Source organism: Gastrolobium bilobum, unplaced genomic scaffold (assembly GCF_033153095.1).
Source record: "Gastrolobium bilobum isolate Gb01-03AN ecotype WA unplaced genomic scaffold, APGP_CSIRO_Gbil_v1 utg5726, whole genome shotgun sequence".
NCBI lineage: Eukaryota > Viridiplantae > Streptophyta > Magnoliopsida > Fabales > Fabaceae > Gastrolobium > Gastrolobium bilobum.
This window is the reverse complement of record NW_026896804.1, coordinates 895,131-967,219: the sequence shown is the minus strand read 5'-3', so window position 1 is coordinate 967,219 and position 72,089 is coordinate 895,131. Positions and strand designations below refer to the sequence as shown.

At 33.6% G+C, this 72,089-nt stretch overlaps 6 protein-coding genes across 8 annotated transcripts; 2 read left to right on the top strand and 4 right to left on the bottom strand.

The window, feature by feature from the left end:
• Positions 1-6,989: 6,989 nt before the first annotated feature.
• Positions 6,990-9,542, top strand: LOC133302154 (molybdenum cofactor sulfurase-like). Its single transcript, XM_061501903.1, has one exon. The coding sequence runs from the start codon at positions 7,564-7,566 to the stop codon at positions 9,433-9,435; it is 1,872 nt and encodes a 623-aa protein (XP_061357887.1). The 5' UTR covers positions 6,990-7,563; the 3' UTR covers positions 9,436-9,542.
• A 10,416-nt stretch (positions 9,543-19,958) lies between these two features.
• LOC133302094 (uncharacterized) lies at positions 19,959-20,285 on the bottom strand. The gene has a single exon (XM_061501822.1). The coding sequence runs from the start codon at positions 20,283-20,285 to the stop codon at positions 19,959-19,961; it is 327 nt and encodes a 108-aa protein (XP_061357806.1).
• Positions 20,286-24,883: 4,598 nt separating this feature from the next.
• Positions 24,884-34,760, top strand: LOC133302108 (hydroxymethylglutaryl-CoA synthase-like). The gene is made up of 12 exons (XM_061501849.1): positions 24,884-25,086; positions 25,851-25,957; positions 26,771-26,903; positions 31,882-32,025; positions 32,212-32,370; positions 32,620-32,693; positions 32,937-33,012; positions 33,200-33,255; positions 33,344-33,431; positions 33,575-33,715; positions 33,806-33,955; positions 34,357-34,760. The coding sequence occupies exons 1-12, from the start codon at positions 25,024-25,026 to the stop codon at positions 34,567-34,569; spliced, it is 1,404 nt and encodes a 467-aa protein (XP_061357833.1). The 5' UTR covers positions 24,884-25,023; the 3' UTR covers positions 34,570-34,760.
• An 875-nt stretch (positions 34,761-35,635) lies between these two features.
• Positions 35,636-36,769, bottom strand: LOC133302148 (bifunctional dTDP-4-dehydrorhamnose 3,5-epimerase/dTDP-4-dehydrorhamnose reductase). The gene is made up of 2 exons (XM_061501898.1): positions 36,302-36,769; positions 35,636-36,206 (listed from the first exon to the last, which is right to left on the bottom strand). The coding sequence occupies exons 1-2, from the start codon at positions 36,746-36,748 to the stop codon at positions 35,757-35,759; spliced, it is 897 nt and encodes a 298-aa protein (XP_061357882.1). The 5' UTR covers positions 36,749-36,769; the 3' UTR covers positions 35,636-35,756.
• An 8,035-nt stretch (positions 36,770-44,804) lies between these two features.
• Positions 44,805-49,846, bottom strand: LOC133302098 (homeobox protein knotted-1-like 7). The gene is made up of 6 exons (XM_061501833.1): positions 49,032-49,846; positions 48,747-48,867; positions 45,751-45,941; positions 45,534-45,665; positions 45,157-45,293; positions 44,805-45,057 (listed from the first exon to the last, which is right to left on the bottom strand). The coding sequence occupies exons 1-6, from the start codon at positions 49,302-49,304 to the stop codon at positions 45,051-45,053; spliced, it is 861 nt and encodes a 286-aa protein (XP_061357817.1). The 5' UTR covers positions 49,305-49,846; the 3' UTR covers positions 44,805-45,050.
• Positions 49,847-60,945: 11,099 nt separating this feature from the next.
• LOC133302123 (uncharacterized) lies at positions 60,946-68,364 on the bottom strand. Of its 3 annotated transcripts, XM_061501867.1 has the most exons (12): positions 68,095-68,364; positions 66,088-66,206; positions 65,897-66,003; positions 65,724-65,811; positions 63,253-64,336; positions 63,081-63,135; positions 62,875-62,956; positions 62,638-62,718; positions 62,134-62,238; positions 62,001-62,050; positions 61,676-61,793; positions 60,946-61,389 (listed from the first exon to the last, which is right to left on the bottom strand). In XM_061501867.1, exons 1-12 carry the CDS (start codon positions 68,285-68,287, stop codon positions 61,291-61,293), a joined length of 2,181 nt encoding a protein of 726 aa, XP_061357851.1. In that variant the 5' UTR covers positions 68,288-68,364; the 3' UTR covers positions 60,946-61,290. The 3 variants fall into 3 exon arrangements, with proteins under 3 accessions (XP_061357851.1, XP_061357852.1, XP_061357853.1); XM_061501869.1 differs by lacking the exons at positions 60,946-61,389; positions 61,676-61,793; positions 62,001-62,050; positions 62,134-62,238 and adding exons at positions 62,314-62,376; positions 62,454-62,536; XM_061501868.1 differs by lacking the exons at positions 60,946-61,389; positions 61,676-61,793; positions 62,001-62,050; positions 62,134-62,238 and adding an exon at positions 62,245-62,536.
• Between the last annotated feature and the right edge of the window lie 3,725 nt (positions 68,365-72,089).

Below are 72,089 nucleotides of genomic sequence, written 5' to 3'. Positions count from 1 at the left end.
TTGGATTCAGCAATGGAGAAACCAAGGCTTGTGACGGTGATTCACTAGGATGCAAGAAATACGGATTGGCTGGATTCGTAGTTGAATCTGCAGTACTCGTAGTTGAATCTGTAACATTCGTGGTTGCAGTGGCTGGTGCTGACTCATTGGATTCAGCCATGGCTAGTTGAAATTCGAACTCTCAGAAAGAGCAAAAGAAGAAGAAAACGCTCTTAACCTCTCTTGCGATACCAGAGCTCCAAATGGAAGCTCTGATACCATCTAGAAACTGATGAAAAAATTCATTATCAAGAACTGTGTAAATATTACATGTGTTCATATATTTATATATCAGATTAGATCTAGCTAAACTAACAGAGTCATAACTAACTAGATCTAACTAAACCCGCAATTAGTGGAACTGCATTTGCTTGCTGACGTGGGTTACATGTAGTGGCTGCTGGTGTAACTGACTTAGTATGCATATTCTGATGCTGATACAGCTTGTCATCCAATAAGTGTTGCTGCACATTTTCCCATCTGCAGCGACATGAGAGCTATTAAAGCCATATATATATGCGAAAAATCTCAGTCAACTAATTATAAATTAACCGTTAATAAATAAAGTGATAATTTATATTTTATCTTTTTACGGAATTCATCATTAAATTTTAATCATTAATTTATTAATGAATGATTGAAATCTTTTATGTGGTATAATTAAGTTAAAATAAAATTCATTCCCATGGTTTTATCACAAAATCATATGGATCATTTCAATATTTTGTTACCCTGTTATTTGTTTCAAAATTCTTTTTTCTGTTTTTCGTCCTATTAAGTCATCCTTATCAAGTTATATATCAAAGTTTAATTTCGCCTTGGAAAGTATTTTCTATATGGTGTATATAAGGCTGCATTACTCGTTCATGTGCAGTGTCTTACTATCCTTCGATTGTTTTTCAATTTCTTCTTAAAATTTTGTTAATATCCGTGTGCAAACTTAATTAATTGCTTTCATTAAATTGATCATAATTGCTTTACTATATGGTATAATATATTTTCAAATAAAAATATTTTTGTAAAAAATGTTACTTTTTTCTTATTTAGTATTATTAATTACATTACTAAAGATATGATATTATTATCTTATACAGTGTCTTATACAAGAATATCACACCAAACACGACATTATGTTAACATTTTATAGGCTAATATTGTCAAGTGTTATCCTCTATAATACTACTAAACTCGCCCGAGTGATGTTTGTCCAAATTAAACTAATTGCTTGTTTGATTAAATACCAACACAAGACTATTATATTTAATAGTCAACAGACATTCTACAACATTTTATAAAATAAGAAATTGACAAAAAGATAATAAAATGTTCAGCATATATATATATATATATATATATATATATATATATATATATATAATACCCGTATAATTATTAATCATTATGAATCTTTTAATTGTTTGTTAAGCTCAATAATTTTGTTAAAAAGCATTCTTCTCTGCATGTCTTGTTCCCAAAAAATTGATTATATATCCCTAACCCTCCATATCACGAGATATAATAAAATTCTTTATGTACTTTCACCTAACCACTTAAATTTTTGAGAATTAATTTAAAAAAATAGTTTTTTTTCCTATTTCTGTGTCAGCAAACAAAAAAACTAGTCTTTTAAAAAAAATTGAGCTATCGATTCATTCTTTGAAATAGAAAAATTAATTAGTTTTGTCAAACATAAATTTTATTACTTTTGTTTTCGAAAATAGAGAAAATTTTTATTTTAGGATTATGCACACACTTAGTTATATGGGAAAGCATTCAAAACTTAAAAATTAAAGTTATTAAGATTAATCTAGTAAAGATAAATTTAAATAGTTTGTATAAGTTTACCAAAAAAAAAAAATAGTTTGAATAAAACTATAGATTCAAACATCATACTCCTATTATATATATTAAAAAAGATTTAGTGTGTGTCATTTTAAAACATGTAAGTTGTATCTTTTTAGTTTTTTATTCTATGTACTCTCGGTAATACATAGTTATAACATGAAAAGTTAAATTTTTCTTCACTTTCCACGTCAGCCGATGTGACTGAATAGAGAAAAAAAAAACAATTTTTCATGTTATAACTATGTACTACCTAGAATACATAAAGTAAAAAAATTAAAAAGACACAACTTACATCCTTTTAAAGCACAAAAAGTTTTCCCAAAAAAAATTCAAAACTTACAAATCAGAGCCTCCACTTGATTTAAAACTCAAAGCGTTCTCACTTGATTTTTTTAAAATTAATAAATTAATCATTTTTTATACATGAAGAGTACATTAATCATTTAACTAGCAAACCATTTAATAAGTTGTCAACTGTCTTCTAAAAGAATTTTATGTTTGAAATGGGCAGACAAATGGTTATATTCTATGGTATAAGAGCCGCGCAAAACGGGCTCGGCTCGACGGGCCAACCCGCCAAACGGGGCGGGGCGGGCTGAGTTTTTCAACTCATCTCAAAAGCGGGGCGGGCTCATTTTTTGGCGGGTTAATGGCGGGCATAGGCGGGCCGAGGCGGGTCAGTGTAAAATAAGCTCGGGCTTGCGGGCCAACCCGCCCAACCCGCCAAATGGGGCAGGGTGGGCTAGATTTTTTAGCCCATTTTCAAAAGCGAGGCAGGGCGGGCTGGCTCATTTTTTGGCGGGTTGATGGCAGGGTGGGTGGGACGGGGCGGGCCGCCCAGTCTGCCACCTCTAGGTATAAGCTATATGGAAATGAACTTTCAAGGAACAATATTTTTAATTCTTCTATATTTTGAAAGAAACATTTTTTTCAAAAAAATTAAAAAAATAATATATTTAAAATTATAAGAAAAATATTTATAATTATTCACGTAAAATATAAAAAGTATAAAATAAAAATATTTCAAAATTATAAAATTTAAAAGAAGAGAAGTTAATATCATTGTTGAAGAGAAAAAAGATTATGAAATTATGTCTTTTTTTAAGATATTTTACTATAATTTAATGCATAGCGATAGATTATTATATGTATAATTATTAAAAATTATATCAAAGGACTGTAATAAAATACATAAAAAAAAATTTATTTACATATTTATTATATAAATTAGTAAACGATATACAGTAAAAAAAAATGCAGTGGAATAATTAAAATAAGATACACATCTGTATATCTGCGTATGGTTAATAAATTATTATCGATTAACCTAGCTATGTTAGGCTCTTTGACTATTGTTGTAGCTCATCATATGTATTCTATGCCCCCAAATGTTATACAAGCGTGATCAATCACCTGAAAGAGGTAGAAAGTTTGTATGAAGAAAATAGAGTAAATGGGGCGTAATAATCATGAAGAATATGACACGGTATATACCATGCCAAGATTTTTTTGCGAGGTCCTAACTATGTTAAAGAAAGAAGGCATCTCTGCCCTTTAACAACCCTTTCACCGGGGGCCACGACCACGACTAGAACCCTTTTTGTGTGTTCCTCAATCCATATCTCAACTATGGATGGAAGGACAACTAAAGAGAAAGCGAAAGCTAGCTTAGAATCTCTGATATTGGAGGAAGAATTAGAGGTCCTTTTCTTTTTTAGATAAAAATATAGCTTTGCATGGAATGCGTAGAAAGCAGTTGGCACCACCGAGTGATCAAAGCATATCCTGGAGCATATGCTATTACTTCAGCCGATTATAAATGCTTCTCTGATCTGTCTTGCTTCGCTTATATAGCATCAAGAAGCCATTGGTTTATGCAGCTGATGAGTGTGAGAACCACTAAGCGAACCAGTTGCGGGGCTCCTTCCCTTTGGCAGAAGCACGACGTACCCAACACCACAAGAACATGCATGAATCAATTATCTTGGTTTTTGTGTGTATCTTCAATTAATTCGTATGTTCCGCCAAAGGAGAGTTGCCCTTTAACTGATTCTTGCTTAATTAGTGTATATATGCTCCCCTACATCATGGGCAAGACCATCGTTCTCCGTATGAGGTATATGTAGTCATTCATCCCAAATCATTAATAAAAAAAGTTCTATATATGTATATGTACTTGCTATTTGAATTCCTTACTTAGTTACCCATATATATGCATTGTGCGATCTTTAATTATAAAATTATTTATATTTGTCATTACAACGTGTGTGTGTGTGTGTGTAATGCATGAACAAGTACATCTTGTGATCTCATCTTCGGATCCCATATATATGTAGGGCAAAAGCTAAAGTTAGAAAATTCAAACTCTTTTTTTTATACAACGATGGCATTGAGGTTTGAATCTATGATCTTATGCAAATTATCCAAATTCCTCACCACTAAACCAATCCTAATGACTTAACAGTTCAGACTCTAAACTGTGTTGCGCTCACTGTTATAAAATATATTTCCATGCAGTCATAGCAATGACCGTTGAGTAATGCGGAGTGGGAATTTGATTTGGTTCATCTTGTATAGTACATATGGAGGAGGGTAAATCGTAGATCCAACTTATAAAATGCGTGCTAATTTGATTCTGACTAGAAATGTATTTAGGAGCTCCCATGAACTTGAGCAAACTCGTAAACATACGTCAATTTATCTTTTAATGTAGTTTATAGAGAAACAAATGAAATCATTCTCATCCCGCAAGTCAAAAACCTTATGTTACCGATTTGACTCTTCCAGCTGCAGTGCTACGGTTATATTAATATATCTAACACATGTCTCTCTGTATAAAAATTCATTAAGCTTGAAAAATTAATAATACATACATCTACCTACCTATATATTAAAAAAAATATAATATTTAATCGTTTAATATTAGAATAGGGGAACTCGTGATCACTTAATCATAAATGTTTCAATATCGAATAATTTTTTTTTTAACTAAAATATTTAGGGAAATGTTATTTTTATTATCATTCTAACCTTATCACTCTTATTATCTATTTATTTATTGTTTGATCAATTTGAAATCAATGATTGAAAAAGAAAAAAAAAGTTGCCGTTGATTTCAAATTAATCTAATGATAATCAAACAGGTAATAAGAGTGATAAGATTAAAATGATGGCAAGTATAAGTGTATAACCACCCAAAAAATTTAAGCTGATAAATAAATACCCACATTAATAATTTTATATTCATATATCTACTAGTTATTAAGATTCATCTCTGATTATGTGGCGGCGATATCCCGGCTTGTGTGGGGGCATGCATTTCCCGTGGAAGAACTCTGCATATTTGAATGCTAACTTTTTTTAGTCATCCATCATGTGTATTTGAGCCTTTAATCTAAAACATTGTCGAAGGTTGAGTTGTTTAAGCCATCAGATTTAGGTTGTGCTCCGATAGGGGTGAACACCCTCACCTATTCCTCCATTTCTCTTTCAAAACAAAAAGATGAGGTTACCTTTGTTTTCATGTGAATTTTCAAAGAATAATACTAAACACACATTTACAGATACATCATCATCATAGATGTATATATTTTTTAATTTATTTTTTAAAATAATTATATTTAAATTGATGTCACCGCACACCGGTAACTAGAATCTAAACAAGGTATATCCAGCATTAATTATCCTTTATAAATCTGGATATCTTTTTCTGTTGATTCCTTTTCATAATATATTAATTATTAATTAATTCACCGGTGTCAGACACGTAAAGTAATTGACATTATCTTATCATTAAAGCTTAATCAAAATTAGTCACCAATATAGAGAATTTATTGTAACGGATACTTAGTGAATAGTGACAGTGATGGCAATTAGGTTAGATTCATGGCAAGTTACTTCGTTGATGATGATCCGCAACAATAGTGGTGCCCTCACGTGTGACGCGTATCTGTCACTACTCAGTAATATGAAACTCATTATTTTCTTAGAAAGGACCCAGACGATGCCGTGAATAGTGCTTGAAGTTCAGACATTGCTCACAAGTGAACCTGAAATGGTGTGTTAAGCTTAAAATTTGTCAATTTCAGAAACATGCATTATCATTCTGTTTAATAATTTTTGGTGGAAAATAATTTTAATCAATCTGAACTTTTTATTACGAGAATCAATCTGGCCTTTCAATTCTGCCTAATTATATCATATTGATATCACGAACTAAATTTATTAAATTTAATTGGTAGCAAATCAAAGTTTAGTATAAACCTCACTACCCAAATTAATCCTAATTTTGAACATAAGAAAGCCTCACAATATCAGGCTGGGCCAAACTAAACGGGCTAGACGGGGCTTACAGACCCAAGTTAGTGCTAACTACACTAGACTAGGTAATTGTGTCAAGCGGGCCTCTAATTGTGTGTACAGTGAAGTGTTGACAACAAAACTTTAACCCAAAACCAAATTCACGGGAATGCTTCCTATATTTTAAAATTTCACGTTATCTTCTGAAACATTGTTATATTTTTATTTTTTTTATTTATAAACTCTTATAAGTTATACGATGTACTCCGAAAAGTACAAACACTTAAATATATACTTCTTAAGGTATATAGTGTAGTTTGTAAGAATTTATAAAAAAAAATAATTATAAATATAGCTTACCCCTATTTTCCAATCTAAATTTTTTATATTTAAGTCTAATGGGTGGCACAACTGATAAGCAGATTGTGTCTAAAGAGCACACTAGATACAAAATGAGTTGGGGCATTAGCTACAAATTTTTTAGTCACAGTGAAATTTTAACTGTGAATTCATTCCCTTAATATTTTTCTTCATATGTAGCAAAAGGAAAAAAAATTGCCCTGCTTGACTAGGCAAAACGAGTCGCTCCAAGGCACATACAAAATAGGGGCCAAATGGTGAAGTGGGGTATGCCAGTATATATTCACTTTGTGCTATGCGGGTATGCAATCACAAAACGTTAATCAGTAAAAGCAGGGTGAAAGCAAATATCACCGATAAAAGCATAATTATTCCAAAGAAGAAATTTGGGTCTACATGACTACATGTAACGTGATAATGCCAGCCACTATGAAAACTCACCCTTTGCCTTTTACCTCTTGTTTGTTTTCGATATCAGCATCGACAGGACTAGAATTTCAAGGTTCGATGATAACCAATTCCAATACCTTTTTTTATCGCTTGCAGGAAGCACCACAACCACTTACTTATATTATCTATCTAAGAAGGACTCTGATGGCAAGGTCCTAGAGATGAAATCTCCGTATGGACCAGCGACATTTGCTGTCTAGATAGTTATTTTCAACATAACTAATCCTCCTAACACATTAATTTGGCGAACAAACCTAATTAACTCAATGGTTTCAACAATAAATTCATCATGAATTTCCCAACTTCATAGGTGTGAAATAAAATGATGTCGTACTCAATAACCAACAATGTAGTATTATTGGCATTGTACAAGAAGCTAGGGCCGAGGGAGGAAAAAATTTGGAAAATTTAAGAGGCTCGTGGAACACTCCAAGGGACAACCTGTCTGAGTGACAATGAAATTAGACATTTACAACAACAACAACAATTTAGTGAAACTTCCAATGAAATCAACTAGACAAGGGAAAGAAAGACAATATACCAGAATGGAATGAGGGTGAAAGAAAGAAAATGCACCCACCTTGCTCTGGAGAAGCATCACAACCCTGCTGTAGCGGTTGTTTTCCTTCTCCTTTTCTTGCATCCTACTTTGATAACTTTCATAACACTACCAAGTCCATCATCAATATAACTGGATCAATCCATGACGACTTGGAAGCAGCCACATCTTCCACTCTTCATCCTTATAACCAATTTACCAACCATGAGACTCTCCCTTCTTTGGATGAGTCATACATTAACTTCACCAAAGCATACCCTCCATTTTGCAGTACTTCTGAAGTTGATCGCATTCGTGCCCAAGAATATAATCACTTGAATCTCTCCAACATTTGTTTTGATTACACTGGATATGGCCTTTTCTCTAACGCTCAGGAGCAAAGATCGTGTCCTTCAACTTCAATTGCTTCTTCATCTTCATGTCCTCCTCCATCATTGCCTTACTCTGCCTTAGAACCACCCTTCTTTGATATCTCCTACAAGCCGATAAATTTGCATTCTCAGGTACTCTATGGTGGCCAGGAATCAGAATTAGAATCCAAAATTAGAGAAAGAATCATGGCATTTATGAATATCTCTGAAGCTGATTACACCCTGGTTTTCATTGCAAATGAGGTATCTGCATTTAAACTCATAGGCAATTCTTTCAAATTTCAATCTGATGGAGAGCTTCTCACAGTGTATGACCACAAGAGCGAGGCAGTGGATGTGATGATTGAGACCTGCAAGGAGCAAGGAGCTAATATCTTGTCAGCTGAATTCTCCTGGCCCAATCTCGGAATCCGGTATAGAAAATTGAAGAAGATGATAATGAGTAGAAGGGATAAAAGAAAGAGAGGTCTATTCGTTTTCCCACTTCATTCAAGAGTCACTGGAGCTCCATATTCATATATATGGATGTCCATGGCCCAAGAAAATGGATGGCATGTCTTGATTGATGCATGTGCATTAGTACCAAAGGAAATGGAGAGCTTGGGTCTGACTATGTTTAAGCCTGATTTTATGGTATGTTCGTTTTACAAAAAATTTGGTAAAAATCCATCAGGTTTTGGGTGCTTATTTGTCAAGAAATCTAGTATCTCTGCTCTAAAAGAGTCAGGAAATGCTACAAGCATAGGAATTGTAAGCCTTTTTCCAGCATTTAGACAACCTCAGCCACAGGAAGAGATTGTCATCGCTGATGAAGAAACTGAACCAAAGAGTGAAACTCCTCCACAACATGTGACTGAAGAAGCGTACGTGAAGCAGAAAGGTACACTATCATCAGAAATAGTGGAGTTAAACTCATCCCTTGAGTCAGTTCAATCTAAAGAAAGATTAGGCTTAGTGAATGGAAGCTCAGAGATTGAGTGTAGAGGATTGGACCATGCAGACTCAGTGGGGCTAATACTAATTAGTGGCAGGGGTAGGTATCTTACCAATTGGCTCGTTAATGCATTAATGAGTCTTCAACATCCACATACTCAAACTGGACTTTCCCTTATTAGGATATATGGACCAGAGATAAATTTACATCGTGGACCTGCTGTGGCATTTAATGTATTTGATTGGAAAGGAGAAAAAATTGATCCTACAGTTGTACAGAAGCTAGCAGATCGTAACAATATATCCTTAAGTGGAGCATTTTTGCAGAACATCCGATTCTCAGACAAGAATGAAGAAAAGAGACAGAGAATATGTGAGGTGAAAGGGCTGTGCCAATCTAACAAGACACAAAGCCATGATTTTGGGGTATCTGTGGTGACAGCTGCACTTGGTTTCTTGACTAACTTTGAAGATGTATATAGGCTATGGGCTTTTCTTTCCAGGTTCCTAGATGCAGACTTTGTGGACAAAGAGAGGCTGAGATACATGGCTCTAAATCAGAAGACTCTTGATATATGACTTGTTATTTTTATTTTATTTTTTTTCTTGTTTTCCCTTTATCATTTTTTCATTAAGTTATGCAGCTATAATTCCAATATTTTATTACTTAAGACACTTGGAGAATGAATCCCCTACTGTTTAGCATATCCGTCTACTGCATCCCTCAGATATTTGAACAACCTCTCCATGTTATAATTTTTATTTTTATTTTTAGAAGCAAAAAAATCTAGCAAATAAAAATATATTTCTTAGTGATTTATTTTTTTAATGATACGCATTTAAAAAGTATGAAAAATGTAAAAGAAAAAAGAATTTTTTTTTATATATCTATATAAACACATCAGAATAATCTTTAAATATATATTTCCCAAAAGAAAATTTATAGCTGGTGTAAGATTTGAAGTTATATATTACTATTGTACACAATTTCAATGTCTAATCATTGAAGGTGATTTTGAATATTGTATTTTTTTTCGTTAATACTAGACACTTTAAAAAATGTATTTGCCGAAAAAATAGATTATATAAATTGAAACCCAACCCAATTAATCAGGGTGATGAGTTTGGACCATAAAATTGGATTTACAGGCCCAATCCACTTGTGTATGTCCTTTGTTTTTGTTGGCGACTTATGGGACTATGTTATCATTGTCATTATTATTGACGCACCCCTGAAAATTTCTAAGAAAAGAGATGCGGAATAAGAAAGCCCTGCTAATTAGTTTGCAACCTTGTTAGTTGTTACCCTCACATACATAAATTATGAGTGAAGCTGACCTTCCAATTTTGTCGTAACACAAGTTCAATGTTTCAAATATTTCCTATCATATAACCCTAACCGGGCTTTTTGACCCTTTTGTCCCTCATTAAATAATTAATAACCAATTTGTCCCTTCCCAAGAACTATCCACCATCATGCCCCCATTTAGTCGATTAAGTTGCACTTTTAATCGACTAAATGGGCAAAACTCAGAAATCATGAAACGCGAAATTTAGTCGACTAAATACTCACCTTAATCGACTACATTCGTTGCACTTTTAGTCGACTAAGTCCATTATTTAGTCGACTAAATGTCGCAGAAAACCCTATATCCAGACCTCTCTCGGTCTCATTTTCATTATATTCGAAATCAAAACTCCTCTTTCTCTTGTTTGTCAGCTGTGATCCTTCCAATCACCCTTTCATTTCATCCCACCACCTCTAAGGCATAGTAATTGTGAAATCATTGTCATTTCCCTTTATTTCTCAATTGTTTCCCCCAAATCCGAACCCAAAACCCTAAAATCCGATTCCTACCCCCAAAATTCGTGTGAAAGATGAGCTCAAGTCCAAACATGTATGTTACCATGATTTACTATGATGGAAAGCATTATGAAGGCCCCAACGGTGTTCAATTTGAAGGAAAAACGAAAATGTTGAAAATCAAACGGGGCACTACGTACAATGAACTGAAGGGGAGGATTCACCAAAAATTGGGGCTACACGGCAGCCATGGCGTTCAACGGATGATCGCCAGGGTAGAGTCTACAGTTGGTAAGGGTGTTATATTCTACATTGGTAATGATATATGTGACGATGAAGATGTGGACTGTGTCATAGATGCATTTGTGGACCGAAAATTTCAAAACTTTATTGAGATATATGTTGAAATAGACTGTGGTCAATCTTCATCTGCACCTGTGCATGGAAGAAGTCAAAGTCAAGAAGACAGAGTGGTCGGTTTATCTGCACCTGCACCTGTCTTAAGTCAGATAACACTGAGGGAAATAGACGAGGATGAGGATGAGCATGACGAGGATATGGACAGTGAAGACGATGGTGAACCCGAGAGTGTTATTCCGCTGGGTGACACCTCAGATACGGACGTAAAGGGGAATTTTGACGCTGATACTAGTTCAGGAAACTTGAGTTCCCAGGTTATGCCACCACTCCGTGTTGACCCTGTTAGTAGTGGTAAGATTGTAAATTAAAGTTTTAATTTTGCATATATATATATATGTGTGTTTTCTTTCGTACTAACGGATAAGTTTAAATTTGGACGTAGGTTCTGAGATTGAGCCATTTTGGAACGACAGCCCACACTATTCCTTCATTAATTGGGCTCACCCTAATGATGAGACGGAGATATTGTATGGCGACGATGACATCCACAGTGGCTGGCATTTAGGGGATCCATTATATTTGTACCAAGAGTTTCGAACTAAATCTGAAATGCAACATGTAGTCAAATTATATTGTATGAAGTCTCATCGTAATGCTGTGGTGGCAAAAAGTGATGACCATAGATTTGTAATGAAGTGTTGACACCATAATGATGGTTGTCCCTGGTACGTGCGGGCTATGTTGCCCAAGAATGGAAATAGTTGGGTTGTTAGTAAGTGGGGTAAAAAACACACCTGCCTAAACCAAGGCCTTACTCGGGACCATAGATAGCTGGATTCTGATGTAATCTGTGCAGCCATTATAAGTATGTATTACAGAATTTTTGTTTATGGTTTAATTTTTCGGTATATTTATTGACTGTGTTGACTTCGAATTTTGTATAGTATGTTAAAAGAAGATCCATCCACGAAACCAGTTCTTATTCAGGAGAAGGTACAAAGTTTGTATGGATACAACATATCTTATAGGAAGGTTTGGAAGGCTAAAATGAAGGCCATTGTGAAGTTGTTTGGCGACAGGGAAAAATCATATGCCATCTTACCTGGTTGGCTGACCTACATGACACAGATTAATCCTGGTTCTGTGTTCAAGATTGATACGGACCAGTGAACGACGTGTCTACACCGATAAGGCTGTCTTTCGCAGGGTATTTTGGACTTTTCACCAGTGCATTGAGGCTTTCAAATATTGTAAACCCATAATCCAAATTGATGGCACGCACCTGTACGGGAAATACAAAGGTACCCTCTTGATTGCTACGTCACAGGATGGTGATGGATTCATTCTGCCTATTGCGTTTGCCATTGTTCCACCGGTGAGAGATTGAGTGATTGGTTGTGGTTTCTTAGCCAGATGTGTTTCCATGTCACACGTAGGCATGATATATGTCTAATATCCGATCGTCACCCCAGCATCATCAGGGCACGGAACCGATCGAATATCAATGTACACGCATATAATGACTTGGGGAACACACTTTCAGGTAAAAAATTGTATTGTGGCGGTTATAAACCATGAATGTACATGTATTGCATAAATCTTGGTTTAGGGTACCCGAAACTTGTGTTCTTCATTTAACTCTCTTATGAGCACCTGTTCTGAATTTCATTGGACATTTTAGACCCGTTGGACTGTGATTAGACACAAATTGAAAACAAGAAAGTAAAATTACCATGTTCCTTCATTTGGTAAACAAGAAAAATGACAATCACGTAAACGGTTCACAACATGATGTGAACATTAAATAGTTCAGCTCATAAACATAATATCACATAAACTACAAATGTCAAATATGAAGACCGAAGTCAATTACATAACAACACACACTACAAACGTAAATTAAAAACATAAACCCTAAATCTAATCCTCCTCCTCCTCGGACGCCGTCTCCTCGTCATCCTCGTCTGACACATCAGTCCCCTTGTCCTGCAACATCCTCAACCTGTTGTTTTCCTCGTCCAAGCTCTAGACGAGCAAGCCTATCTTCAACACCCTTGAACCGTCCCTGTATATGTCTAAATCTTTCATTCCCTTTCTGCACGTGACTCTTCCTCCATTTTTTGTGTTTCAGCGCCATTTTTCCTATTTTCTTCAGCGTGGCGTTTATGCCCTTCATGACATCACGCAATGAAAACTCACCCTCAGGCTCAGCTATCTCCTGCTGGTCACCCTCATCATCATCATCATCATCATCCTCCACCTCGGGCTCAACCATGTCTACAAGTGGAGCAACATCAGGAACCTCAACATCAGCCGCACCTGTGAACTGCCACACTCCTGTTTGGGGGTTCTTTGTCATCTTGCACTGCTCCAGTAGACGTTTTCCAAACTTATGATTATACCTTGTGGTCTTCTTCAAGGTCACATTACCCATGGGAATATCAAAATGCTCCAATATCCTCTGAACAACACAAGCAAATGGAAGTGCACCCTTGTGTTTGGCCTTATACATCATCCAACAGATGTAGTGCCTCTAGTTCACCGAAGTACCATGTCGGATAGCCCACATGATCGCGGAAACAGAATGTGGGTGATGACATAATGTAGTATACGGGACTCCACAGTAAGCAACCCCACCGTATAGGCAATGTGTTGCCCACGGACTCTTCTCTGCTCCTGCACAGCATCACCTCGTGTATATCCTGGAAGTATGGTCCCGCTGTCTGCGTCATATTCCACAGTCTGCGCAGAATCAAAGTCATACCCCAGTAACTCCAACCATCCCGGAGCCGTCATGATGATCTCCACCCCGCAGACCCTAGACCTCAGCTCACCCTGTACGTAGCTGAGGTTATGGTAGAAGGCTCGTACATGCAGCTCAGAATATGAACACGACAGTTCAGCCAAGGTCCTAAGATGTGATTCCTCCAACCACCTCACAATGTTAAAACCTTCTTGTTCAAAAAAGGTTGTATCAAGTGATTTGGCCCCACATATGGGTCGGTTAACAAAGTCACGGACAAATGATTCATGAACCATGGGGTCATTCTCGAACAAGTATCCGAATGGGAGGTCGACAGGAGCGGGCTCTTCCTCTTGTGGCCTTGACGAAGACGGACGGTCTTGTCGTAGCTTCTGTGGTCTCTCATTTCCAGTGCTAGACGATCTTCTACGGCCAGCCATGGGAACAACTGTACCTACAATGCAAGTGGAAACAATATCAATGAACAATAACAATATCAAAACCATTCCTAGCCCCTAACATAAAAACATAAACCCTAACACTACAACCCAAACAAAACAGCAACATAAACCCTAACCCTAACCCTAACCCTAACCCTAACCCTCACCCTCACAACAAACTTAACACCCTACCCCTAACCTAAATCTACAAAACCGCAAACAAAAATCAAATGCTTGGAGAAAACAAAAAAAAAAACCTAAACCTAAAACCAAATGCAAGTCAGAAAACGTTACCTAAATGTCGATTTCGCAATTGTGAACCAAGGATGCTTCAATCGCACCTTCAAGGGTTGAGATTTGGACTTGGTTGGAGAGAGGAGACGGAATGGAGCGATTTAGTCGATTAGGGTTTGAAAATAACCCCCTTTGCGAAATGTGGGGTTTTTAAAAAACCTGATCTGCGACATTTAGTCGACTAAATAATGGACTTAGTCGACTAAAAGTGCAACGAATGTAGTCGATTAAGGTGAGTATTTAGTCGACTAAAATTCGCGTTTCATGATTTCTGAGTTTTGCCCATTTAGTCGATTAAAAGTGCAACTTAATCGACTAAATGAGGGCAGGATGGTGGATAGTTCTGAGGGAGGGGAAAATTGGTTATTAATTATTTAATGAGGGGCAAAAGGGTCAAAAAGCCACCCTAACTGCCTAGAAACACTAGAAACTAGAGTAGAAAAATATAGGTCACGACTTTTAATTTCTAGAATAAAGTTTTTTTGGGTTCTTAACAAAAAATACGGTCATCAATTTAATTTCTTAAAAAAAATAAAATAATCCTGAGGTTCTTAAAAAATTTAAAATGGACTCATTTAGTTAAAATTGTGGTCCTCACAAATTCAAAAAGACTCATATTAATCCCTCGAAGGAACTAAAATAAATTTACTTTAAATTTCTTAAAAATCTCAAGACTAATTTTATTTTATTTTTTTGTAAAAAATTAAAATGAGAAACCATATGTTTTATTAGGAACTCAAAAGTAACTTTAGTCTAATTTCTATTTTGCATACCGTTATCCGTGTATCACCAACAACCCTGAATAGCCTAAGGACTGTTTGGATGGATTTTTCAGGAAAAAAAAAATTCTATTACAAAATTTGTTAAGATATTTGCTTTAAAAAAAAACATAAGTTACGAAAAAAAAAGTCAAAAATTTATTTTTTTGGATGTTAAAAATTTTAGCTTCTAAAAAAAATAAAATTTAAAAGTTAAATATTTTTTTCAAAAATCATAACTTCAAAAAAAAAAATCTAAATAACTTTAACTTTTATAAAAAAAAACAATTCTAAAATAAATAAATATTAATTTTTTTTTATAAACTCATTTAAACGAACCCTAAGTATAAAAACATACGGTTGCATTAAGTTCACGCGATCGCATAAGAGACGAGATTTGATAAATGGACAATATACAACCCGTAGTAAGATATATCTAATTTATATAGCTAACACATGCATCGGTTTTTTTTTTTTAATTTAAATTTCCATTCTCTGTTGTCAATACATTTAAGGGGAATTGTTTAATCTTCCTATATACTCATAATAGAAGGGGTCCATTGAATAGTGGAATGAGAAAAAAATTTAAAATGGAGCTCAGTTTGAATTGTATTTACCGGAAGATGGATTTGTTGTATAGTAACATCACAAAACGATTCCCCTACATTTAAATATGTCTATTCAACTCAATTCTTATAAAATCATTTAATTAATTTGTAATAAAAATATAAATTAAATTAATGTATTCAAAATTTATTATTATTTAATATAAATAGATATTTTATTTTAAAATAATATATAAATAAAGTTAAAAAATAATTTAATAATTATATGATTTAATTATGATATTTTTAAATTTGTGGATTTGTACATATAATAAGATTAACTTGCACGCAGACCAACTGACTAAGTTAATTAAGTTCGACTAAGCCAAATAATTTATTTTTTGCTGTAATTTAATTTAACTAATATTTATTATCAAATTAATAAAGTTTCGTAATTAGAACCATCGATTTCAACAAGATTGCCAAATGTTTTTTTTAAAGATGACAAAATTATAATATAAATTTTTCTTTTGAAGTTATAACTATTTATATGAAAAAAATAGTAGCAAGGATATTTACAACTATACTTTTTTTGTAGATTTTGAAAGGAAACGAAGATTAGGTATATAACTAAAAAATTAAAAATAATATTCACTTCTAAATTTTTATATAAATTTAAAAAGGAAAAAAAAGGCTCTTCTAACCTTTTCCTCACTGGGAGTAAAAATGGGTTGGGATGGATTAAGTTTTAACTTAAATAAATCATGTCTGTGTAAAATACTTTAGGTTTGGTCTGATCTTTTAATTTTGTATAGGACCGAATTACAAATTTAGTATGACTTATATTTAAAAAATAAAAATATTTATCTAGATCTGTTAATTTATTTAAGCCCGTTAGACATTCAATAATTAAATAATTAATTAATTAAAATAATTAATTAATTAAAATAATATTATTTATTATTTAAAATTATTAAAATAAATAAATAATATGATATAGGTCCAATATATAAAATAAAGCCTATAATTTCCTTTTTAAATAAATTTTTTTAAAATTTAAATCTATTCTATTTAACTATATAAAAAAATTGAATATAACCTAATATAAGCCGAGTCTATTTACATCCCTCTTCCTCACCCTACAACTTGTTGAGGTTTGAAAACGTAACGCAAAATATGATCTCGTCATGTATCCGTGGTAGGGTAAAAAAAAGAAAAACATATAGCACACTCGTGCAGAGCGTGGAATGCAAGGGAGCAAAATAATAATTTAATGTGATTGTCCCCTAACTCCTACAGTCCTATCACAAGACAAATATACATTTTTGTTATTCGCAACCAGGAGCGCGAGGGTTGCCTTATCCACGGCTTTGTCACATTTATTTGTTAAAATAAAGCGAGCCAAGTTTTTTTTATAAAAAAATAAATATAACATGTAAGCTTTTAGTTTCAATTTATTTATTTTATTTACGAGTTAATGAGTCAGTCCATTTAATTTATATACTCGTTGATGTACTTATTTATTTATTTTACTCTAATATCTACTGATGATACTAATAATTAAAACTTAAGAAAATAAAATAAAATCACTGAAATTTAGAGAATTAGTTTTGTATGTCGCTAATACAATATCATATAATCCTTTTTAAAAGCTTGAATTTGATGACTTTATTGTGAAAACTTAGAATATTAGGATGTGTTTGAATCTGTTTATATTTTTTGGTTTTTAAAAACTGTTTTGAGGATAAATTTTGAAAACTGATTTTAAGAGTAAAAAAATAATAAAACTTGTTTGAATATAATTAGTTTTAAAGTTATAAAGAAGTTGTAATTATTTACAAAAATGGTATTAATGAATCCTCATATTTACAAGATTGCCACCGAAAAATAATTTAAAATAAAATCGATTTAATTACGAAAATGTCATTAATGAATCCTTATATTTACACAAATGCCACCGCAAAAACAAGAAAACAAAAAAACAACTTTTGAAAACATCCTTCTATTGTTTTGCTTTTTTCAGTTTTTAAAACAAAAAAGCAAACACTATTTTTAAAACAGATAGCATGAAAACACTCTTTCCAAACAAGATTTTTTGTTTTATTATTTTTAAAATTTAAAAACTGTTATGGAGAACAGAAATCAATCAGCGCTTTAATTGGTTTGTCATTGTTCTCTTTCAAGACACGTAAATGGTTCACATATCTCGACTTGAATCATGACATCGCACCCATAAGTGAGCTTTGAAGGGTGCCGCCCTCGTATTGAAGTGAGGTGTGGTTTTATATACCCCATAAAATATTGCTCAAGTGACGGAGCTTGTTTCCCTTTTGCTTCTTCCAGGTACTTCCTTAGGTCGTTCATGATGACCTTGTTTGCGGCTTCTGCTTGCCCATTTATTTGTGGGTGCTATACTGAGGTGAAGTAATTTTGATTTGAAGGTCATTCATCACCTCCTAAAACCTATGGTTGGAGAACTAGGTTTCGTTGTCTATGGACCAAATCGGCAAATTACTTGGTAGTACATGAATATTTGTACTTGAGTTGAGGTTATGGTTGTTAGTGGTTCTACCTCAATCCACTTGGTAAAATAATCTATTGCCACAATCAGTCATTTCAATTTTCCTTCAACGGAATAGAATGGACCCAGGATATTCGTTGCACACTTGTAGAACATGTAGGAGGCTATAATGGTAGATAATTCCTCCGGATGGGAACGATGAATATCAATGTGCCTCTGGCACTTGTTGCACCTTTGGACTTGCTATAGAGAATCTGACTCCATAATTGGCTAGTAGCACCCCTCTCGAAACACTTTTTAAGCTAGCAATTTGCCGCTCATGTGGTGGTTATTTATCCCCTTGTGTATTTCAACTGTGACATATTCAACTCCATCCGGGTTTAGGCAGTCTAATGAAGGAGTGTAAAGTCATTTTCGATAGAGCTACTTTTCCATAATTGTAAAATCATCGAGTAGGTTCCCTTTTTCGATGTGCATTAGGATCAGATCCATCCAACTTCCTTCTACATGTTGTAATATGGATCGATGGTTACATGGGTTCTTAGTGTTGGAAAGATTAGAGGATATATTTGCTCTGTTATCCTTCATCTTTGGGATGTATTGGACTTCTATTTTTTCGAACTCGGCTAGTAGCTCTTTCACCCTAGCTAAGTACTTTGCCATTGTGGGGGCTTTTGCTTGGTAGCCTCCCTTCACCTGAGGTGTGACTAACTGTGTGTCATTACTTGGTGGCGCTATATTCCTTAGCTTGCGGCAACCCGACTATATATGAAAGCTTCACATTCGACTTGATTGTTTGAGGTTGAAAATCCAAGGTAGAATGAGTGTTATATCGTGATGCCTTCTAGGTTCTCTATGATATTGACGTTATTTCCCTTGAGTTAGAAGATGTGTGAAAAAATATGATTTAACTTTCTTTTTTCCTCCTGTCTTCTGGTGGGAGTGAACTCGACCACAAAGTCTGCTAGGACTTGCGATTTTATTGCATAATGAGCTTCATAGGAGATTTCATACTCTTGTAGCTCAATATCCTATATTATTAATCTTCCCTCTAGGTCCGACTTATGTAAGACATGACATATAGGTTGGTTTGTCCGGACTATGATTTGATGCGAGTTGCCACCATAACCAAGGTGAGAATTGTAGTTTATCGTTTTTCACATACAACGCCAATCTTCGATCGAAAGGGATCATGGTTGATGTAAGAGCTGCAGATGAGTGATCAATTGTGGAGGAGATGATCATATACAACAAATCTTTGGTGCAAGGATTCAATGGCTTGGATCCAGAAACGAGTGTCTACACAATATGTATGAAGAGATAGGAATTTAGAAATGTGTACATCGAGAATGCACATAAGTATTTATAAGAGAGATTATCTTAATATTTGACTTCTGGAGAAAATCTTTCCCTATTGGGTTTGGGTCTTTGAAGGGTGAAGATGGATCCAATTTTTTTTAAATGCCATGATCTGTATAATAGGTTAGACCTGAACCGAATATTGGGCCTATAACAAAATTAACTCTCCTAAATCAACATAGTTATTATTATTTTTTTTTTTTTGGTAGACTACCAAGCATAAGACAAACACAAACAAAACAAACACACAAAAAAACAAAAACATCGTAGCTATCCTGTTAAAAATAACTAACAGCACGATCCCTTCCAACAGTAACGATGTCAGCCAAATACAGGAAATGAATTCCACCTAGAGGTTCCTGAAAAGCCACTTGATCAGCTAGATCTCCCTCATCCAAAATAAAGTTAGTCAGCCAATCTGAACACATGTTCCCTTCTTTATATGTACGATGAAGCCGCACAATCCAATCCTTTTTAAGACATGTCCGTATGCGAGATACAAGATGAATCTCACAGACTGCTGCACTTCCTGAAGTGAGCATAGTGATTGCACTGGATGAATCACTTTCTAGAATAACATTTTGATATCCTTCGTTCCGCGCCATCTCTAAGCCTCGAAGTATACCCCAAAGCTAAGCTTTGTAAAAGGAACATACACCTAGCCCAACAGCAAAACATGTAACCATTTGCCTATTGAATCACGAAGAACTCCAACAGTCGAACCAAGATTGCCACGCGCTGCTCCATCAGAATTAATTTTAATGAACCCAGTCTCAGGGAATTTCCAACAAATAATAGTGTGTATATTACTTGTTCCCAATCTCGTAGTCACCACACCCTCTTTTGTCCTTTCGACATACAAACTCAAATCCTTTAAGACTTGATATTTGACTTCCAGAGGAGGAGTCAAACCCTCATGTTGCACAGCATTCCTCCAATGCCAAAGTTTCCAGCAAATTAAATGAAAATTGTTTGCCAAGGCATCGGCAATGGCTGCATAACGTCATTCCCCAAATTTGATTTTATCCAATAGGATGCTTCATCTGTGAATTTTTTTGACCCAAATAGATCAGGTTTAAGTTTCACCCACAACTGTTTGGCCTCCCCACAGTCTCTTAATGCATGGATAATCGATTCAACATCAAGTCTACAACAAGGGCAACTAGGATCAGAGTTTCCCCATTTGGATATCAGCAGATTTGTCAACATTCTTTTATGCGAAAATTTTTAATATACTATCGCTGCACCCAATTTTGTATACATCTATCCAATAAAAATTAAACACCTAAGCACACACAGTAAAATGAAAAAGACAAAAACATTGTTTAAACACACATGTTTAATTCTTAATGGCAGTAGTATCTGCAGCGGTAGCACCAAAGATGTGCTCCTTTTATGCATGATCTTCCACAGGAAATTTTTTGGTTTTTGAGGCCCTTCCATGCCCACAATCGATGCCACATTAACATGTCCTCTTCTTCGGCCCGCTCATGATTAGAGAAGCAGTAATGTAATGAACTAACTGAGACTTTCTTAGCCCCTGGAATGGACCACAGTCTCTTGTCACGGTTAGCATCAGGAGCTGCGAAAGAGTATTGCGAATAGCATCAATAGCCCTATCCGGCTGCCATTCCCTAAGGCTTTGTTTGGGAGTTGGTTTTAAGAGGGGAAGGAAAGGAAAGAGAGGATTTTAGTAAGTTCTTCCCTTATTTGTGAGTTTAAAAAAAATGAGGGAAGGAAATTGAAGATTTTTACTAAACCCTCCAAAACTCTCCTTCTTCTTAAAATTAAAGTTTCTCCAATTTGGAGGGTTTAGGGGTAAAAATGTTAAAAATTACTTATCTACCCTTAGCATTAAAATGTGAAAACTACATAAATGTGAATCATTGTTAAATGTGACATTATTAGAAAAGTCTCAAATACCGACATAATTTATCTACGAAAAAGATTTCGCCAAAAAAAGTGATGAAATTTTTGATGAAAATCATATACGTCAAAAAATTTCCGTCAAAACTAAAGACGAAATTACAGACGGAACTAGATTTTGCCATAATCACTGACATGAATTTTTTATGAAAAAAAATCCAGTCAAAATTATTGATAGAATCTAAATTCCTTCGACACGTTCAACAAAAATATTTTCGTCCAAAATTTTGCCGAAAAACATTTCCATCGAAAAGTTTTGACATAAAACAATTACATCAAATTTTTTTACAGAAAACATTTCCATAAAAAATTTTCAACGAAAAATATTTCCAACAAAATTTGAGACTAAAAACATTTCTCCAAAATTTTTTGACAGAAATTTTTTTTTGTCAAATTTCTTTACGAAATCTAAATTTCATCAAAACATTACCCTCAAAATATTTCACAAAAAAACATATTCACCAAAAATTTTGACGAAAAATATTTTCATAAATTTCTTCAGTCAAGTTTTTTGATAAAACAACATTTTCATCAAAATTTTCAACGGAACACAACTCTGTCAAAAATTTTCGACAGAAAATATTTCCATAAAAAAATTTGACGAGTCAAAAATTTTGATGAAAAAATATTTTTTTCTAAATTCTTTTTTTTTTTTTTTTATAACATTTTTCTAAATTCTTTACAGAATCTAAATCTCGTCGAAAGTTTCGAATGAAACATTTTCCTCAAAAATTTTAACAAAAAAAATTTCGTTGAAATTTTCGTGAGAATAAATTTCCATCGAAATTTTGAACGGAAAACATTCCGTCAAAATTTTTCACGGGAATTTTTTTTTCATTTTAAACATTTGATGGAAGAAATCATTTTCGTCAAATCTTTTGATGGAAACCAAATTGCGTCAAAATTTTCGATAGAAAATTTGTTTTTTGTTAAAAATTTCATAAGAGAAAAAATTCCTTCGCTTTTGACGAAAAATTAATTTTGTGATGAAATTTTCGTCGTTTGCAACGTAGAAATTTCATCGAAAATATGATCTTTTTTAGTACTGAGAAAACTACATAAAGAATATTGTTAAAAATTTTAAATTTAATTTAATTTGTAAAATATAATAATTATATTAATTTTTAAAAGGGTAAAATAGTAAAAATATCTTATTAACCCTCCAATTTTTTTCCCTTATCTTTTTTTTAACTCCGAAATAAGGGAAGAAAATACCCTTCAATTTTCTTCCTTTTCTTCTCCTCCCTCCCTCTTGAATCGCCTTCGTTTCCTTCTCCTCCAAACTCCCAAACAAAACCTAAAGGATTTGAAATTCCACTCACCAGCTACAAATAAAAAATTATATAAATGTTAAGTGTGTCTAGCAGTATCCTCTTAGCAATTTGGATGTCTGACTTAGCGATTTCCATTTTTACATATTTCCGGATCAAATATTTGCCTACAATTTTTTTTTGTGTGTGTGTGTGTGTGGATACCTACAAAGTTATTATCTAAGAGACGACAAAGCTGCAAACCAAGTCAAGGACATTCGTGGGTGATGTTTGAAAAGTCAAGTCACACATGAATAGAATCCTCCGTTACTTACGCTTAAATTCAAGTAGATCACCCTAAATTAGCTCGCCCTAAGTCAATGTCGTAACTTACATTCGGCAACTTACTGCCAATTAAATAGCAATGATGCAATTCACGCTAATGAATTAATTCAATTTAAAAATTAAGTTATGAAGTGAAGGTTGAAAAATGATTTATATATTTTTCTAACATATTTTTTCAAACAAATATTTATTGGTTTGGAAGGTTTTGAATTGGATTGGTTATTTACATGGTATCTTGTGTGATAACAAAATCACAAATTCAATCCTCACCGAATTGTGAAATTAAATAAGCATAAGATAAAAAAAAAAAATTGGACTTACATAATATTTACGTTTTAAGTCTATAGAACTTTTACGTGAGGAGATGTTAAAAAATAATATAAATTATTAGAAAAGTCCTTACCCAACATCTTAAAATTTTGACTTGAAGTGATTCTTAAAGCCAACCAAGTGCAGTTTGCCTAATTTAATGCCAGTCATTTTGATTTTGAAGGCAAGAAGCCACGAAATCTTTCCCCCGCTCCCTTGCGAAAACATTCATCCAAGACTTGAATCTTATCAATCAAATTATACCAAAATGAAATGCAAATGCCAAAGATACGTCGATTTTAATGGCGTGCGCTTCTTTGCGTTTTACCAACCATCTCTTATGACTTCTATTTTGTTTTTAAAAGGAAAAAGAGTTTGGCAAATGACTAAGGATTGTATAAGCCATAAATAAATAAATGAGTAAACACCTTTTTTAGTCCCTGTCAATATCTACGAAGTCCTTTTTAGTCCCTGGCAATAAAAAAGAACTAAATTGGTCCCTGAAATTACAAAAAAAGGCTATGTTAGTCCTTATGTCAACTCCCAAATATGTAGAGTGACCTTTTTCTTGTACTTTCAGGGACCAATTTGATCTTTTTTTATTGCCAGGGACTGAAAAGGACTTTGTAGATATTGTCAGGGACTAAAAAGGGTGTTTACTCTAAATAAATAAATAATTGGGGGTTGTGTATCAAAAAAATAAAAATAAATAATTGGGAAGCATGGACCACGAGAACGAGAATGATGCATGGCCCGCGCGCACTGTAACGGCACATGGTTTAATTATTGTTATTACAACTTTACAAGGAAATTATTACAAGGAAATTATCGTAGCATGTGCATGGACTATATGGCCCTTGCCCTTCAACAATGAATGTAGCAGCATATTAATTCGTTGAGAACTTGAGATTCCCTCTTTTCTGTTGTTTGACATCGATTGATTTTCATTCCTTAAATTAACAAGACACTGCGTATAACAAATATCCTTACAATAATCACTTCCACCTTTAGCTCATTTTCAGAGCAGGTTACAAGTACTTCTTAACACATGTTTGTCCTACTGAATACAAATTATAAGGGATAACTTTGATTTTTGTATTTTATTTTTGAAAGGAGTTTAGATATCTCTATTTCTAACTTAGTGTGGACTCCAAATTAGTATCGTAGTCTGTTCCAAAAGCAAAAGATACGAATGTTACTTGGAGTATTGTCATACAAAAATGGCAAGTCGTGGTAAATAAAGGGAAAGCAAAGGTTAAAGAGAGAAAAGGGTGTACTTTGTATTTTGTCGCGCTCACGATGTCTGCATTTACAGCTGAAGCACCTGGTTGACACACCATACCATACCAGAGAGCCTTTGGTGTTGGTAGGTTCTTCCTTGTTTATATATATATACACATAAACATACCAAGTTCGCAAGACTTCCACGTGACCCTCTCTTCTCTTTTCTTTTTACAAGAGAGGCCTTGTTTTCGTTGTTTTGATTAGGATCGTTTGGAACCGCTTAACAGAAATGGCAAAGAATGTGGGGATTCTCGCTATTGACATCTACTTCCCTCCCACATGCGTTCAACAGGTGACTACATCACTATCATTCTCACTCTCTTTTTTTCCCTTTTTTTTTTTTTTTCTCGCTTGTTTGCTCATTTGAGTTTTCTGTTTAACGTTTTCATTATCCGAGGAATGGAAAAGCAGTGACGATAATCAAGTTTCTTCATCGCTAATCAGTGTTGGTTGAGTTTTACAAAGGAGAATAATCATCACATAATCTGAGTTTACTACCTGAAAGGACTCATGGGTATTTCGTTTTCGGTTATGCGTTAGTGTTGCATAGTTGAAGATTCGAGAACAATAAAATTGTTCCAAGATGCTTAAGCTAACTACATAATAAGCGTGTAGTTTGGCATAGATTTTAGGACTGGGGTACTGTAGCTGGAACTGGATCAAATCGAGATTGCTGAATAACGGTTTTCTTAGATGTATTCAATCGATTTTCGTAACCATGCGATCAATTTTTGTGGAAAGTGATGCTGGATTTGTTTTTCATTTTCACCTTTTGTAGGATAAGTTCTCAAGTGAAAGGAACTATCCCATAACAATAAGTACGAAAAATGCTCCTCGAAATTAACACTGGACGAGAACAAATGTTCCATATCTTGGTGTGAGTCTAACATGCCCTGTTTTCTAAGGGGAAAAAACAGAAGGTTAAATCATAGGCCGAAAAACCAATAAAGCACGTAACATATCTTGTGGATTATCCCATGGTTCTTTTCTTCTAAGCTATGCCTTTTTCTTTTCTTTTTTCTTTTTTTCATTTTCTTGACATATGCTTACATACAGGAAGCATTGGAGGCTCATGATGGTGCCAGTAAAGGGAAATATACCATTGGACTTGGACAAGATTGCATGTCTTTCTGTACCGAGTTAGAAGATGTCATCTCAATGAGGTTTCTACTTTGGTTTTGATAGTCTCTGCTTCTGTAATTTGGTTGTACTATGATACGCCATTCTGTCTGGAGTTGTATTGCAGTTAGTAGCCCTTCTTCTGAGTTATCCTTGACTCCTTGTCATTTATTGATTAGAATATCATAACTCATAAGAATTTGTAAATGCTAAGGTAAGTTTTACAACTTACAAGCTTTACATAAGGAACATGTAAATTAGGGATCTGGGAATACCACCCATGATAATGATTCAGCTCAGCCAAAGTTTTCTAGGATGCATGGAATAATATTCTATGGGGGTGAGCCTAGAGTAATGGTAAAGTTGTATGGTAAAGTTGTTCCTTTGTGACTAAAAGGTCACACATTCCAATTCAAAAAATAGTCATTTTGCTAAAAAATGCAAGGATAAGGTTGTGTAAAGGATTTTCTCATCCATGCCTTTGCAAGTTTGGATGTCATGGAGAGTTGTATCATGAAATAACCTGACTTATCTTGATGTCATCGTGAACCATTTAAAACCATGTGAAGGTGATTAGTCTTTTGCATTATGCACAAGAAATATTTTCATTTTTAAATTAAAATAAATCTTTTAATCTCTTGGGATCTTTTAGTCTTAATGTAGTTTTTTTTGCTTTACCTGTCTTTTGTGACACTAGACATACTGTTTGAAGCCATCTTAATATATATTACACTCAGGTTGTGCTTTCTGTGTGTTTAATGTTCAATTGGACTTCGATGCTGAAGATTTATCTTCAATCTTATAACTAATCATCTTTTCTAGTCTCATCTCTTGAAGACTAATTATTGCATCTTCAGTTTGACTGTGGTTACTTCACTTCTTGAGAAGTATGGGATTGATCCTAAACAAATTGGTCGTCTGGAAGTAGGCAGCGAGACTGTGATAGACAAAAGCAAATCCATCAAGACATTCCTGATGCAGATCTTTGAGGTATCCTTTCTGTGTCTAACCACATGGATATTGGATATATGATTCTACTTGTCGAAGTGAAGTGGCTTTCTTCATCTGCTTGTAGTTTAAATTCCAATTTAAACACATCTCATTGTAGTTTAAATACCTGTTTACTTAGTTATTCAACCTTACTTTAAATTTGTAGAAAATCAGAATCCAAACATGTTTCCGTTTTTATTTCCTATTAATTAGGATTGATTAGGATTGATTGTGATTGATTAGAATTGATTGTGATTAGGATTGATTAATCATCGCTTAGTCATTCTTAGCGATTCTTTCTTGTATAAATACTCACTCATGTAAATTATTCAAAATAAATATATACAGAAACTTCTTTTCAATATGGTATCAAGAGCGGGTTCGTTCCTACCCTAATTCAAATCTGAAATAACCATCCAAACACTTCCATCACCGTCAAACACCTCCTAAACACCTCCTTGAATCTGTCCAACACAGAAACCTAGTCTACTGATCTCCGATCAAGAAAGTGAGGTGACCATTCGACTCAGAAGGATCCGACGAGTCGACCGCCGCTGGACCCATCGCCGTCAACCGCCGCACGCGCCGTCACACGCGCGGCCAGTTTCCGGCGCGTGAGCTCCACGCGCCGCCTTCCCAACGTCTTTTTCCGCCGCGACTTGCACAGACCTTCTCGCCGGCTTCTCCCCTTCCTGTTCCAGAGGTCAGATCAAAAATTTACAAAACTTGATTTTTCATCAACGGTCAACCCTTCTCTTTCTATTCATGGCTTCCTCAAAACACTCTTCCTCTTACTCTAATGGTGTCTTTCTTAGCAAGACTAAGTTTGAACAACTTCAGAGACTTTTGACTCAACCTCCTAAGGCCACTAGTCATGTGGTCCAGCAAGGTACAACTTTCCATGTTGATAGTCAAAATCATTGGATCCTTGATTCTGGAGCCTCTGATCATATGACAGGTAATCTTGGCTTGTTTTGTTCATACACTCCATATTCTGAACCTTCTCGGGTCAAGATCGCCGATGGCAGTTTTTCCCAGATTGCGGGACACGGAACCATTAAACTTTCTGAGCTGATTACTTTGACATCAGTTCTTTATGTTCCTTCTCTGACTTGTAATCTCATTTCTATTAGCAAGCTCACCTCTGAGTTGCATTGCTTTGCTAAATTCTTTCCACATGGTTGTGTTTTTCAGGAACAGGACTCGGAGAGGATGATTGGCAGTGCTAGAGAGGATGGTGGACTTTACTACTTTGAGGAGGATGTGACTCATGAAGCTGTTTTCGTAGAAAAAAATTCTATGTTTCCTTTTGATTCATGTAATGATGTTATGATGTGGCATCGTAGGCTAGGCCATCCAAATTTTATTTATCTTCAGAAGTTGTTGCCAAACTTATTTATTCATAAAAGTCCAAGTTTGTTTTCTTGTGATATTTGTCAACTTGCCAAGCATACTCGTGCTCATTATCCTTCTAAAGTTCACCATGACTCTTTCCCATTTTCCTTAATTCATAGTGACATATGGGGTCCAGCCCGTGTTAAAAATATTTCAGGTACTCGATGGTTCATTACCTTCATTGATGACCATTCTCGAGTCTGTTGGGTGTATCTTCTAAAGGATAAGTTCGATGCTGCATCCGTGTTTAAAAAATTTCATGCCATGGTTCAAACCCAATTCCAAGTTGCTATACAAATTCTTCGTACAGATAATGGCAAAGAGTATTTTAACTCTATTCTTGGAGAATATCTTTCCCAACATGGCATCCTTCACCAAAGCTCGTGTCCTGACACACCCCAACAAAACGGAGTTGCGGAAAGAAAAAACCGACATCTCCTTGAAGTTGCTCGGGCTCTTATGTTTACCACGAGTGTTCCTAAATATCTTTGGGGAGAGGCAGTTCTCACTGCCTCGTATCTGATAAATCGAATGCCATCTCGCATTCTGAAATTTCAGTCTCCTCTTTCTAGTCTTGTTCGTATCTTCCCTTCCTTCCGAGGTGTCTCTTCCTTACCTCTCAAGTTATTTGGTTGCGTTGCATTTGTCCATATTCCCTCCCATCAACGGTCTAAGCTTGATCCTAAGTCTCTCCAGTGTGTCTTTATTGGTTATTCTCCTACTCAACGTGGCTATAAATGTTATTCACCCTCTCTTCGTAAGGTCTTTGTCTCTATGGATGTCACTTTTTCTGAAAATGACCCTTTCTTCCCCTCGACTTCTCTTCAGGGGGAGATAGGAGTAGATGAAGATCAGTCATGGGAACCTACTGATGCCACGGTATTACCTCTAATTTTGGAAACAGGGGGAGCTACAGAATCCTCACCATCAGGAGCCTCCTCAAAATGGGGACAAGTTTATAGCAGGCGAAAGCCTCCTCAAAGTGTGAATAACCCAGAGCCTCTACACTGCCAGGATTCTGAACCATGTTCTAGTTCCAGCACCCTAATACTTGAGTGTCATGGTGAAAATGATCTACACTTGCCCATTGCTCTCAGAAAAGGTACTCGATCTTGTACTACTCATCCTATTTCTAATCATATTTCATATGGAAAGTTGTCCCCAGGGTTTCGTGCTTTCAATACTATGTTGGATAGTACAAAGATACCGAGAAATATACATGAGGCTCTCAATGATCAAAAATGGAGGGATGCTGTCTTTGAAGAAATGAATGCTTTAAAAAGAAATGGAACTTGGGAGATAGTGACCCTACCCAAAGGAAAACAGGTAGTAGGATGCAAATGGGTGTTTACAATAAAATTCAATGCAGATAATAGCATCAACAGATACAAGGCAAGATTGGTTGCAAAGGGTTTCACTCAGACTCATGGGATAGATTATCATGAGACTTTTGCTCCGGTTGCTAAAGTCAATACCATCCGAGTTCTCTTATCTCTTGCTGCCAATCTAAATTGGCCTCTGCAACAGTTAGATGTGAAGAATGCATTCCTAAATGGTGACTTACATGAAGAAGTCTATATGGATCCTCCACCTGGTTTTGAAAAGGGAAATGGATCAGTGTGTAAACTAAAAAAGTCTCTATATGGATTGAAACAGTCTCCCAGAGAATGGTTCGACAAATTCACACAAGCAGTCAAAAGAAGAGGCTTCATTCAAGCACAGACTGATCATACTCTCTTCCACAAACACTCTAAGGATGGTAAAATTGCTATTCTTATTGTATACGTAGATGATATAATTCTTACAGGTGATGATATTGAGGAATTGAACACCTTGAAGAAATTTCTAGCAGCTCAATTCGAACTCAAAGACCTTGGCACTCTCAAATATTTCCTTGGTATGGAAGTTGCTAGAAGCAAAACAGGCATCACTCTAACACAAAAAAAATATGTTCTAGATCTTTTGTTGGAAACAGGAATGTTAGGGTGTAAACCTGCTGAGACACATGTGGAACCTAATACCAAGTTAGGTATTGAAGATGGGAATGAGGTGGATAAAGAACAATATCAGCGATTGGTTGGTAAACTAATCTACTTATCTCATACGCGTCCTGACATTGCCTTTGCGGTGAGTATGATTAGTCAATTCATGCACTCACCCAAGGAGAAGCATCTTAGTTCAGTCTATAGGGTGCTTAGATACCTCAAGAATACTCCAGGAAGAGGATTATTCTTTAAAAAGGGGTATAAAAGGACAATTGAAATCTACACTGATGCAGATTGGGCAGGCTCATCAGTAGACAGGAGATCTACCTCAGGCTATTGCACCTATGTGTGGGGAAATCTTGTTACTTGGAGAAGCAAAAAAGCAAACAGTGGTTGCAAGAAGTAGTGCTGAAGCAGAATTTCGAGCTTTATCTCATGGAGTTTGTGAAGGAATCTGGTTGAGAAGACTTCTTCAAGAGTTGAAGATTTCATATTCCCTACCAATAAAACTATATTGTGACAACAAGGCAGCTGTTAGCATTGCTCAAAATCCTGTGCATCATGATCGAACAAAGCACGTGGAAGTTGATCGTCACTTCATCAAAGAAAAATTAGATGATGGAAGTGTGCATTTGATATATGTTCCAACCAAAGAGCAAACGGCAGATATCCTTACCAAGGGCCTACACCGTCCAGCATTCGAAGACTTGATTGGCAAGTTGGGAATGATCAATATTTACCTCCCAACTTGAGGGGGAGTGTAGAAAATCAGAATCCAAATATGTTTCCGTTTTTATTTCCTATTAATTAGGATTGATTATGATTGATTAGGATTGATTGTGATTGATTAGAATTGATTGTGATTAGGATTGATTAGTCATCGCTTAGTCATTCTTAGCGATTCTTTCTTGTATAAATACTCACTCATGTAAATTATTCAAAACAAATATATACAGAAACTTCTTTTCAATAAAATTATTTAATCTTGGATTGGAAGCTCTTGAGCAGTCAATGTTGGGTATATCAAACAGAGCACACAGCTAAAGGGGCTTCCAGCTAGCTGTGCTCTTTTCATCCTGAGTCTATAACCAGTGTAAATGGGTCAGGCATATATATATATATAGGCAAATATACCGGGCCTATAGCATATTATTTATTTTATTTAAAATAAATAAAATTATTATTTTAATAAATTTGAATAATAAAGTAATATTATTTAATTATTGAATGTCTAATAGGCTTAAACAGGTTAATAGCCTTAGGCCAAGACTTTTGTTTTTAAAATATAGGTCAGATCAGACTTATAAAATGTGTCTATAAAAGGCTAATTAATCAGGCTAGGCCGAAAATATTTTATACAGGCCTGGCTTATTTAAGCCAAAGCCCAGTCCAACCCGGCCCATTTAGATCCCTACTGACAGGTGACCGTCTTCATGTATAGTCATTAAGTAATGTTTCATTGTCTTATATATTATAGGATGTCCGTAATGTTAATAATCAGGTTGGGTTGGTTCTATTATTTTATGATTTTCTTGACCAAATAATATATTTCCATAGCTTTCTAATACAATTTTCGTTTATTTGTCTGAAATAAACAGAAATATGGAAACACTGACATTGAGGGTGTTGATTCAACTAATGCATGCTATGGAGGAACTGCTGCTTTGTTCAATTGTGTCAATTGGGTGGAGAGCAATTCTTGGGATGGACGCTATGGACTTGTTGTCTGCACTGACAGTGCAGTAAGATCATATCTTAATCATTCATGTTGCCTTTGGACTATATTCAGTAATAATGAACATGCTTTCCACTCTCTTATATGCAATTCGAAGATCACAGCTAGTTCTGAACTCAAACTTATATGTCCTAGATTCTGTCATAATGTTGGGGGTTAATCTCAAGCATGTGTAATGGATGTTTCCTTTCAGGTGTATGCTGAAGGACCTGCTCGGCCTACTGGAGGAGCTGCTGCTATTGCCATGCTAATTGGTCCTGATGCTCCCATTTCTTTTGAAAGCAAATTGAGGGCAAGTCATATGTCTCATGTTTATGATTTTTACAAGCCTAATCTTGCTAGTGAATATCCGGTAAGCTTTTCAATCCCTTTTCATTTCTGTCAGAACATTTGACTTTTGGGATCATTTAGTTTGAAAAATAACTTCCAATTGTTTTTCCCATGTGATGATCAAAGCAACTGTGCAACTTTATTTTGATCTGAATATGCTTGAAGGATAGCGTTTGACTGTTCATGTCTATTCTTTACTTTTTAATCATAAGCCACTGATATCATTTCAGGATTCCAACTGCAATAAATCCACATACTTTTTGTGTTGTAGGTTGTTGATGGGAAACTTTCACAAACTTGTTACCTCATGGCTCTTGATTCTTGCTATAAAAACTTCAGTCACAAGTAAGTTCCTAAGGTTAATTTTAGTTACTAGGAAGATGTTTTATAAATAATAACTAGGGTTAAGAAAACCAGACCAGTAAAATCTGGACCCATTCGAAGTGGTCAGAGTCACAGATCAACTGGTTGAACGAGTCAGCTCAAATAACTCAACAAAAATATGGGTTTACGCGGCATTTTGCTTGGTCGATGAAAAATATTTGTATTAAATACTGGCCAAGTAGTGAACCATATTTACTTTTGCAGATATGAGAAACTCGAGGGAAAACAATTTTCTCTTTCTGATGCTGAGTCCTTTGTATTTCACTCTCCTTATAACAAGGTAGTTTAGACTTTTTAAGATTTATTATTTCATATCCTAACTCCTTATGACACTTCATAAATACCCCTGTAACACGTTGTATATTACTGTCGTCGATGTATCTACATTAATTGATATGTATATTTATATTTCTTTAGTATCTGTGTGTCTGTTCGTATATTTCTTTTAATACTTCCAGCTTCTGCAGCTTGTACAGAAAAGTTTTGCACGTTTGCTGTTCAATGACTTCTTGAGGAATCCCAGGTCCTCATCATTTCTCCATCCTCTGGAAAACTTGTTTAATTTTTATTCAGTTAATGCATGGGTTTTTTAAAATTGATTATAATTGCAGCTCTGTGGATGAGATTACCAAAGAAAAGTTGGGACCTTTTACAACTTTATCTGGTGATGAGAGCTACCAAAGCCGGGATCTTGAAAAGGTCTGAGCCTATTTCTTAAAAACAATAACCATTTTGTTTAGATATTGACTACTTTTCCTTTTACCTTGGGGTTGGAATTTGGATAGCAAAATAAACTGCGATGAAATTTTTTGCTGACAATGTGCAATATAATTGATTTGTAGGCATCCCAGCAAGTTGCAAAGGCTCTATATGATGAGAAGGTACAACCAACTACTGTGATACCAAAGCAAATTGGCAATATATACACTGCGTCTCTCTATGCTGCTTTTGCATCCCTTATTCACAACAAACATAGCACTTTGGTAAATGTTTCTGACCACTCTGACAAATATAAACTTCCTCACAACACGTTTCGTCCTGTCTAATAAATATTTACAATTTACAATTTTCAGGCAGGTAAGAGGGTGATATTATTCTCATACGGAAGTGGCTTAACTGCCACAATGTTTTCTTTGCAATTACGTGATGGTCAACATCCATTTAGCTTGTCAAACATTGCTCGAGTGATGGATGTTACTGGAAAATTGAAGTCAAGGCATGAGGTATTGATCTATAAACGTCTAGTCAAATATGGAAGTAATCCACATGTGCTCTTCAGGTTGAATATTAAATTGAAAATAACGGAACCAAAAACATAAGAATGCATCTCTTTTGACAAATATTTGACTGACGACTGATAAGTTTCCAAGTGGACAGAGATACATATTGGATTTTGAAAAAAATTCTTTTTTCTATTTCCTTTTAGTTGTGTCCTAGAACTTGGTTTGTGGATTAAAACTTTAAAAGTCAACGTGAGAATAAATGGTTGAGAGTAAATGGTTGAAGTGGATCAGTCCTTCGTTCTGACTATTGTTGTAATGTGTAATCAGATGCCGGAAACAGAATCATATGTTGCGCTATAAAATTGAATAGACTTTTGATGAGTAGAATTTTTTTTATGCAGTTTCCTCCGGAGAAGTTTATTGAAACCCTGAAGCTAATGGAACATAGGTATGGTGCCAAGGAGTTTGTGACAAGCAAGGACAGTAGCCTTTTATCTCCGGGCACATTCTATCTCACTGAAGTTGACTCTATGTATCGGAGATTCTATGCAAAGAAAACTAGAGAAAGCAGTTTGACTCCCACAGACAATGGTTTGATTGCCAATGGTCACTGATGTTTAGCATATACAACGTGCAATAAATGGAAATCTACGTCGCTTAGAATGAAGAAGGGTATTCTTGTTTGCATTAGTTCTGTAGGAGAAGGCAAATGGTTTCTGCTGTGGCAAGTGTTGTCGGTTCAAATATTTTATTTTACCCTTTTAAGATGTGGTTAATTTGAAGTCCAAAATTTATATTTTTATTGCATTTTAATTAATATAAATTAGTCTTCGAAAAGAAGCTTTAAAAAATTATATTATAAATTCTATTTCTAAAGATTATCCAAAATGATATATTTTCAGCATATAACCTTTTACAATCAATTTTATTATCGTTAGATTAAAATTAAATCAATGGCTCTGACTTAATATTATTTTGTAATCGTTGATTTGATTTTGATCCAATAGTAATAAAAATAATTGTAAAAAGTTTTAAGAAAAAATATGTCGTAAGTATTATATATATATATATATATATATATATATATATATATATATATTGATTAATGTTTTTTTTAAATTAGTTAACAGATTCATAACACTTTTTTAGAACACAAGTTTTTGGCTTAAAAAATGAATTATTAATGTAATTTATCTGTGTTCAACAATGAGATTTCAGGTATGGAAGAAACTTTTTGTTATATGATATATATGCTTCCAATTCGACGGGGGTTTTTTGTTTGGCGGGGATGATGTGGATATATTGAGATCTTAGGCTAGACTAAACGTTATGGGCTGGAGCGTCCTCTCATAATCAATTAATAATCAATTAATACTGTCCTGACAGGATGTATTTACTCTAGTCCCAATTTTCGATTTAAACTGAGCCTAAAATGAGATGCAGTGTATCTCTTCCTACATACATTTAGGTTCTAATGACTCTAGTGCGTAATTTCTGCACAAGCAAGACGTGTTGCTTTGCTTTCCATCATCCATACGTTTGAACAAACCAAGAAGCACTAGTTGTTGGATCATTAACTATCATTATAAAAAAAAAAATGATCACATGGCTCTAACTCAATACAAGAGAAACAGAGATGCAAGATTTATTATTCATTCACCATGTATTTATGACATTCCAACAAGACATAGAGCCAATACACATGAATGGAGAAGGACAACTGTAGCCAAAGCACAAAGCCTCCACACAAACTGAATTCAATAGTAGATGTAAAAAAAAATGGTAACTTGCATTACATCGTTCAAGCTAAAACCTTGTGATTAGGCTCGAACACATACTTAATGAGGGAGTCCTTGATAGACAATAGTTGAGGAAATTCTTTGTTTAATTTGGATGCATCAAGCTCATTGTTGCTTCTGGGAGCAACAATAACCTTAGCCTGCTCCTCAAGAGTGAAATTCTTCCAGGTAAAGTTGGGATCCACATATTCCCTATACATGTGTAAAATCTCATTGTGGCTGACGACTCCAGGGTTAGTGAAATTCCAGATCCCAGTGAGATTTCTCTTTGCCATCTCGATGGAAAGTGGAAGGAGTTCATCCAATATAGTCATTGAGTTCGGAATGTTGACAACCTTCTCATATCGAGTGATCTTGGTGATGAAATTACGCGGGTTTGACAAATCAGATGAGATTGGCATCCTAACTCGCAAGGTACACACATTCTCGTAGTTCTGGAGCAGATCTTCTACCTGTCAACATCATATAATAAATAAACAAACAAAATAAGGATCTAACTAAATGTATTGTAATGTAATTAGAGAGAGAGAGAGAGAGAGAGAGAGACCATGGCCTTGGTCTTGGAGTAGAAAGATCCAATGAAATTGGGGGTATCTTGTTCCTTGAATCCAATGCCGGATCCGACGGTGTGGGAAGAATCATACTCGAAGATACAGCCGGTGGCGTAGTTGATGAGGACAAGGCCCTTCTGGCGGCACACGTCAGCCAAGGTCAGAGTACCAACAACGTTGGTTCGGATGGTGTCAACCTTGTGAGATTCGCACCAGTCCACGTTGGGTCTACCTGTCACCCCAGCAGCGTTGAACACGTGGCTCGGCTTCACCTCCGCAATGTCGGCTTCCAATGAGGATCGGTTCTCCAAGCGGCCCTTGCCGTAAACATATTGGATGCCTTGGCCTTCGCACAGTTTCCCCAGCAGACCGCCAATCCACCCGGTCCGACCGTAGATCAGAAACTTCAGCTGCTTCTCGCCGCCATTAGCCGGTAAACCCATCAATCCCACCCAAATCAATCAATGTTTACAACGTTAATTGTTATGCTTGCCCTTTCTCCTCTGTTTCTCTATATATATATATAGGGAATGATGGACAGTGTTCCGGTTTTTTATTTTTTTATTTTTTTTTATTTTTTGAACAGCACGAACGCGACGGTGATTATAAAAATCCTTATACTTATACCAATTACCAAGATACAAACTACCTGCCTTCGATTCGAATTGAAAAATTAATTATATTATAAAAAAAAAACATTTCTCATATATTTATTTTTTATTTTTACTTTTTTTTTTTTTGTTAGGTGGAGCCGTCGAGGACGGAATCTTTCCGTGTAGTGTTTATGAAATTTTCACCTCACATTTCAACTAGGAAAAAAAATTACAAAAGCTATTTTTTTTGTTGGTACAATGAACAAATATATTATATATAATTTAAAAATTTTGGTTCAATTTATTTTAAGCTTAAATGGTGTGAATAAGATGTTTTATAAAAAATAATATACTCTACTTATAAAAATTGCTTAATTGCCACATTTTTTGTTTGATAAAGATTCTCATTCTGAGCCTCGGACATCACATCAACAATTTAACTCTATAAGGTGCAACACGGATCTGGATCCTCTCGTTAAAAGAAATAACATGATCATAGAATTATAATCATGTAAAAATGAATGTGATAAAAAAAAGGGAGAAAAAATATTGAAATGGGTAATTATAAAATTATAATAGTTGATTATCCTTGTATAATTGTAATTTTCTCAATTAATCATGTCATATTTTTTTTAATATGAAAAGATCCATTTCAATGTAACACTGTACGTATATAGAGTTTGATGTTGGTCCTTTTACAGGACATAAGTTATGTCATTTTAAAAGAGAGATAGACACAAAAAATAAAAATTATAGAGGAGAAAGTGAGTGATTTTTTTTAATTTAAATTTTAAATAAAAAATATTATTTTGTGTCTACTTCTTTCTTAAAATGCAATATTTTGTATAATTTAAAATGATAAACATTTTTCTCCATATATTTAAGGTTTTATATTTTCGCAGCAGATGCAGAAATTTTTTGCAGGTGAAATAAGAAAATTGGGCCACACACCATTTAAAAAAAAAAGAAAAAAAAAAAGAAATGACTTATTTTTGTCATGTAAGCAGGAGAAGTTACCTTTTAGGGGGTGTTTGGTATGCGGGATTCTTTAAGAACTTCGAGAAACTGAATTTTTTTAAATTTTAAATTTACAGATACTATCATACACTGAATGTAAAAATCATATTTTTGAAAATTGAAATTCCTAGTTAAAAAAAAAATTATCCTATACCAAACTCCCCCTTACATCAACATAACTGTCAGACTTAAAACTTGATGAATATACGTTACATGAAACGTGTTGGTAATATTTGTGGGTTCATATTTTCTTGTCAATGCTTTAATCGATCCAGAAATCGCCATGACGTCAGTGATGAAACAGAAAGAAAGGAAGCCAAGTCGTGCTCACATGGAAAATGGAAAGGAGAATAAAATTATAGATGGCATGTTCATGTTTCTGTAACCTATATGCCATGAGTCTTCTCAAATAACTATAATCTCGTTTTCAGGAGATTGGGATTTCTTATCAAGAGTGACCCACGTGCCAACAGAAACAAAAAAACAAAAAGACTTCCGATATATGTTGAAGGTACAACCTTTAACCCCATAGATAAGACTATGCTACCAAATACAAATAACTGATACAGGATTATTTCAACTTAACTAATAGTTTTTAGTCAGATAATTTTAGAAAAAAATATGTATCATTTTAAAGATGTAAAGTTATGTTATTTTAAATGAAAAAAAGATATAGATAAGGGAGAAGAGAGAGTGAACAAAAAATTAATAAAGGTACAGGTCCCTACCTCTTTATAATAGTGAAATGATATAAATTGTGTCATTTAAAAAGACAAACATTTTTCTCATAATAATTTTATGAGCTGCTTTTCCTGCTTTGTCTCGTTACCATAAAACAAATCAAGAGTGAACTCTTACCTTCTTAATGATAGATATTATGAGACAAAATTTACCTGGACATAAGTCTTGCATGCATGATGCTTTAATGCTAATTTTTACATTTTCTATTTGTAGTATGAAGAAGAAGAAAAAATGGATTCTAAGTTTATTAGAAATTATGTTTCAGGGATAAGAATGTAACCGATATAGACTTAGACTAAGTGGGATGAAGGGTTTAGTCTAATAATATAATCTAAACTCTTATAATTATTTTTATTATAGTTATATCAAAATCAAATCAACAATTCACATTTGATTATAAGTATATTCTATTTCAAATAAAAAATAAACACATTAATTACTCTATTTATTTTAAACTAATTTTTATTTTAAATGTTTTCATTTGCTTAAATTTCTTTGTTGTTTAAAAAAAATTAAGAATATTTATATTTTTAATTTTATCTTCATTTTTAATACCTAGGCTAAATTAAATGAGAAAATAATAATAGAATGGGAAAGTAATATAATCAAATGAAATCGTTTCTTTAAAATAAAAAATATTCAATAATCTTTTTAATCCTCAATTATGTAAAAATTTAAATAATAATAATTTTAAAATAAAAAGAGTAATATTTTCTTTTTTAATTTATTTTAATGACATATATTTATTTAATTATTAAAATATTATTTTTACTGTTTATTATCTATTTTATGCTATTAATATTATATAAAATAATAATAAAATTATGTTTAGAATTTCCTAAATCCTATTTAAAATATTAAAAATAAGAAAAAGAATGATTACCAAAAAAATAAAATAAGAAAAAGAACAAAATCCTAGTTAAGAGTAGAGCGTCGTTTTAGAACCGGTGGCAGCGACGGCGACAACCCATCTGCGAATTGATCTGTAATTCAATGCTATGTATTCCGTTCGCCACCAATCATTTTATCCTCTTGTTCTCTCTGTCTTCGCCATCATTTTTTTCGTTCATTACCATCAATTTTTCGACGCAACTCGACAAAAGGAAAGCTCTGCAGAATTAATCGCACCGAATTATTAAAAATATATTCTTATACACACAACCCACAAATTGATTGATTAATCAGTGGCTCACATTTTCACAATTGTCTTGGCTAGACAAATCATGATTGATTTATTGATGGGCATCTTAAATTTTAAAATAGATGTAAAATTAATTATCGTTTAAAATTTATATAAAAATATCGCTATGTGAAGCTAGAATTCCCAAGTTAAAACTGGACCGGACAACCTAAACTAGGAATCTAGGATCATCACAATTTTCACCTGAGCCCAACAGGCCCATTAGTGTGACGTACATAAACAAAATGTGTATTGGGAAGTTACTGATATTTTTCCTCCAATATCTCAATTAACATGAACGAGATGGTTTTAATTATTTATAGATAAATTAATTATCATTTTCCACTTTTCATCTTAATATACAGAGTTCGTTTGGATGAATTTTTTTAAAAAAAAAATTATGGGTTGCTTTTTTTATAATGGCTTTTTTAAAAGTTAAAGCTATTTTATACTTCGATAGAATTTATAAAAGTACTTTTAAATAAAAAAATTATTTGAATATTAAAATTAATAAGCACTTTTTTATATATAAAATTACTAAAAAAAAATTATTTAAGAAAAAAAACTCATCCAAATGCACTCATAATATTTTCATATCAGTAAAAAAATTATTATTAACAACTTTTCACATATCAAACTCTTTGCATGTTTATATGTTAAAAAAAAAAAACTGTTAATAATAAACAAAAACTGTATCTAACTTTTAATTAATAGGCACGCATTAAAAGACTGAAAAGAAGTCTCCTATATTTAATCTCACACTTGGTGGATCTCTTCCGCAAACATGACAATTATTTACGAGAGAAAAAACAAATTTATAAATTAAAATTACGGCTATGATTGTTTCATGTGCTAAAAACAAAACGACTCAAGCATTGAATTTAGTTGCCTCATTGGTATTCCTTATTATTATATTGATTTAAGGGTACGTTTAGTGTGGAAGATAATTTCTTTTATCGGGAAAAAAAATTTAGGGAGAATATGGCAGGATATTTTTATCTAGGGTAAGTTACAAAAAAGATGTTTGGTAAGCCAAAATTTTTGTCGGGAATGTTGAGTTATTTTTATAATGATATATTTGGTTGGTCGTGAAAAATGTGGAATGAAATTACAAAATTAGCCATCGTAATTAAAATTTATTTTAAACGTTCTTTTTATAATAGAGTGTCTCTGTTTTATTAAAGAAGGATTTTTATTAAACAAGATAACACATTTATTCAGGACATTTCTGTTACAAATTTTAAAAACAAGATCCTCACATGATAGGATAAGAAAAATACCACACTTTGAATGGTATTTTTTTTTTTTGCCAATGTCCAGTTGAAAAAAATATTCTTGGAAAATATTTTATACCAGTATTTTTTAATCTATCTCATGTCAAACATGGTAAACATTTTTTCCCCACCCCACTTTCCCAAGAATTCTACCAAAATCTTCATATCAAACGTCCTATAAGGGATATGATATTTTTCTCACCTTTTTTTCTTGTCTAGACCTACTCATCTTTAACACCCTTGAATCTTAATTTCAATAAGAAGAAAAAAGATAAAATAACATACCCCTTAATTTAAATTACTTTTGAAGAATGATATACTCAATAAGGAACCAAGTTTGTTTTATTGTCATGTCGATTAAACTAATTCGACTCAATTGTGTGAGCCCACTAACACTTTACATTTGGACTAACTCGTCCAACTCTGCCACGGGAAAAATTCATTCGTATTCAGAGAGGAAGAATCACGAACATCTTCACGAACATCTTCAACCATTAATTTTAGGGAAATAATACTCTCATGCCACATGAGATATTCTCATTTTCCTACACAAATTCATTTTCCGTGCCAAATAATTCTTCTTTTCTTTTTTAATATAAAATATGGGACCCACATTTAACTTCTCTCTACTTTTTTTCTCTCCTACAATCCTACAACATAAGAAAAGTTAAACCCTTAATTTTAAGGGAAAAAGAGTTTAAAACAAATTCCCTTTTTTCTTACGTTGCTTTTTTTAAAGCAACTGATTATAATTATATATTTTTAAAATTATATAATTATAATTTTAAAGCTATTTTTTTCCTTTTTTTTTCATAAGTTGTCTATTGATACGGAGAGAAATAATAATAATTTTCTGATTATAATATGTATTCCCGAAAATACATAATTATTGTTGGAAAGAATATCTTTAGGATATCTTTATTATTGTTAGAAAGAATATCTTTAGAATCTTTATTATTTAATTATAAAGATCTATTTTCCTATTTCATTAGGATTTAAGTTAGATATAAGTTAAGCTCATTAGTGTTTCTTTATATATTGTACTCTCCTGAATGAATTCAATATACAAATTTATTTCAATGTTCCTTTCGTCTTTTGTTATTTTATATGGTATCAGAGCCTCGTGTCCAGGGTTTAATTCTCATCGCCTCCTCACTTTCTCTTGTGGAATTTTCTTAGCACAGGTAGGTGGGCCTGTGCATTATTCACCCTTCAAGTCCAGTGGGCTCTCGTGTGAGGGAGCGTGTTAGAATATAATATAAACTATTAAAGAGACCGTGACCTAACAGCTTAAGCTTTTGGGTTGAATTGGTTCTTTACATGGTATCAAAACCTAACGAGAGGAATCCTTGTCCTCCTTTCCTTACTCTTTTTCATAATTTTAATATGGTAGTAAAGAGATATCACCCACCATGAGGGATTAACTTTTCCAACTTTTTCCTTTCTCTTTTTCTCTCTGCTTCTCTTAGTTTCTTCTTCTCATTCCTGCCTTTGCCACTGCAAGTGTTGTGCTCCGTCACCGTCAACGACCCAGCCACCGTAAAGCCCTCTGTTTGCTTTCATCACCATCAGCGTCGTTGTTGCCATCCGCGACCACCGTGCCAGTGTTCGCACGTCGTCTCCCTCTTGGTCTGCGGATTATTCGAGTTACATTGGCTCTGTCGGCTTGTATTCTAGTTGCAGCATTTATCTATGTTGTTTCCTGGTTCGCGGATTATTCCAGTTACACTGGCTCTGTCGACTCGTATCCCAGTTGCAGCAATGTATTTCCTAGCCCTTTTGGTTGATGTCTCTCTCCGTTGTTGCCTGGTCTGTGGATTATTCCAGTTAAAGTGGCTTTGTCGGCTTGTATCCCAGTTGCAACAATGTCTTTTCCAGCCCTTTAGGCTGATGTCTTTTCCACGTCTTTAGACTAATGTTCATTCCAGTTGATTTGTTGTCGATTTCTCCGATTTATGTTCCGAGAAGCTTCATTTTAGTCTTCTTTCTTCTCAAGATGAAGTGTCCCTTCATCTTAAAGGGGGAGTATTCGAGATATAGATAATATTTTTATTTTAGTTTGTTATTTTTCTTTAAGGTGAGTTGTAGAGTTGTTACAACCCCCGCTCGTTTATTTTGATGTTATGTTTCTTAGTCTTTATTTTTCAAGCTTGTTGCTTATGATCTATACGCTCGAGCTTGAGGGGGAGTGTTAGAAAGAATATCTTTAGGATAACTTTATTATTGTTGGAAAGAATATCTTAGAATATCTTTATTATTTATAAAGATCTATTTTCTTATTTCAATGTTACTCTTATCTCTTGTTATTTTACAATTATAATTGGTTGCTGCAAAAATATATATATATATATATATATATATATATATATATATATATATTAAGCAACATAAGAACTACATTTCTCTTAAAAAAAATGAAGAGAAATTTCAGAACTATTTTTTCGGTAGAATTTTTTTATTAAGTGGGAATATATATAGAAGAAAATTTCCTGCCACTTAAGTTTTACCTATGTCCGTACGTTATTTGACGTAATAGAGTTTCAACTTTCCATGTATAAGTTCCGATAAAATAAACCAATTAGATATTTGTAATGAAACATTATTAATTGAGTAATGAACTGACTTTGTATATTAATTTATTCAAATAAAAAAATTCCATTTTAAATTTATGGCCTAAAAGTTATAAAATTTAATGAAGAAATAAGTCCCAATGATCAAGTAACGCTACCCTTCATATTAATATTTCAAACTTTAAACATCGAATTTGCTTCCTTCAATTACTGTACCTAAAAAAAAAAAAAAAAAAATTGTAAGATGTTTTAAAAGAAATCTTTAAATAGCATAATGTATGTATCCAACAGTATAAATCTTGGAAGTTTTAGATTTAAAATGAAGAAACATACGAGTAAGATAAGATTTATGAAAGAATCGAAGATATGCTACTTCTATTTTAACCTCCAATCAAAAAATATTAATAAGGCACACGAAGTGTAAATGAGTTATAATTAATTACATCGATTCGACTCGATTATCGCCTCATGTTTCAATTATATATGATTTATAATTATGTAATACAATTTAACTAAGGGTAATACTTCTCTCATTTAACATGAGAGAAATTTTTTTCCCTACACTAACAAAAAATGTGAAGCCCACAAGTTAAAGAAAAAAAAAAAATTTGCAGGCACATCTTTTTATGTCTCGACATGAGATAATTATCTCCTACAGTTTGAGAAAACTATTTTCCTTTAACTAATAAAGTGTTAAGTGTATAAGTAACTCATGCTTAGCTTCTATTTGATGTGAACCAAAAATTCCAACTCTTATAAAATTATTTGCACAAGAACATATAAACCAAAAATGAAGTTAAGACTTCATTAAGCTAGGAATATAGTGGCGAGAAGTTTGGGTAGCTTGTATTCATTGTGGGTTTAATTCCTACCAACGTATCAAAAGAATAAAATAAAAAAGTTAAGACTTCATTTGCTCTTTAAATTTATATTTTTGACTCATTTCTACCCGTAGACGCGCATTCAAATAATAAATACAATACTATCAATTATTGTAAATGAATTAGCTATCGTCACCAAGGCAAATCGCGATACTAGCATAAAGATTGTTTTCCCTTTTTGAGAAAAGAACTCGTATGCTCGAAGATGAAATTCCAAATATAAGGGGGAAAAATATGTATGTATACAAAGAACAACGAATCTTTCAAGCATCTGTATAATAATAGTAATACTTCTTCAGCGGGTCAGAAACGTATATAGCAAACACTTTACAAGGAGAGTTAAAAGAAAAAGGGAGGCAACCACATCTAACATAAAAGTTTGCATCCGTTAAATTCCACAAATTTACAACCAGCTTTTTTTTTAAAGCCATCTTACATTACAGTAAACCATCTCCTATCTCCTGCATCTCACTGGAGTCCTTAGTGGGTCTACAATCTATTAGCAATCAGCAATAAGCATAAAGTAAGTCCACATATATATATATAGTTATGTTACTAGCTGTTCCACATAGTTAGGAACAAAATATGACACTACCTCTTGCGCTTGGACTTCAAAGAGGTAACCGATTGAGAGTTGCTGTGCCAGTTTCGTTTCCTTTGGTTAATGAACCAATTATTAATTTGCTTCAGCTGCAACCCTGTCTCCTCCACAAGTTTTGCCTTGTCATCTTCCTGAAACCATAACAAAAGCAACAAGCTTATTGAGCCAGAGTTTATAATTATATCATCAGATATCAGAACTTCACGTCCTAAAATCTTAGAAGCTAAGGTTAGGATTACACTAAATCAATACTATTTAGCAACATGCCAATTGCCAAGAAACTTTTTCTGGATCTTAGTAGCATGAATTCTCCCCGCTTAACTAGAAACTTTTTTGTTGATGCATGCATCATGAAGATGCTGGTTACTTACAGTTGGATAAGGCCACTTTGCATGTTGCTGCCACCAGTTCTTTAACACTGAAGTTGTGTCACCTGGTAATTTCCCAGCTCTTCGTTTTCTTAATATTTCCTCCCTGACATCTTCAATTCTTGACTTAAAACCCTGCTCAAACTAAATCTGGTTGGTGATTCAAACTTAAGGAAAACACTTGCAAGAACAGCTAGCATATATGGACTAAAACAATGACCTGCTTCAGCTCAATCTTTAGCTCCTGGCGAACTCTTTCCATCAGTGACCTTTCAGATTCTGTAGGAAGTAACGGACCAAATCCCATCATGTCATGCCCTTCAGCGCTAGACTGATCTAAAGAAAAATCCATCTGCAAATCATCTTCATCATCTGACATAGTTGCACCAGTTCCTTCTCCCAAACTTACTCCTGAAATATAAATAATGAATCACACACCTTAAATACGAAATATATATATCACACATATAATAACATGCAGATACATGGACATAGCATATGGAATTTTGAAGTCAAATTATTAGAGGTTTGGTTCATGCAGGTTATATCATCTGGCCTCTTAGCCTCATCTTATTAAAAGCTCTCACTTTTGCAATTTATCTCTTTGGAAAGAATTATGAGAGATATTTTTTCAATCCCAATTAAAGGATTAAAACAGAAAATGCCAAGATAAACCTAGGCCTGACCACTTTGTCATTTCAAAGTGGAAGACATAGTGAGCAATCTAGCTACTTTAAGGTCTCTCTTTTGTCAGTGGATCCATAATGTGGTCTCAAAATTATGTCAAATTGTTGGATACATCTTAATCATACATAAAGGAAGGCATGGCCGGAAATCAGTTGCCAATAGCATCAATGATGGGTTAATAATCTATTTTCAATCATAATTCACAAATGTGGTGCACCATGCCAACTAAAATTAATTGTAAAGAACTATTTCAACCCAAAATCTTAAGGTGTGGATATTGTATATGCTCAATTTTATTTTATTTTTGATTTTACCTCATGCTTATTTAATTCCACAAGTGGAGGCGGTGGGTATCGAACTAGTGATTTTGTGGTGAGCTCTAATACGATACCATATAAAGAATCACTTCAATCCACAACTTTAAGATGTCGGATGAGGGTCTCTTTAATAAATATGTTATTCTTTAACATTATTTGTGTAATCGTATATTCGAAATGTAGGTAATGCTTTGAAGGCGTCCAAAAGGGACAGTTGAATATCGTCTTCATCCCACTTAAATAGCCATAAGTGTGTTCATACATGATACATCAATAATGATGAGACGCATATATAGTTCGATACTAAAAGCTCAAACGGAAATAACCATAAACAATTCGTAATACTTAGCGTTGCTTGTTAAATTATAAATGTTATGATGCAAAAGATATGATTAATTAGAAATTTGTTAAAATTGAAAGTAGTCATTCATGCGGCTGCTTATGCATATATAATTTCAATGCTTATGCATATATAATTCCAAGAAATAATAACACGTGTATTTAATCCAACTAACAAATTAACTTGAAATTATATATGCATAAGCAGCCGCATGAATAACTACTTTCAATTTTAAAAAATTTCACCCGTAAGTGACATGCTGCCATAATTCTATGCAGAAAAAAAACATTCGTACGAGGGACCATCCTATGAGTCAGCCTTTGACTCTTGTGGAGGTATGTTGACAGTTGTTTATACATTATACACACCCCAGCAGCCAGGTTTGAACACAAAGCTGCCTCAGCCTCATGCAACCAAGGCAATTCTTCACACCCTTGTCCATGCAAGTATATATGTCCAATAATAGTATTATAAAAAGTAGGCGTATCTTAGACAATATATTTATATTTTCAGTGTTAGTCATTGATTTGATATATATGGGTAAGGATCATTTTACACCGGTGTAAGTTACACTCTTAATCTTGTCTGTTGATCTCATTTATATTTAAGGGCTCTAATTTTTTAGTAATGTGAGCCATTAGATATAAGTGGATCAATGGTCAAGATTGAGTGTAAGACTTCTAACTCTTACACCGGTGTAAAAATATCCTGCCCCTTCATATATATATATATATATATATATATATATATATATATATATATATATATATATATATATATATATATATATATATATATATATATATATCTAATGAATTAGGTGATTAATAAATTAGAGCTTTTAGGTGCAACTAGATCAATGATTAAGATCGGATAACGTCTGTTCATTTTAAAATCTTTGTTCTAACAAATAGCTTTTATTTTCCCAATGAAAAATGCCTGTGTATAGTCCGATTGGTAGAAACGGCCCCCAGCAGTAAAATCATACAAATCCATAAATCAGAACTGAAAGCTGATGCGGATTGACAAGAAGCCCAAAATTTAGGGAAAATCTCTCCAAAATTCCGTAGATCTATTGCAGGGAAAAACAAGAGAGGACTACCAATCAACTGTTCAACACGACTCATATTACTGTTTCTAACAGTCTTAATCATTGTCAACTCGTTATTTGTCTAATTTCCATGTGTTCCACTTCCATTTAATTAAATATACTAAATGCACATATACAAGTTAAAAATACTAAAAATGATACGAATTATCCGAAAATTGCATTATAGGGATATAAATAAACATGACAGATCCTTTCTGGAACAAAAATTATTCGGCCGGTTACGGCATTAGAATTAAGAAGTTGTTGGCCTGGCGGTGTCAAAAGTGGGAGGGAGTATATCATTCCACACCAAACTAACTAACCCTTCCCATTGCCATTTGTGTATACATATACTCCTCCAGATGACATTAGTAGACCCTACCACCCCCACTTCCTTCATATTAGCCTAAACCAACCAAAATATAAGTTTTAGAAAATAAAATCTTTATACTATTATATATTTTCTTTCCTTTCTTCCAAATAGCGTCAAACACAAGAGAAAAATGCATATCTACATAAGCCTATAAGGGATTATATATTATAGTGAAATAATTAATTTTATGTAAAATAACTCCCCACAAAAAACAGCAACATCTTATCTACATACCTAAAAATAGACTATTTGTTTTTTTATTAATGTCAATGATATTTAAAGTAAGTAATAGCCTGTTCATCTAATGAAAACAAACAAAACAATAAAACTTAGAAAGAAAAAATAGTTTGCTAGTAAACTAGAGAGTAAAGAGTACAATCACCGCAGGAGTGAGGAATTAAGAGAGTACCTGTGAGAGCTTGTAAGGTATTCTCAATATCACGGCAAGCCATAACAGCCTCGACGGCATGGACTCTGACATGTTGTTGAAGCTGTTCTTTGAAAGTACACAAAACCAACAAATATTGTCCCTGCAGAATAGTAATAATAATAACAAGGATCCATGAAATTGTATTTGTTGGGACAAATAAAAGTGAGAAAGCAGCTTAAGGCCTCAAAATGACCAAAAATAAAAAATAAAAAAATTCCCTTATTCAAAAGTGTATAACAAGAGGGTATATTTATATTAGTTTACCAGGAAGTTATCAAGTTCTTGACGGTCATGAGGTGAAAGGGAATGAGTGTGGTGAGAGATATAAGAGCGTAGAAGATGATGAGACTGAGATAACTGAGCGTCAATCAGTGGAAGCTGATCGATGGGAGTGGCAACTCTGAGACAAGCCACATGGGCAGCTAGAAGCTGTTCATAAAGTGGATGAGTGGCTATCTCCGCCTTCAGTTGACGGTGGTGGTGGTCGCCGTCTCCGCTTAAACCACCACCCATCATTCCCAAGTTTGGTTCTTGCATTTTAATATTCAATATGCACAACACAACCCAACCCAACCCAACTATGAGGTGAGAAGTGTGAAGAAGCGCAGTGATAAAGGTAAAAGGTGGGGTTGAAGACAAAGCAGAGAATTCAGAATTATATAAGGGGGAAAAAAAAGGCTGAGCTTGAAGGGTTGAGGTTGAGGACCACTCTATAAGCTATGTGTATGATTTTGAGAGGGAACTTTAGCAGGATGAGGATAGGAGAGAGAAGAACACAGACATAGTTGTATCGTTTTCGGTGTGTGTATAGGGATCTGAGACACACAACTTTCTGCACCACGTCTGATGGAAACAAAGATTTTACATACACAGAGAAAGAGGGAGAAGCGAAAGCATTAAAAACGATTGATTTATATCCGTGAGAGAGAGAGAGAGAGAGTAAGAAGATGATGTGGTGTTGAAGTTTTGTTTTGTTTTATTTTGAAACACAAAAGAGAGGAAAGAGTAAGCTGCGGAATCATTAGCATGAAAGGGGATGGAAGCGAGGTCAGAAAAAAAAAAGGGAGATAAAGCTGCTTCTGTGACCTGACAATTTCCTATCTTTCTTTTTCTTTCATTTATTATTATTTTTCTCTCTCAGTGTGGTGGATTTTTTTAGCTAAGGTTAGGTACATTGATTTGATTGGCGACGATCCTTTTGGGTCATCAACCTCTCAGTACAAAATTGTTTTTTTCCACATGGTTTTGGCCTTTGGGTCATCGGCTTTTAATCAATGGTGGTAATGGTAACTGTACTGAGTGTTTCTTGTTTGTGTCAAAGTGAATCATACTTACCCAATTGGCGTCACAAAAATAATGTTATCTTTCTTTCCCTTATTTTCAAAAAAAAAAATAATAATGCTATCTCTGCACGTTAAAATTACCATCGTGTTTTTCTATTTACATGCTTTTATGAAACGTTTATAGATATATGTATTTTTATAAATAAAAAATTCTATAATACTACATTAACTACTGACTAAGGTAATTATTAAGCCACTCCTTGTTTATTTTAACATACCCTTTTATTTTTTTAGCATAAAATTTGCGAACCAAATAACTTTACACCGTTTTATATATATATATTGGTAAACACCGTTTTGTATACTTTACTCGTTTGGAAAAATGAAAAAAGAATCTTAAGAAGTGTGTTTCGCTTATTTTATGGGTTAGAGTTCTCTTTTCTGAATTTCATAAAACTGTTGAATTAATATCAGATAGTAAATTCTGACATTCTAAATCAGAGAGATTCAATCTTATAATTTCAGGGGAAAATTAATACAAATACGGTTTGAGAGAAAATAATAATAAAAATAATAATAATATCGTAAATAAAAGTTATACCATTTTTAGCTTTCAGTGATTTAGTCATATTTTCGTTGGTTCAATAAAAGTCATACCATTAATATTTTGTGACTAGGAGGTCCCTTCAAAAATCATTTTCTAGGGTTTGAATTTCGGTTCTCCTCCTCCGGACACAAATCGTTTAACACCGTATTCAACCATTATTAGTTCAACTTCTGTATATACTATTGTATTAAATTGATACATATAAAATGATTTTCGTAGTTTAAATTACTCCTGCATGCTTAATAAATAGATAAAGTCATATTTGGCATTTGAAATTAATTTGTAACTGAAGTTCGGAAGTTTTTTATCTCCTAATTTTTAAACATGAATAGAGAAGTAGCTATAATTTAAAAAAAAAAATTAATAATTGATATTTGTTTTATAAAACCACTTAATATATGGACGCAAAAATAGGTTTAGTATCAATCATCTGTGATATATGAATTCAACTAATAAGTTGGAAAAGACAAACCTTGATGATGACCACCAAATTCAACTATCGTTAGTTGTACCAAAAAGAAAAACAAACATTATTACCAGAATTTAATGTTTTATATTAACAAAAAAAATGTTTAAATATACGCAACAAGAAAATATGCTTCCAATTCCAACCAGTAGGTTCACCAGAAATATATGGGAAAAAACCTCAACCGAATGGAGTGCTCCACTAATCAAGAGAAGATAAAGATGTATATCCTTTTGTCACCAACCTTCATTAAAGTTTGATTTTGTTAATTGTTCATAAAGTCGGCTGAAGGTTGAGCTGTCAATGTTTGTTCTCACTGTTGGTGGTGCTGCTATGCTTTTCATCCACGCTCTTTACTTGTCATGCTAATATATTCTGTTTTTTCCCCTATTATTTTCTTTACAAGAAGTGTCAATATTATTCTAGTATTTCATAGGGGGTGAAATCAAAGAAATTAAGGGGATATGTATCTGGACTGCAAGCCAACCGTTCGTTAAACTGAAAAACACATGTCACTGATCACCACCCACTTTGAAATGAGAGGGTTTTGCAGCATTATAGAGATCATTTATAATAATAAGCCTATTATTGGTTAGCCAATCCCAATTTCTTAGTTCCGTCCAATAAAGATATGTCATCTCAGATGGAGACTTGTAATAGTTGATCTGTCCATCTTTTATTGCACATTAATATCTGTTTCGATAATTGGTATCAACCAAAATATGATTTACAAGTTTCCAAAATATATATATATATATATATATATATATATATATATATATATATATATATATATGGTTCAGGATCATTTTATACCAGTGTAAGTTACACTCTCAATATTGTCCGTTGATTCCACTTTTATCTAAGGGTTCAAATTTTTTAGTAATGTGAGCCATTGGATATGAGTGGATCAATGGTCAAGATTGAGAGCAAGATTTCTAATTCTTACACCGGTGTAAGAATATCCTACCTATATATATGATTTACAATTTTATTTTCAGGTGACAATATTGTTAAATACTAAAAGAAAATAAAAGTGAAAGTAAATTAGTATTTTAATAAGATACATGTGCCATTACTAGTCTTTTTTTATAAAAAAAATATCAATTTAATCTCTCCATTAAAAAAGGTGATATTAATTTAGCCTTCTACAAATATAAACATTAATTAATTTATTTTATAATAAAATATAATATTAATTTAATTTTAAAATCATAAGCTGATCCATGCATTGATAACATTCTAACGATACATACATAAAATAATAATTTTGATGTCTCTATTTATAATTATTGAATATAAAATTTATTTGAATACCAAGGTGATGTCATATTGTCATCTATATTTTAGAAAACTAACATACATGTTTACTTAAAAAAATATTTGAATTCATCTAACAAACATGATTTTTTTTTGTCGGTTGCTACTAATAATATTCAATATCATTAACTGGGAACTTAGTTTTAAGATAAGATTGGAACGGATACGGGTAGAGGCGACTTTGTATGTGGTGGGTACGGGTAACAAGTGGTTGAATCCTGAAAAGGACAAGATATAAAATACATAAAGCAATTAGAAATAAAAAGAAAAAATATATTTGTCTTTTTAAATGAGGGTTATTCTAGTCAAAATTAATTTTTTTTATTTAAAATCTAAATTAAAAAAACTCTCATTTTTTTCCCATAATTTTTATTATGTTATCTCTTTTTCTTATTTAAAATTACATAATTTTATATTCTTTAAAAGAAGAAACACCAAACCGATAAAAAAAATCATAAAAATCTGAAATGAATATTCTCTATACTTTGTTCTTGATTACTTATGTTCGATGAGTACGAGTTGCGTTGAAAACAAGGAAGCATTTTATCCAAAATCTTAGAATAAAAAGCCTTCAAGTAACATCTCATATCCGGCAAATTTGTCCAATTATGTCCGGGGCTGATTTCATTTCACCTAAAAAAACAAAAGATAAAAGATAAAATATCTAAGTAGAGAAAGAGAGAGAAATATATGCTGCTGCTTTTTTGTTGGTCTCGTTAAAATATATTTTTGTAGATGTAAATATGCATGCGGCATGCCTTTAGAACCACAAAAATGTTAGCCAACAGGGAAAGATCAAGAAGCCCGAATATCAATGAGACAAGGACACCATTGATATCGTAAATTCATGACCGCGGGATATAGAAAGATCTTGTCCATTTGGTTCATACTTACTTGATGACTCTGTCGTTGAAAAATATGAATAAAGAGGTACAGATGCACACTATCAGTATCAATGAAAAAAAAATAAAAAAAAAGAGAGCAATAAACCAGAGACCTTGTGAGTTGTGACCTGACCATGTTCTGGCGGTAAAGGTCCGGTGCTATATCCCACGTGATCTTTTTCCCCATTTGCATGTAACAATTCATGTCTATAAAATAAACACTTCAAAAGAATATGTGTTTATAGTTTAATCAGAGATTTAGCGTTGTTCTTCTTAATTCTTGAAACACAGGAACACCTTCACAAAGAAAAAAGAAGAACCTTTCATGTTGGACAATAGATATCTTATCTCAAACAAGCACATTTTCACTTTTCAATAGCTCGGAAATGCGAAAATTAATTCTATAGTTCCTTTCTCTCTTCTTCTTTTTCTCTCTCATCTCTCCTCTTCTTTCTATCTACCCAGCTCATATGAGTCGGGTCTACCAAATATTTGCTCCGGAAATGTCATGTTTGTCATTTTTGTTTTGGATAAGTTACATGTATTCTTTACGAGATGCAATTTTGTTCGAGAAGCATTCAGGATTAAAGCTTTAAATTCCATCTAAAGATGATATTGGAGAAGATCGAATGCATGCTCTCACCGCTATATACTAAGCTCTTATGCGCCAACTGAATTACCATTATTTGGTATGTCATATTTATCTTTTAAGTCAAAACGCACAACTCATATTTTGCACTCCTCAATATGTTTTATCTGATTGTCACCATTAAACAAAGGGAAATAATTTTCCTATGTTGTAGGAAAATGATTATCTTATATTGTAAAAACAAAATTATTAGGGTCGACAAAAATGAGCCAACCCGTCGGGTTGGCTTGCAACCCGGCAAAAACGAGCCCGATTGGGTTGGCAGCTCATGAGCTGCCAACCCGACCCGAGCTAGCTCAAAAATAAATGAGCCAACCCGCAGGTTAAACGGGCCAGCTCGCGGGTTGATTTTTTTTTATAACAAATACAAAATATAATATACAAAAATGGACAAAACCTACATATGTTGTCATCGTATTTCTTCTTTCTCTAAACCTAAGTCCCTAATTTTCTCACATCGCTGCGATTTTTATATTGTTAGGTTGTGCTGGCTCTGTATGATTCAAATATCTTACCCACTTGGTAGCAAGTGGTTCTAATTATTTCTCGATATTGATGTAAATTTATTGTGAAGAAAATTCGAAACTAAAATATTTTGCTTTTACTTCTCATTTTATAACTTTCTATTTTGCTTTTTTATAAACTATTCTGTAAGACAATTGTATTGTTTAAGCTGATGGAAGTTGCAGAAAACGAGCCAATCCTCTAGCCATTTTTGAGTCAACTCGCGAGCTAATTTTTTAGCCAACCCTAACCCGGCTCTTTTTTCGAGTTGTATGCGGGTTGGGCCGGGTTGGCCCATTTTGCTAATCCTAAAAACTATAAGTGGGACCTACAAATAAGAGGTGAGAGAAAAAAAAGAGGTGAGGTGTGGGTAAGAAAGTTGTTTCTCATGCAAAATAAGATAAGTATATAACCAATATTGTTAAAATCGAAATTTTAAGTAAAATCGGAAGGAGACTAAAAAATCGTAAAATGTAAAATCGTAATGAAAAAAAATCGTAAAAAATCGTAAAAACGTAAAGGCGTTTGGAATATTGATAAAATTGTTTTGATGAAAATAAATCGTAAAATCGTAGTGATAAATCGAGATTTTAACAACTATGTATATAACCTTAAACAAATTGTTACATAATATTAAAGGAAAAATATACTCTCATGTTATTGAAGTTTATTTTTCTCTCTTATATATACATCAATTTTTGTGTTTTTTTTTATATAAATGAATAGGTCCTACACATAATTGTGTATATAATATAAGATATTTTCTCTTCTATTACATGAGATTAATAAATCCTAATATTAAACCAATGAAATGTATGCGAAATTAAAGTACAAATATATTTTAAATAATGCGTATGTACACTATTACTCATATTCAAGCTTTGACATCACCACTGGATGGTTGAATAATCATTTTTTATTAAAAAAAATCATGGGTTTTAAGAAGCAGCAATTAGTGCGTGGCATAATAGATTGAGAATCTCATGATTTGAATGAAGATAACAGCTTAGAGATGATAATTGATAGATGACTATGTTACCTTCGACGACGTATACTTCTTGATAAGAACTTGTTTCTGTTTGAGAAAAGATAAATGGGCCAAATTCTCTATCCCCCGCCAGCTTAATTAATTACAAAATGGCTCATCCGGTGTTTTAAAAACTCACTGTGGCCCGGGGTCAATCTTGCCTGGTCACTGATCCCTTCTCTCAGAGGGTTGAGGTCAACAATTAGACCCTGTATGCACGCTAATCCCTTTGACTCCTAAAATCCCCCGGTTGATCCCATAACTTCCTGATCTAAGGGGTCAGAGAGGGTCACTACATTTTTTTAAAAAAAAAAATTTATATATGAAAAAACTTCATTTGGTGTGTAAAAAAATAAAAAAATAAATAAAGCTTCTGCCTAGATCTAGAACTCGATCTGAAATCTGAATCGTTCTTTTTCTTCTCTTCCGATCTTCTCTCCCAGACCTAGACCTGGTCTCCCTAAATAAATGATCTCCTCCGCCGTGGTAATGGTTCTCCCTATTCTCTTCGGTCTTCTCTATCCCTCTCCTCCGTTGTGCTAGTTTTTCTCTTCTTACCGTTGATTCGTCGCGCTGCTGCCTCTCCTCCTCCATTCTCTCTTAGGTAAGGAATCTTCTTTCACATACTATTGTAGGTGCGTGAGAAGGACAAAGAGGACTCGAGTTTGATAGTATAACTTTTCAATAACTCCATTGGAATATGTGTTTTATATTTTGATTAGCTTGTGTAATATTGACTTGTGGATGTAATTGGTTGAATTATGTTAAATATTTTTTAAACCTTTGACGATTGGTGATTTGCAGTCTTTGAATTTTTCGTATAGGAAATATATTTATATTTGTTTAATGTATAAAATTGAGTCAGTAAAGTGACCCCATGACCTTAGCCTCGACTGAGTTAATGTCGGGTCGAGTTTTTAAACACTGCTCATAACTAATACATATATCACCTAATCAAATATGAGTAAAACTAAAAGACAATGTTCAACAACAACAAAAAAAGACAAAAAGACAATTGTCTTGAAAGGTACTTCTAATCTCTCCAAAATTATATGTGATCTCTTACATTGAAATTAAAAAAAAATAAGAATAATAATCAAGATTTCGGTTTATATTTTGTGAAGCCTAGAATTGATTCTCACATTTTTCAAGATGCATCGAATTTTAAAAATAATCATTCTTTTATAAATTAGATTTCTAATCATAATTTTACAAAGGGAAAAATGTTTCTGCAGTTAATACGCGACGTTGTTTTGATATTAAAATCTTAAAAAATTATAATATAAAGACTATTATAACCCTGAAATAAATTAAAATTACAAAAACACTCTGATTTCCGTCCCAAAACGACGTCGTATTGGCTTACTGCAGATAACTTATCTGCAGTAACTGCAGAAAAAGCGAACCCTTTTACAAATGGGGAAAACTCAAAAGTAAAACCTATGGGATTTTTTTTATAAAAAAAAAAGTTAGGTTATAATCGAGACTATATGCTTACAAAGTTATTGAACAAGTAATAGTTGCTTTGAGTAATTTAGGTATAGTTACTTTTAAATTTAAAAATGTATATTTTAAATACATTTTTAAGTTATTTTAATAAGAATAAATTTTTGCTTGAATATGTATAAAAAAAATTGCTTGAATTTTCCATATCATAATTTCAGCTTAGATAAAAATGACTATATAGAGTGTACTTTTTGAAACCTTAGTGTCGTTATGTAAGGAAACTTGTAAGAAACATAAAATTACTCATAGGTATTTACATACCAGATCTAAGTTTTGAAACATGTAACTCTTAATAAGTTATTAAAGTCTTTATTACTAAATGATAAAAAATTCAATCCTTATAATTTCAGTTAAATGATATAAAAATTAATTTAGTTCCTATGTTTATTTTGATTTTCCAAAATATTAAATTAAAGGATAATGTTTTGTCAACGCAAATAGTAATTAACATTTCATATTAAACGGGAAAGTAATTTTTAATTGTAATATTTAACCCCCCAAAAAAAAGTGTTTATTAATGCTTTAGAGTTTGAACATGGCGAAATGGAATGATCCGACCCGATCCGGGTAAAGCGCATAATGGAAGACGGGGGAATGAGATGACAACGTTGTCCCCAAGATAAAAAAGTGGTGGTGGTCGTCGATGGAGGTAACAGCTGGGCCTGAGTCACCATCATAGCTGTAGTCCTGTACTCCTGTTGTCTTCTATCATTATTCATTTCTAGCGTACACAATATTTATAACAAGATAATAAAAGTGGTCCCCATGTATTAAATCTCACCTTAGTTAAACACACAAAAGAAATTTACCAACCAAAAAAAAGAAAATCATTTTTTCCATGTTGGGAGTTATCGATATCTATTATTATTATTTTTTTAACAACTGATGAGTTTTATCATTTATTGTATTTATGATATGAGAAATATTATCTCATATATAACATGAAAAAAGAGAAGCCAAAAAATTACAACAATTGAAACTAAAATCCAAAACCGCAATGCTAATCAGGGATCACCCGTCACTTTCATTTCACCCTGACCACAACTAAGTATCAAACAACTCTTCTCCTCCTCCTACCTTTTTTGTTTTTGTTTCTCTTATTATATAAAATTATAATATTTGATAGATTCATGATTTCCGTTACTAACTTCAATTTTAGGAAAAAATATGTGTCATTTTAAGTGAGAGAAAAAGATAGATTATAAAGAAAAGAGAGTGGACAAAAAAACTAAAGATGTGAATTTTACTTATCTGTGAGAGTGAAGTGATACAAGTTGTGTCATTTAATAAGATAAACAATTTTTCCTTAATTTTATCATAACAAAATTAGGTGGACAACTGGGTTCGATGGATATAACACGGTCAAGTAAATACATACGTCACTTTTTTATTTTTTAATGTAACGAGATACGTGAGATTAATTTTCGTTTACATGCTAATGTTGCCCCTTCTCGTAAATACTCGAGTATGAACATGTAATTCCCTGATTCAAAGCATAATGAGTTAATCCTTGAATATCTAATTAAATAATTAAGAAAAATAACTCAATGAAACATCACTTAGATGGGTCATTGTTGTTAAAAATTTGAATGCGATCAAAGTGTCTAAATTAAATAAGGTCCCTTGACCAAGAACCCAATTTTTTTGGTCCAATGAGTCATTCCCTTCTACAATCCTTTGAGAAGAGGAAAGAAAGAATTGTGGCTATAGGACATTTTCCAATCAACGTAATGAAGAGACGGAAATGGATATTAAAGATGATTCAATAACTTGAAGTTTATCTTACTCTTGGGGATAAGAGTAATTTCTAGGAGAAGGGAGAATGTTACGATTTTTAGTTTTTATTTTATTTTATTATTTTGTTATTATTGCTAATTAATTACTAGACTAATATTTGAATTTGTTTAAATAAGTCTTGAGAGTTTTCATAAGCCTAGCAAAGTGGGTAGATATAGTTTTAGGTGGTTCTTATTTATATGCATTATGGCTTTCATATGTCTATTTAATTATAGTTTTGATTAATAAAACATTACGGTTGAAAATTATTAGCTTAGCATTGTGTGCAAGAGGATAGACTTCTTCAGTAAAGCCATCGTTTTTTCTTTCTTTTGTTCCGTCATCTCCTTGTTCCACCATACTTGTGTTTCAAAAAAAAAAACCAAGATAGGAAAGAAAGACCAAGATAAGACCTTGTACGTAACAAATTCTTATGTTACAGATATTGACATATTAATTTGCAAGATTATATGAAGGGCGATGTTTTTCTCATTCTATTGGAGAGGAGAAAATCTCCTACACACTCAAATTTATGGTGGAGCCCACACATAAAAAATAAAGAAAATAAAAAAAAATTATTGCACGCAAAACGAACTATCACTAACATGAGAAGAGAGCTCTCCTACAACATAAAAATTCTCTTTCCCTTATATGAAAGGATTGGATTGGCGTTAGAGAAATCTTATGTACGAGGCACTGAATCCAAATCCGAGTTTCTCACTTTTCCATCGTCTTAAAAAGCAAAGCAAACATACTGTTCTGTTCCATTAGTTTTGTTTTCATTTTTTGGTACTCAATGAGGATTTAACAACATGTATATTGGCTAACAAAGTGCAACATAAACTACCCAACTGTCATTAATTTAAACTCAAACAATAGACCGATCTGAGCTCAAAGATTGTTTCACATCAATTAAGATTGTTTCACATGTTAAAATGAAGCACAAGAATGTTAATATGAATAAGGTATAAGTTGTGAATGCCCCGCTGCAAAGATGCGAGACCTAGAGAAAGGAAAGGAAGTTCATAATTATGCTTCACAAAAGAATCCCATGCTTTATGGCGCTATCAACCTGGGAATTTCATCACAAAGAGACGTTAGTATTTTCTTTTCCTGATTTTGCATGAAATCCAACAATCTGTGAGAAAAGAAATGAAGAATTTTCTTGTGGGGTTACCTTGACTATAGTCGCTGTGGAGCAAACGACATTGTCAATCACAACCCTATTTAGTAGTGAAAGCTCAAAGTTAGTGAAGTTAACAAATTTTTATTAATTTCTAAGCTGAATAAAAACAAATTTTAAAAAACAAAGAATTGGGGGAAAAAACATTGTGGATGCAAGCAAAAGGGATATGGAGTGTTAGACACGATAGAGCTTTTCCTTGCCAAATGACGAATAGATGAGCATAATTTATGTTGCTGTACGAAAGAGGATTTAGCGAGTTTTTGCTTTGGAATAAAATTCCAAGGACAAGAATGACAATGTTCCACTTATTTATCATAGACTTGCATAACTAAATTCTTTAGCTAAAACGGGTTTCATGATTGAGCAAAAGGTACATATTTATGTATTTTAAAATCGAGAAAAAAGGGAAAGAAATTAAAATTTCACCTTTTTCCTCTTTGGCTTTTACTAATTGGTTTTCTTTCCTATACTCTCGTTTTGATTTATTTGCTTTTTCTGTGTCCCTTCGCAACGGCCGACAATCAGTGGAAGGTCACCGGCATGACTTGATGATGGTGTGCTGTTTAGCAACAAAACTCCAACACAATGACTGGTTGGAGGGAAGAAGATGTTTCACAACGAAAGAGGGGGAAAATAAAATCAGAAACCAAAGAGGGAAAAAAAGAAGGAAGAAATGGAATCATTTTTCCATTGCTGCAGAGTGTCTTTTCTGCCTCAAAAGCAGATATATTAATCCCTTTGAAATGTCACAATTACTTTCAGTATTTTATATCACTAGAATTCTTTTACAAAATGTGTGCAAAGATCCCCTCTATGAAATGCTTAGGTTTCAAAGAAGCAACGGAAACACCAATTCTAATTTTCAAAAACATCAAGGCAATTAAGACTTACAAAAATGTTATGCATTTCCTCCCGTGTCAGCTAACATCTAACTAGCAAGTTGACAGCAATATACATCAATATTGACGAGAACAGAGTTAGGTAAAATGGAAACATTAGAACTATGCAGACTGGGCTTTTACACCCAACGTAAAGTAGTGCACAATCAATCAGCATAAAACGGGGCCGAAGCTCACAGAGACGCTGGTTGGGATGGTTAGTCCAGACAATATAAAGTGGATTGGTGGGGTGGGGTGGGGGGTCGGAGTCACTAGCTACAAAGGACGTAGACCGGTGGGACTATATACTAACATTATTTACAGAAGAAATATCACATACATGACATGAGGAATAAGGTTGCTGTAATGGGATACAATAAAGTCAAGACCACGCATTTTAAAGTGCAAGCATCTAAAAAAACTTCTGCTTGTGAAATTCACATCACTATACATTTTTCTTTGGATTTTCCATCAGGCCTGGGAGATGAAGATGTAGATGACGATGAAGATGAATGCTTTCCAGTGTTTCTTGACACCTGCAAATAGCATTTACTAGAAAATTATTAAAATTTTAACTTTGAGATTTCAATTATAACCAGAGGTCGTAGAGTAGTCAAACCAATGCATTTTCATATAAAATGAAATGGTATTTGATACCAGAATTACAAGGATCTCCCTCGACGTTAAAAATGACACCATCTAATGGAATTCATGAGAGACGAAAGCAAAAGGGATGTATACAATCCATAACAGTGCAGATGCTGACAACTCGACAAAAACACCTTAAATTGGGTGCAGTAATAATTGCAAAACAATACATACCTGGGGACCTGTGACCAGTCTGGAGCTACCACTAATGGTTGATTGCTGTGGATTATGACGTGGGGCCGGCTGCTCAAACTCCTGTTGTTGCAACGCTATTGCTAATTGCAGATCAGAACTGTCACAATTACAGACAAGATCCATTTTTACCAAATCATTTCGAATAGCTAAAATTTTAACTGAACTTAAAAGTTGAAACAGGAATACTGTACAAGTTTTCTATGCCATTTCAGATGCTTATCTACAGGATCTTCCTTTTTTTTGTTTTTTGTTTTAGCAATTAAAATCTATTATATATGTGCCCATAACAAGTTCAGAAAATTACTTGATATCTAAACCTGCCTGCGCTGCACTATCTATGCTGGCAAGATAGTCCTGAAACACGTGAAGTTGTCATTATATCAATGAAACATTGTTTTGCAAGATTAGATATTTCCCTTTTAAAAGAATATACATACGGCAGTGCTGGTCATAGCATTGTTCTCATCCCAGGTGTTATTTTCATGGCTTTCTGCCTTGAATTCCTTGAAATTACTGGTCATAAACAATGTATCGCCATTGACCTGAAATATAAGTACATAAAAAAATTAATTTCTGCATTTTAATATTACATGATATTAATATGCTTTCCTTTAGTCACTCAGACTAGGAGAAGGGGGACCAGGCAGAGCATGGCCATCATTGCAGTAAAAAATGAAAACCTATACATAAAAAGACACCATATAAAGATTCATTCACACAAAATTTACTAAAAATCCAAGAAAACCCCCTGTATGACCTGTCCTTAAGTATCCAAGACGCTAAAATCACCAGGCATGCAAACTTTCAGTTTTCAGGACATTCAATTGAGAATATCTTCATCTATATAAACTCGCATCAGTATCAACATAGAAACAGAAAGAAGAAAACAACGAAATTTTAAGATGCACTAGATAAAAAAGGTCATAGAGAAAGTGTTTTACCTCATTCAGTTTTTCCCACACCAGATCAGGCTGATTTATGTAACCTTGGTCTGTAGCTAGAAGGTAGAGCTCACCCTCAAACTGTAATAAAAGAAAAAAAAATTAGGATTTAAATGAAAGACTATGCAAGACAGAGAGCCGCCAAGCTTTTTTCAATGATAAAAAGGTGCTACTGTTAGAAGCTGATATCAGTAATCCAAATGACCAAAGAAAACAACCTTCAAACCTTTTACTGACCTTAAACATGGTGCTAAAATGATTGTTTCGGAAAAAAACACATAGCTCACGCTCTTTAAGACCATCTTGTAAACAAAAGAGACTGCAAAAACAATTATAATATATCAAGTGTAAAAAGAAAATTCCTCGTAGCCAATAAAGAAAAATATATGTTTCAGTGAACTAGTTCAAGATATTTAGACCAACAAGACAAGAGGTCAACATACCCGTTAAATGTCAACTGGCTTGCATTATTCCTCAAGAAATTCTTGATCAATTCCCCTGAGACCATAAAAAAAGGACAGATGTTTTCTCTTGAAGATTACAATATATAGTTATCAAAGAAAATAATGTTCTGATGAGAATCAATCCAGTTATTCAATATATAGCACCACTGACCTTGTTCTGGAGTAATTTCATCCTTGGCCCTTAGATCAGGGGCAGCTAATGTGCTCTTGTCAGCCTGTTCTGCAAGCACCACCTCACCTTCATAAACAGGTTCACGATCCTCGAAATTTCCAGTTCTTGTATCCAATACACATTCCTCTCCTTCATATATGGGCTCACTCCCATCAACACTTGAAGGCAATGCTCCAGAAGCATCAGTTTGATGATATCTGACACTAGATGAATCTAAATTTGTATGGCTTGACGATAAGCATGATAATCCTGTTGCGTCAGGTCCTTGAGATTCACCTGCAACTTCATGATCTATAGTTGTAAGATTGGATTGATCGTGAACTTTACCAACCCCTCCAAAGACATCTGCACGGCTCTCAAACAAAGAGACAGAGTATTTTTCAGGAGAAAGGATAGCTGAACTCTCATTCTGAACTAATGCATCAAGGCCGTTCTTCTCAACCACATCATTCTGGCCAATAGATTCAAGTCCCATATAAGCTGATTGATGGTCACTTATGGCATCAGTCTTTAAGGATGAATTAGCCGCTTCCCCCAGTGTAGACGCAGAAGATGTCTGTTCATTACTGTCTTTGCCAGAAGCAGTGCAATCATCAGATATGGATGTTTCTGGCTCATGAAAGTCATTGTTTCCAGCACCAGTGTTCTTTCCTAACTTATCTCCAGAATCCACAGTTATAACCTGCTTGTTACACATATTTTCATCCATACTGACAGATATTGCTCCACCATTTACGTGACCTACAACAGGATCACTTACTGAATCTATAGAATCAGCCTCAGACAGCTTCAAGACTCTCAACAACTCTGCCTCTTCTTCAAGATCGCCTTTTCTTGGTAAAGGATCAGAAACAGAATGTGGAGAATCATCAAAAGATCTGGCTTTTGAAAGACAGGGAGAAGGAACTCCAAGAGCTGCAGTTGTTGCAGCCACAAAATCAACACAATCTTCTTCCAGATTATTTTTGTGTTGGACTTCCATTTTTAGTGTTTCAAGAGAAACAAGCTCTCCCATAAGGGCATTATAGGACTTTGATGCAATTGCATTTGCAGTATCATAATCCTGGTTCACAAGCACATGAAGATTTGAATATCAAATAAACACATCATAAAATAAGAAATTAACTCCACGTGATTCAAGAAAAACATGAGGCTAACATTTTGATAAGCATTCAGATGATTATTCAAGAAAGATCGCTCAGCAATTTAAAATTTACAGTAAACTATGAATCAGGCAACTATTGATCAAAACCTAAAAAACCCACTAAAGCCAACATAGATGGAGGCTAGATCAATTTTAAGATGTGGCGCAAAGAGGCCACTGATACAGCAGTTTCAACTTTCAAAGAACTAGTCCAGTTTGCAGACTGATAAATAAATCATATGTATACATCAGAATAACTGGTTCTAATATAACCTAAAGAGTAAAGACTAACTTTTCTGCAATCAAACCCTACCTGGCCGATTTCACAATAGCAACACGAAAAAGGATGCAGTACAGAAGCATAAAATGAATACAAAAATAGGCGTGGTATCATTTTGAAGATAACCAAGAAATTACCAAGCCAAAATTTTGGAGCTTACTGAAAACAAAGAAATATCCTTAGACTAACATTGATGAGTCAAAATATGCCGTATCTCATTTTATACACAGCAGAACTTTTTATGGGCACATTAGAACAAGGCGGACAACTGGCAAGGAAACAAACAATCTTCTAGAACTTCCCTAATTCATATAGCATGATGATAAGACCGCAATTGTATCATTACTATCCTAATATTACTTCACATAACCTAATAATATCCATAAAAATAATCACTACAAAAAAAGTACAAGAAAAAGCATATATATATTTGTACATATATATAGTTGAACAACCCCCCCCCCCCCCCCCCCCGATAACCAAGAAATTACCAAGCCAAAATTTTGGAGCTTACTGAAAACAAAGAAATATCCTTAGACTAACATTGATGAGTCAAAATATGCCGTATCTCATTTTATACACAGCAGAACTTTTTATGGGCACATTAGAACAAGGCGGACAACTGGCAAGGAAACAAACAATCTTCTAGAACTTCCCTAATTCATATAGCATGATGATAAGACCGCAATTGTATCATTACTATCCTAATATTACTTCACATAACCTAATAATATCCATAAAAATAATCACTACAAAAAAAGTACAAGAAAAAGCATATATATATTTGTACATATATATAGTTGAACAACCCCCCCCCCCCCAAAAGAAAAAAAAAATTGTCCAAATTTGCACCAAAATAATCGCTAAGAAGTTGCCAATTGATGGCGTGAACAAAATGCAAAGATTTTAATTGAATGTATTCAGAACCACAAAGTACAGCAATCATATATGATGACTTTTTAAAAAAAAAAAAAAAAACAAACTATATAGTAACTAACTAATTTGGATTGAGGGTACACAAAATACCTGAGGATCAACTATCCAGCCATGATACAAAGGGATGTCCAGCAGATCAAATATGGCACACTCTGAGGTGAATTCAAAATCATCTATTCTGCAATTAATATGCAAAATTTTTATCAGAACTTTAAAATTGATGATGGATCCACATAACAGCGAAATAAATAAGGAGAACTAACCTCCTAAATTTTATATTTACATCAATGCCAGTAGCAAGCCTAGGGAGCAAATCAATTGCATCGGCAATGTTCTGTTGTTGATTTTCAACATAGACAGAGTCTTTGTTCTACAAGACAATAAGAAAAACTGTCAAATCAACTTGCACCATTGAAGAGAGAATGTCACCAATGATAACAGACGGAACTCTTACATTCACATTACTATTCGAATCAATTAATCGTTCAGCAACCAATGAAAGCAATTTCTCCTGTGAGACTTCAGCAATATCTGGACTCAAATTTAAGTTGTTTCTAAGCAGAAGAACATTACCTGCAACAATGCAATATATAAACAGCAAGCAATAAGTGTGACACTAAAAAACAAGAAAAATCAAACAAATATTGCAAGTAAGCTTTCTAAAGTGCAAAACATTAAGCATGACATATGAGGGAAAAAAATGGTTAAATTACATGTTTTGAATCATCATCTAAGAGCGCATCAGCTTGTTACATATCCTACAGTCATATTTTCCAGATAGTACCAAAAGAAAAGAAAAATATATAATGAAAAAAAGAACCAGAAGAAACAAATGACCAGAAGGGAAAACATATAATAGGATTCCTACAAAGGTGCATGAAGAGAAAAGACTTCATCTGATGAGAAATATCCTACTAGATATGAAAAGGAGAATAGTAACCGGTCAGAGAAATCACAGGAAAATGACAAGAAAATATGTTATCATTAAAGCTTACATCGGGTGTACGCATTTGAATCTTTAATTTAATTTCACTTGTGATAATATATGAGTTCCTACAAACAATCTGCCCAAGATAATTCTTAGTGTATGATTGGTGTAGATATGTGTCAACTGACAAGTTCAAAATGGGAAATGGCAATTCCATTAAATTACAAGGACAAAGCAAGAAACTACACCATCAATGCAGTGATGAATGTGTGGCACACAAAAAAGGATAGGATTTAAAAGAGAAGAGAGAGGAGGGGGGGGAGCAAATGATATTTGCTGAAATACAGTGATGAATGTGTGGCACTCGGATAATATAACCAAAGATAAAAACGGGAAGGGCTAAGACCTAAGAGAAACGTACATACACAAGCAGGTTGGAGTAATGGCATCTTGGCCAACAATCAATCTGAAAGAGAAATCATATGAGGATTCTGATAAGTTTTATTTTGCAACACCAACCGCATATTGTTCCACTTACAAACTTTCCAGTATAGTAAAAAGATAATCTCGGCATAGTTGTCAGTAGCAGTTAGCGGCCGGTAGCAGCCGACCTCGAAAATGGTATAGCGGTGTAGCGGGTAGCGGTATTGCCGCTACGGTGAAGTATTAATTCCACATATATTATACTAACAGTCAAAAAACAAGGCAATGCCGCTTTTAGTATTAATGCTCAAACATAAGAAGTCACACAAAATCAAACACATAATTCCACAATCAATGTCAAATACAAGGAACATAAAGGAAGGATCCAAAACTAAACACATATGAACAATAAAATTGTCAAATAGTCAAGTACAAGAAGTGAACTAATGAAGAAAATCATTATCATCTCCGGATTCTCCATCAAATAAGCTACGCCGCTACCTTCCTTCCGCTACGGCCAATGTCGCGTAGCGTCGCGGTTTGTAGCAGCCGACCGCCGCTACCGGCTACGGTAGCGGTTTAACGGCGCTTCGGGCCGCCAGTGACAACCTAGAATCTCGGTTATTATCAAAATTTGGCATCGATAAAAAACAAAAAATACTTGCTCTGATTGACGTCCCCGAAGGAAGAAAAATATAAGCCTAATAATAGAATAATTAGTACCACTAACGAACACGAAGAGATAGGTTGGTGTGAAAAAGAACAGCATGAAGTAACGAAATACCAGAAAGATTCATAGTTGTTGGTAAAATAATTGGAAATTGGAAAAAGAATACGAAATAATGTCCTATGCCATCAATCGTCAGTAACTAGCAGAGAAATTGAACAAGACAAAGCGAACAGATTTAAAGAATTCAAAGTGACAGGCAATCAATCAAAAAGTAAAAGCAACAATTAGTCAGAAGACCACATTCCATATCCCTAACACAATCCCATTTGGTTCCGAAGCGAATAAACGAAAAATTGAGGAGAGGCAGCAATAGAAATGCGAGAAATTGAATAAGTTTGGAATTAAGCATGTGGAAACCCTAGGTTGAAAAATGCACTGACAGATTGCAAGAAGCGGACAGGGGCCATTGTCGTTTTGAAGAACGATCGGAGTTGTGCGCCCAAGAAACTGAATCGTTTTGGTTTTGTGGATGCACTCTTTCACTGGAGACAGCTGTTGAAGTTCCTGTTCCGGATTCTGATCTTGACTCTGATCCCTTTGTTGGTCCATAGGGGAAGACGACGCCATAACCATTTCGATGGAGAGAGCACGTTCTTGGTTTCTTTGAGAACGAGATTAAACAACAATAACTATTGGCTTTTTTATGAGTGCGAACCAATTAGAATAACAGAAAGAGAAAAGAAAAAAAAAGAGAAGACAATATGTCAATGGAGTAGGAGGAGTAAGTAATATAAAGCTTAATGACTCGTTGCTCCACGTTTGATGTCAAAGCATTCCCATGCTATTCTCTTCATTCTATTTTTTATCATGAATTTCTTCCTTCCATATTTTTACTTTCCTTCATTATTTACAACTAAATAATTAAGTTAGTATAAAATTTATTATTGTTTTGTAATAAAATTAATTGATTGAATAAAAAGATATAATTAACAATAAATTAAAAAATTAAAACTCAAAATATCTTTCTTAAAAATCTTATACTTAATAGTTCAGAAATAAAGATATAGAGACCAATAATATTTTTTTGAAGTGGTAAAGAGCTTGTTTCCTTGATAAGAGAATTAGAATTTGAGCCCTATAAAAAAAATGATATTACGAAAATCGGATTAGTTGAAAATCAGTTAAAACAACCAAATTAGTTAAAAATCAGTTAAAATAACTGAATTAGATGAGAATCGATTAAAACAAGATATGTAACACTACCTAAATTTACATGGAGCAACGTGTATAGTTATGTTGGACTCTTCGCAAGGTTACTTACTTCTATACAGTTACTTCATATTTTTAAAATGGTTGTTTTTAAACCAGGTATACGACAAAACCTAGAAATCGATCACTCATTCAATTGGAGTATTTCGACAAGATAGACCTCGACAAAAAACTAAAGAGTAATAAATGAAAGTGATTGAGTTCAGTAATTCCTCGTATAAGATTATTGACTCGAGAGATATGGTAACATGAATAAGATAAAGTGTTTGTTGCGATCCTCTTATTTTTAGCTTCTCTTCTCTTATAAGTAGAAGTTAATCCAAACAGGTTTTGAGAAAAGCTTTTATAATAAAAAACTTTCTTTTTTAATGAAGAAAAAAGCCAAAAGCCAAAAGCTCGTAAGATGAGCTTTTTTAAGCTCTTATCAACTTTCCCTTGATAAGAGAATTAGAATTTGAGCCCCATAAATACAAAAAAAATTGATATGAGAAAAATCGGATTAGTTGAAAATCGGTCAAAACAACCAAATTAGTTAAAAATCAGTTAAAATAACTGAATTAGTTGAAAATTGGTTAAAACAAGATATGTAACACTGCCTAAATTTACATGGAGCAACGTGTATAGTTATGTTGGACTCTTGACAACGTTACTTACTTCTATACAGTTATTTCATATTTTTAAAATGGTTGTTTTTTAAACCAGGTATACGACAAAACCTAGAAATCGATCACTCATTCAATTGGAGTACTTCGGTAAGATAGATCTCCACAGAAAACTAAAGAGTAATAAATGTAAGAAGTGATTGAGTTCAATAATTCCTCGTATAAGATTATTGACTCGAGAGATAACTAACATGAATAAGATAAAGTGTATGTTTCGATCCTCTTATTTTTAGCTTATCTTATAAGTAGAAGCTAGTCCAAACAGATTTTGAGAAAAACTCTTATAATGAAAAACTCTCTTTTTTAATGAAGAAAAAAGTCAAAAGCCAAAAGCTCGTAGGAAGAGCTTTTTTTAAACTTTTATCAACTTTTCTTAAATTGTGTGTTTTTTTAATGAAGAACCATAGAGATAGAGGGCTTAAAGAGAAAGAGGGTTTTCTTGAAATGTGTGCTTTTAAGTAAAAAAAATCATGTAATCACCAAATAGCTATTGGCTTCTTCTTTTTTTAGCTTTAACTTAAAAGTAACTTCTAGCTTAAAAAGAGAGAATCCAAAAACATTGATAGAATCATAAGCATCTCTTGTTTCAAACAGGAAAGGACAATTATTTACATTTCATTTTATGATCAGAGGTGAATTGAAAATTAAGTAGTGGTAATTCTAAGGATTTCGTAAGTGATCAACGTGACAAATAAATTAGAGCGATTAAATACAAATAGATCGATGGTTAAAATTTAGTGCAAAATTTTTTATTTTCACATCCATATAAATTAATCTCTCTTGTAGTGAAACTTGTGGAAGTAAATTGTTACCAAAATAATAATAATAATTAAAGTGATTTTTTTTAAACTAAAACCAAAACAAAAGTTAATTTTAAATACATTTATATTCTCAAATTTTACTCAATAACAAAAGAGAGAACACAATTTTTTGGCCTTTTGATCATAGTGATGCAAAAGAGGAATATTTTAACATACTGATTTAAAATCCAAACATTCTACCAAAATAATATCGTGAAATGTGCATAAGAATGTGTTTGTTCAAGTCATGCATAAAAATGTGCATGTTAAAGTCATGCATGAAAAAAAGGTACGTGACTTATGCCTTGGCACAGATGCACCTGCCACATGGCGGGCGCTGCAAATCGTGTATGGGGGCAGTACGCAACTTGCATCATATGCCATGTGGTTGGTGTAACACCTCGTATATATCCGGTTTGTTATCATATCATCGTATTAAGCCATACTTAATTTAAAAATGCGAAATATCTTTTTCTGTTTAATTATGACGTTATTATCATTAGCCAAGTTGAATTACTTAATTCATTTCATAAAACATCGCCTGTATGTAAATTGCAAAAGACAACTAACTGAAATACCTCATAACATAAATAACATAATTATGTTTCTAGTCACGGATTTACAACACGTAGACCGGACAACCCTAATAGTTTATACAACTCAAGCTGGAAGTACTAACATCAATGTGGCATGGACAAACCTCATGCTCACCAAATAAGGCAACAAATCCAAAAATAGTCTCAACTCAAATATCAATATAAAGACAGAAAACATAAACAGCATCCAATATCCAGTCATGTCAGCATACAACATATATAATCAGCTAAGCTCTGGCCTCCTGCCGCCAGAGGTCTCAACCCCCGCATTATCTGAACCTGAAATATGTGCCCCAAACGTGGGGTGAGATCTCTAAAAAGAAATCTCAGTAAGACAAGGGGTCCTCAAGGATCTTCCACCCCAAGCTCACTTACACGAGCAATATAAGTTCAAAAGCATTTAACAGTATAAGTTTCAAAACTATGCAGTGCAACAGATATTCATGCCATGTGTGTTTTATCTATTCTACTGGCCAAAGAAATGCAGGAATACGTCTATTACCTACAGTTAGTACAAGGAACATCGCTTGCACCTCACCCACAGTTTCACCCTCTTGTATGTACCACATACTCAGGCTTACCGTATAGGTGGAACACCACATGCATATCATAAAGGCAATCGCATATAACAGCTCAACAGCATTTCAACAAATCAATATATCATGAAAACAACATCATGCATATAACCATACCCCCATGGGACATGGATGAACCAACAATGGCTAAACCGAGGACACGAAAGCTTACCTTGCAAGCTAACAGTCCAAGCCAAGAGTCCAACCAATCTCAAAGCCCAAACACAGCAGAATCACAATCTGTTTTGGACCAACAATAGATCAATAATCATGCTTAACAAGCATAAGACACAAAGACAACGCCTTTCATTTACGTTTTACATCTTTAGGCTTCTCACAAAGCCACAAGCCCTTAATCACTTAGATTCTGACTTACATTAATCATTACAGAAGTCCACAGTAGCCAATATGGGTCCACAAACCCAAATTAGCATTCTGTATGAACAGTACCTTCACTGTTCACGAAAACCCAGAATATCCGGATATTTGTCGGGGGCATATCCGGATATCTGACTGAAAATATCCGGATATCA

What these genes read in the sequence shown, in the direction of transcription:
- LOC133302154 (XM_061501903.1), top strand. Translation starts at nt 7,564, where the DNA reads ATGCACCCACCTTGCTCTGGAGAAGCATCACAACCCTGCTGTAGCGGT.
- LOC133302094 (XM_061501822.1), bottom strand. Translation starts at nt 20,285, where the DNA reads ATGGCGCGGAACGAAGGATATCAAAATGTTATTCTAGAAAGTGATTCA.
- LOC133302108 (XM_061501849.1), top strand. Translation starts at nt 25,024, where the DNA reads ATGGCAAAGAATGTGGGGATTCTCGCTATTGACATCTACTTCCCTCCC. An exon ending in TTCACTCTCCTTATAACAAG is followed by an intron (nt 33,013 to 33,199) that starts GTAGTTTAGACT and finishes CAGCTTCTGCAG; the next exon opens with CTTGTACAGAAAAGTTTTGC. An exon ending in ACAACAAACATAGCACTTTG is followed by an intron (nt 33,716 to 33,805) that starts GTAAATGTTTCT and finishes TACAATTTTCAG; the next exon opens with GCAGGTAAGAGGGTGATATT.
- LOC133302148 (XM_061501898.1), bottom strand. Translation starts at nt 36,748, where the DNA reads ATGGGTTTACCGGCTAATGGCGGCGAGAAGCAGCTGAAGTTTCTGATC. An exon ending in ACTCCAAGACCAAGGCCATG is followed by an intron (nt 36,207 to 36,301) that starts GTCTCTCTCTCT and finishes TGATGTTGACAG; the next exon opens with GTAGAAGATCTGCTCCAGAA.
- LOC133302098 (XM_061501833.1), bottom strand. Translation starts at nt 49,304, where the DNA reads ATGCAAGAACCAAACTTGGGAATGATGGGTGGTGGTTTAAGCGGAGAC. An exon ending in AAGAACTTGATAACTTCCTG is followed by an intron (nt 48,868 to 49,031) that starts GTAAACTAATAT and finishes ACTATTCTGCAG; the next exon opens with GGACAATATTTGTTGGTTTT. An exon ending in CAAAGTGGCCTTATCCAACT is followed by an intron (nt 45,294 to 45,533) that starts GTAAGTAACCAG and finishes TTATGGTTTCAG; the next exon opens with GAAGATGACAAGGCAAAACT.
- LOC133302123 (XM_061501867.1), bottom strand. Translation starts at nt 68,287, where the DNA reads ATGGTTATGGCGTCGTCTTCCCCTATGGACCAACAAAGGGATCAGAGT. An exon ending in GTAAATATAAAATTTAGGAG is followed by an intron (nt 65,812 to 65,896) that starts GTTAGTTCTCCT and finishes TATTAATTGCAG; the next exon opens with AATAGATGATTTTGAATTCA. An exon ending in GCTGGATAGTTGATCCTCAG is followed by an intron (nt 64,337 to 65,723) that starts GTATTTTGTGTA and finishes CTTGTGAACCAG; the next exon opens with GATTATGATACTGCAAATGC.